General features: G+C 23.6%; 2 protein-coding genes across 2 annotated transcripts; one reads left to right on the top strand and one right to left on the bottom strand.

Moving 5' to 3' along the window:
* Positions 1–24,417: 24,417 nt before the first annotated feature.
* On the top strand, positions 24,418–25,294 carry LOC145833635 (uncharacterized). The gene is made up of 2 exons (XM_082940781.1): positions 24,418–24,907; positions 25,272–25,294. Exons 1-2 carry the CDS (start codon positions 24,418–24,420, stop codon positions 25,292–25,294), a joined length of 513 nt encoding a protein of 170 aa, XP_082796907.1.
* Positions 25,295–27,202: 1,908 nt separating this feature from the next.
* Positions 27,203–58,395, bottom strand: LOC145833634 (uncharacterized). Its single transcript, XM_082940780.1, has 6 exons — positions 58,211–58,395; positions 57,957–58,120; positions 57,554–57,719; positions 57,118–57,192; positions 56,718–56,947; positions 27,203–27,342 (listed from the first exon to the last, which is right to left on the bottom strand). Exons 1-6 carry the CDS (start codon positions 58,393–58,395, stop codon positions 27,203–27,205), a joined length of 960 nt encoding a protein of 319 aa, XP_082796906.1.
* Positions 58,396–72,089: the final 13,694 nt, after the last annotated feature.

The following is a 72,089-nucleotide window of genomic DNA, read 5'->3' as shown; positions in this document are numbered from 1 at the left end:
AAGCAACTCGAGAAGAGACAACTCATGTAGGGTCAAATCGATCACCTTCAACTCTGATTTTTTTTTCTGCACCACCAAAAAAAAATACCACGCGACGCCACTGGTTGGAATGGAGAATTAAGATTCTTAAACAAATTTAGTATAAAATTCTATTGAGTCATTAGCGAAGTAGAAAAACTTATTTTTTGTTAAGCATTTTAACAATTCTTTATCTGAAATAAGAGCATGGCATTTAAAAATAGTAATTGTAAAATATAAGACGAGCTACAAGAATAAAAAACGTTAGTTAGGAGTTATTGCGAGAAACGATAAAAAACAAATCACCAAAGTCAGTTCTCCAACAAAGCACATGATTATCTTCAGTAACTACAGAATAATCAGAAAAAATGTTAAGGCAAGTTAAAAAGTAGCAAAATTTATTGCTTAAAATGAAATACCGTTTATAATTGAAAACTTTTCTAAAGAACTTATGTTGGCGAAAATGAAAAGCTTTTGTTTATTTCTTTAATGACAACTAGAAGTCGTGTTTAGGAAACTTAATTAGGTTACAGTCGCATGAATCAAACTAGGACTTTAATCATCTGTTAACATGAGAGCACTGATAAAAAAAAACTGTTACTCATCTAAGAGTTTTTATTAGAGATGTTTTTACTAACTTTGACATTTTAGTAGAATTTTTTTGTTTAGTTTCAAAGCGTAGCACAACAATCGGTGAAATTTTACAAGTAAAGGTGCAATGCACCAAAACAAAGTTTTTGGAAGTACAATTCTTTCTTTTATTTTTAGTATAAAGTTTAATAAAATATCTTAACAAATATATCAATAGTAAAAAATACTGTTAAGCTACTTAAATATATTTTCTAACAGAAAAATATTTATTTGGTAAGTTTTTCTGTCAAATCAAAATATAATTACTTTACATGTAAAAATTGTTTGAAATTCCAGGTTTTTTCAATAATTCTCAAATTCAAGTTTTTTTTCCAGAATTTTTAAGCATAAATTTTCAAACTCAAAGCTTTTCCTAGATTTAAGTTTTTTGGCAACACTGATAGTTCACACTTAAATGTACACAATAATATAGATAACATTTTGAATTATATTAGCTGCAAGACTTAAAATTTAACATATATTATAGCTCAAAGTAACACTGTTGATTGAGCAAAACATACATCATAAGTTTAATTTGCCACTTTTTCAAGCAAAAAAGCCAGCCTGAATCAGCAAAAACATTCCTGATATTTTTGTATACAAAAAGCAATTCTAGCCAAAAACTTTAAAAATGACTTAGTTGGCCTGAGATTTAAAATCTTCAAATAGTGATAGTCTGAGTGTGTGGTAATGTTTAGTTGTTTATTTGCTTGAATTTGAACTATTTTGATTAACAATGTACAAACTTAATAAATTTACCATCCCTAAATCTAGTTTATATTAAATAGGTAGCTCCAAAAAACAGCAATTGTGTGTTTTGTTAAGCAAGGTATAAAAATTAACTAAGTTTGACAAAAAAAATGTTTGAAAAATGTATACCTAACAAAAACTATATCAATTTATGTCATATATATTGTTTTAAATGTGTGTGTACAATATAGATATTACATGTAGAAACAACAATGTTAGAAAATTACGCATAAACTAAACTTTAACTAACTAAAGTATTTAATAAAAAGTGGTTTAAAACATGAGCATCTTTTTAAGTTGTTGTGCATAGAAAACTTTTAAAAAATCAAAATGTGTCAAAACAAAAATCAAATAAACCTTATTTTTATTACTATGTTATGTTAAATGTTTTTACATTAAATTGTAACATTTACAAATAAAAAATCTATAAAGGAAACTTAGGTATAGAAAATATTGAAAAAGAATATCTAAGCTGTAAAGAAATGACACTTTAGTTAATTACTAAGCACTACTTTTGTACAAAATGGAAAACATTTGCATTTAGTTTATTTAATAAATAGGAATTATATATATAACTTATTAAATCCAAGCACTATTTACACTCTTTTTTCAGATAATTACTTGCTGTTGTAAAAAAGAAGTTATTATAAAACTGAGAAAAATATCCTGTTAGAATGCTAATCTGTCTTTTTCACAGTGTTAAACTAAAGCAGTAATTTCTTTTTAAATATTATACAGAGACTTAAAACCAAACTAATCAAGTTAAATCGAATTACCGAAAAAACTTAACTTGAAATATATTTTTGCTTAGCGGGCCACATTTACATACTCGCGGGCCACAAAATTTTCTTTCGCGGGCCGCATTCCATTCAAAAAAATAACGTGCTCGCGGGCCGCAGATTTACCCTTCGCGGGCCGCAATTGGCCCGCGGGCCGCAGTTTGCCGACCCCTGATTTAAGGCCTTAACAAGCTTGTTTTAACATTTGTATAGTTTATGATGTCGAATTTACTTACAAAAAAAAATGTTTTGAAACTAAATTGCATAAAGACTATTTTGTAGGATTTAAAATCTCTTAAAGGTTAATACTTTTGTTTTTGCATTAATAAGCAAAGTGAGATGTTTAAGCAGTTTATAATTTTGTTTTATAATCATCGTGTTAAGATTTTAAGTTTCGAAAATATATCATTTATTTAGTACAAATAAAATACGCTCAAAATACTTGGTCCTATGAAACAAGCTTCTTCACGTTACATAACACTAACACCTTTGAACGTCTTGTCCAGGACAGAAAAACTATATTTTGATTGCGGATAGAATTTTTCAATATTTCACATTATCTATCATCAAATATAGAATTTTGAATATTTGTTAAAAACAACTTATTTACATAAAGACTTAACTAAAATTAGAGGTTTTATATATATACTATAAATGAGTATTAGAGTGCAACTCTAAATTGTATCAAATTTTCCTTTTTTGTGTTTTCAGCTTAAATAGTTTTAAACTCGGTAAAAACCACAAAACCACCCTGTATAATTTTACAAACTTAAAAAAAACACAATAGAACTATCGGTTTTTTATAAGACCACTGCAATGCAAAATTTGTGGGACCAAAAAATAAAAATTTAATGTTTTTAGCTGAATTTTTTTTATAAGAAGTTATTACAAAAACGTATTGTGCACAACTTAATATAGAATTTTTTATAGAGGGACTTTTTAATTGTATGTAATTATTGGACTTAAAAGTATATTCTAGAAAGTTGAAGAATTTATTCCAAAAAATATATACTAAATGGATAGATGTCTAAATAGCACGAGCAAACAAAATTGCACGAAGATAATTTGCACAAAGGATCACTTTCGCACGAAGACGTTTTTCAACAAGCAGACATATTTGCACACAGACAATTTTACACGGTTTAATTTAATTTTATTTACTTTTTTTTTTTATTATTTTTTTTTTAAATATTTTATTTATTTTACTATAATTGTTACCCATAACCCCTACCCTCAGTCGGTAAATTTTTTTTTATCGTTTTATTTTCTTATTTTTTTATAAATTTGTTTATTTTATGTAAATTTTTTTTGATTCATTTTTACTCTGACTTTTACCCTTAACCCTTACCCTCTATAGGTACCTTTTAATTATTATTATTTTTCTAATTATCTTTTAGTTTTTTTTTCTGTCATTTTTCTGTTTTTATTTTTTGTTCTGTATTATTTTTGTTTTCGTACAAAATGTAACTCGTTCAAAATTGACCCTTGGTGCAAAATCGTCTTCGTGCACTTTTGTTCACTCGTGTAAGTTTGTGCTCTCGTGCAAGTTTGGCTTTGTGCAAATTTGTGCACTTATGCAATTTTTTTCTCGTGCAATTTAGTAATATCGTGCATTTTGTATTCGTGCAATTTAGAACCGTTCCCATACTAAATAGCCTTTAACTGTGGACAAAATGTTTTTGTGATAATCGCAACGTGTAAAAATCCAGCTAAAAACTCATCTTATGCTGGTTTTCAGAAAATCGACTCATAAAACTAATATTTTTTTAACTAAATATATTTTGTGCAGGATGTTTTGTGGTATTTGTCAAATGTAAAAACATTTTAGCTAAAAACTAAAAGGTCACTGTATAATTAAGCATTATAATGAATATAAAACAATACATAAAACTTTTAAAATTAAATAAATATAAACTTTTACCGTTTACTTTATTAAAACTGAGCTATTTAAGATTTTTGTTACCACAAACACTAAATGACAATTTTTATTCTTTCGGTGTATGATTTAACAATTATTGATTTGAGCTGTATTCGAAGTTTGAAAGGCATAGACCTGCCTGAAAAAGTACTAAAATTAAAAATTGATGGTAGTTGATGAGTTTCATACAAGGTTTTATTTTTTCTAATATAAACTATTTTTTATATAAAATAAGTTTTTTTACTTTATTTGTACAAAACTACATCTCTACTTTAAAACAATGTCAACACCAAACACTTTAAACTGTAGTCCTAGAGGGCCTATAGGAGCTACTGTTAATATCTACGGGGGGTTGCGCGTCTAAGTTAGGGGGAAGTGAGTTAGAACTTGTAGGTTCCATGTGGGAGTTTCTAGGTAAAGAAGATGCTCTGCCTGCGTCTCTTTTTTCTGCTAAGCGTTTGGACCTTTTTAAACCTAGTGTCAGTAAGTTACTTACAATATTAGGGAATGGGTTTCCTGAGTTTCCTGAACTCATATCGTTAATTATAACTTTATTGAAACTATTAATAAACTTAATTAATAGAGTTTAAATGTGATATGAATTTATTCAAGTTAAAGAACACAGCTAAATCTGTAATAGTGAATAGACAAAACTGCGTATAAACGATAACAAACAAATAAATTCTGATGACAAAAATATGTGCTATTGTGACAACTAGAAAATTAGAAGTGAAGTGCATTTTAAAATTTGTTTACATTTTTAGTAAAAGATTACGTGGCCAAGTTAATATTGACCCTCTCGCGCCACCTTGCGGAAATTATAATAACAAAAATACAATTTTGGTTACAAAACAAAGTATCTTTAGAGCAACTTGATTTTTTACTTTTCAAAATAAAAAAGCTGTATCTTTAATATTAATAAACTCACAATAATAAAAAAGCTTATACACACTTAATGTTTTAAATAAACTTCTGACGCGGTTCAGCCAAAATGTTTTTTTTTTTGTATTTTTAACAAGGGTATATCATAATAATATTTTATTATTTTTGAGCAGACTATCAGGAATTTCTAATCGTATGCTATCATAAAAAATATTAAGTTAGCTTCTTTAATAAATATATGCGAACAATTTTAAAAACTTAAAAATTTAATTGGTTTAAAAACGTTTATAGTCAATATAAAAGGAGTTTAATGAATTTATCTTTCAAGAATTTGTTTTACAAACTAAGTTTTAAGCAAAGACCTCGTTAGTGCTTAAATAAATCTAAACGATATGAGACAGTCATGGAAAACAGCATTTAATAAATTAAATTAAAAACAAATTTTTCTCTAAATTTTTACTTAAAAAATGAACAAGTTAAATTTTAATATTAAGATTAAGTTTAAAGTAGAGTTTAAATTATATTTAAGTTTTAAAATTAAAATGACAATAATAATAATAACAAAGACTGTGTGTAGCATTCTTTTTTCTTTTAGTTAATTTTCAAAGTAAACATTGCTCTAGCAAAAATGTAGTTAATATAGTGAGCTAAAAGTTGAGGTGCATTTTGACGTAGCTTAATTTAATAGTGACGTCACTATTGAAATTTTAAACAATTCTGTGGTTGTAATAGCTATCAAAGTTTGAAATATCCCGCCCGAATCCTTATATAAAAGCTTATAGTTAAAACAAATTTTTACCTAAAAACAAAACAATTTAAATGATGATGTTAAGATTAAATTTAAGCAAAGTTTAAATTTCAGTTAATTTTCAAAATCAAAGAACAACAATTATTTAAACATGCTTAAACTTTATTTTTATATCTATTCGTATGACAAAAATTAATAATTAATAAAGTTTGTAAATATAACTTTATCTTATTAGTTAAGTTAAATTTTTGTTTGTAAAATACTACTAGTATAGTTTAAAAAAGAATTTTAGTTGAAGATTAAACTTGTAACAGATTTAAATCTCGTTAATTTTCATACTACTTGTTGCATAGTTCGTTTTTAAAATTTTACACATCGTAGTAGTTATGTTATATGAGCATACAAAAATAATCGCACAAAACTTTTTGAATTAATATATATTGTAATACAAAAGTTTTAAGTTTTAATGTTTTAAAGTACTAAATAATTAATAACTATACTTATAAAAAAAAATATAATTTGTTGTAGCTAAACACTAATAATAAAAATATGTTATATTGTTAATATTGATCACATATTTTTGCTTAAAAATTTAGTAAAACAATTTAAGTGAAAATTAAAACCTGTTTTAGTTCTATCAAATTTGTAAGGAAAGTTTTAAAGTTGCTTTTTAGTGATAATTTGATATAAAAATAACTTAATTTAGTTACGTATTCTTGGATTGTATTACAGAATTCTTGGATTGGAAAATATAAAATTTAAACAAAACTTGGTAAAATAAAACAGAGGCAAAATTAAATTTCATATATTTAAACAAAATTAATATTTTAAATAACATCAAAATATTAAATTTTTATTTTATAATAACTACAGTTAACTGTATTGAACATTTCTACAAACCATTAAAAAATAGAATAAAAAACATAATGCTTAACTAATGCTTAAACCTTTCGTATTTTTACATTACTGTTTGGTTACAATATTACATTTGCAAATGTCTAACTCAGTGTATAGCAAAACTGTATTACCTTTAACGATCGTCACTTATTCTCTAAATAAACCCAGTTAATCACTATGAATTAAATCAGTTTAAAATTAACTGACCTACTAACACTTTACAACTTGAAATAGTTTTGGTCAATATCAACTAAGTAATTAGAGCTATTACATCACCATAAAAACTTAACTAGTTTGTTTTACTCAATAAACCAAAATGCTTGAATATAATTAATGCTCCAAACCTATACAGTTTCATAATCATAAAAACTATATTCTCCAATAATATTTTGGTCGTTGGCATAATATAAAAACACTGAATACTACATTACAAATTACCAACATCAAAGTCATACAAACTAGTATACTTCTCATTAGAGTTTACTAGATAACAACTAAACAAGTACAAAAAAAAACATTTTTTTAAGTATTAAATTGTATACTGACGCCACTAGCAAACACAAAATTATTAACTTTTTATATTATTTTGTGTAATTTAACCCGTGACTTTAGTATATTATACATAATTTCTTGGGCAAACTATAACTAGTCAAAAATAAATGTAAATACTTAAGTATTACATTTCTATTTTTCCAACTAGTTGTTATACTAGCTGTTATCCTTCTATTTTGTTAGAAAAATCTATCCAAATCATTTATTTAAGTAAGAATCTAATAAAACATTTGCAAGTATATAAATATTTTCTCAATTTACCTTCTAACACACTTTATTCTAATCAAGTGATCTACAAAAAAAATGTTTTAAAAAACTAAAAAACTTTATATAATTTTTTGACTTAAGCCACAATCGCTGGTTAAAGCTGTTTTTATTTGTTTTGGAAGTAATAAATATTTTTATAACACTATTTACTTAGTTCGTATGGCGTAAACCTGCCTATATAATTACTAACTGTCATAAATCAAGTACTAGTTTTTAGTCATAGAATTTCATTTTCATTAACATTAGAATAGTAAGAGACACCACATATATACTTAACTTATAGTTAAGAGACATCACTTTAATAAACAAATTGAGTCAGATTTTAATCAGTAGTTGGGATAAAGGGACTGCGGACTAGTCATATTTGCGCAGTGAAAGTTAAGTAAAATACATTTCGCAAAAAACAAACTTAGACCTTCTAAACTAAAATTTGAAACTTTGACTAGGTTAGTACTGTTCAGCCCTTGAGCATAATTTGGTTAATGATGGATCTTAATCAGAGGTTTGAAGTGAAGATTAAAAAAATGATGTTACCAAGAATTAATAATATTTAGTTGATGTAAACAAATATTTCAAAAAGTATTTCTTTTAAAAGAGTTTGTATGATAAACTATTTTTTGCGCAAAGTGCTTAGTCAATTCTTTATTATTTTATTTTTGACTTCCACAAAAGTTTATTTTACAAATAAATTCATGCACTACTTTTTAATATATTTTTTTAGTTCACATTTTTCTCAAAAATAAAAAAGCAATAGAGATTTTAAGTACACTATTTTTAATTAAGATTTTTTTTTATAGACGATTGTAGTTATATAAGTGTAATTATTAGTTTTCAAAGTCATGCACACCTTTTATAAGTTTAGTACTTACTAAGTAAAGAGGTATAGTCATGTAAAAATACTTCTATGAGTACTCAAATTCATTATGATAACAAATTTTAGAATTTTTAACCTTTAAATAAGTTTTTTTTTTTGTTTATAAAATAGTAGTAGATGGACTTGTTTAAAAAATATAATAATATGTTCAAAAACAAGTATTTGTGGCTGACGTCATTAAGAAATAAAAATATTGATAACAATTAGACTTAACTTTTGTTTGACTCTATTAAAAAACTATTATTGTTAAATACTTTATGATCAAAATCTTCGTAAAAATTTGTGAATTAAAAATTTTTAATAGAATATTAACAATATTAACTCACACTATACTTAACACTGTAAAGCAACTCAAGCTTTTTTATTCAATCGTAAAGTATTTATTTGTCAAATAAAAAAAAATTACATATCACAATAAAAAACTTTTTAATATATTGAAATTCGGACTTAATTAAATTTAATAAATTTGCAGTGCTACTTTAAATCAAAAGATACAAAGATTTAAGAAAAATTTGTTAATTCTGTAAATTATACACTTTGAAGCAATCCTTTAACCAAACTTTAAAGTAAAAGCTAGATTATATATATTAATAATTTAGTGTTGCATATTAGTTTGTGTGCCTATTTCTGTTTTTTACAAAATGTTACAATTTAAATTTAACAACTGTACTTTTACGTTATTTATATAAAGAGAATCGTATAATATCATGTATTAAGGTTTATTATCATAAAAACTTCAAATTTAACTATTTATTGTCTTATACCATCATAGTTTGCATTTCATTTATATACCATTTTAAAGAATTATACATTGCAAATTTATATTTTTTGACATACTTTTGACTGTGCAAGACAACTAAATATAAAAATTTAATTCAGAATTTTTTTTATGAAAAAGTGTGCTATTTTATTGTTTTAATAAAACAATAAAAATAAGAGGTAGAAAAATTTAAACTAGAGATATATATTTGAATATATTTTATTTTTAACTTTGTTTATCTTGTAAAATAATTAGCTTACTAATTATAAAATTTACAAAGTAAAGTAAAGATAATTCGTAAACTTTATAGAAAAGTACAGAAAAAATTATATTTTTAAAACTTATCATTACACAATTGTTTCAAAGTCTTACACGACAATAATTGATCTAAAAAAGGTTTGTATGTTTAAGGTTTTATCAAACTTTATACCATTAAATGATTATGGGGAGCTTTAGGGCAAAAAAAAAGACCAGCTTTTATCTACTTGAACTTGTCAACTCTTTTTAAAATCAAATATATAGAAAATAAATAACTTTAGTTACAAGAAAACATGTATACTTTTAATTAATTTTAACATCTAATTGATACTGAAAACAATTTGATTTAAAGAAAAAAGTGAGCTAAATTTAGTTTTTAATAAACTAGTACAACAAAGTATGAACCAAAATTTTTCGTTTGTTATACTATCTAGTTGTTTAGCTTTTAATATCTTAATGACGCTAATAACAAACATTAATTTACTAAAAATCCATATGTTTTTGTAATAAGCAAAATTAGAAAAAAAATTGCAGTTATGACATTTTGTAAAGCTATAACTAGCTTTAATTAAACAACAGTATGTACTTAAAATGGAGAAGTTATAATAACTTGACATCTTAAAAAAAGTTGTTTTTTACAATACACAATAAGTAAAAAGATTATGCAATTTTCATAAGGTTTTTTTTTAGTTGAATCAAATTATTTTAGTTTAACAAAACTAAAATATATTTAGAGAATAATCTAGATAAACTAAAGCTAATTTATCTGAACATAAATTGTGCCGTGGCAAAAAAAAAAAAACATCTAATTCTAATAAATTTTAGTATGTACAAAAATAAGCATACAAATGTTGAACATTTAAAAGAAATATTTAAGCTTTTATTTTTTACTTATGTAATAAGATGAAGGCATGATATATAAAACTGTCAAAATTTAATAAAATGTTTTAAACTTCTGCATTAATGCTCGTTCAGAGAATTGCACAATTGTTCTATGTCTTGACAAGCATTTAATATCTATATTATTTATACAATTTAAACATATACACTGTACAAAATTAAATTGATTTTATACAAATTTATTAGTTCAAAATATCTGAAAAAACTAGTTCAATTAATTTTAGTAGCTAGCAACCAAATAAAAATGTAATATAGTTGAAACAATTTTATATTCGCTTGCTCTGTTATAGGTTAAATAACCTTTTAGAAAATAAATTTGAACTTATTTACTAAAACTATTTTTAACTTGTCTTTATCTTAATTTTTTCATGTTTTTATTTTTTTTATAAAAAAGTTAAAAAAAAAACTAATAATAATGTTTTAAAATGTTTTTTTTTCATTATTTTTTATTCGTGTATAACATAATAATTACTATTATACAAACGTTAACTAAAGAATTCATTAGAAAAAAGGTCTAAAACGATTAAAACACAAACAATTTAGTTAAAAATTTTTCACATACACCTCAAATATAATAAACACTTTAAAAAACTCATGTTCGCATTATAAATTTCGATTTAGAGAAACTAATGAGAAAAAATACAAACGTATATTTAAAAATTAATATTTGTTGGTGACGTCATCATGATACTTCAAAATTTAAAAAAAAATTAGACATAACTCTTTTTTGACTCTTTTGCTAAAACTATAATTGTTCAACAATTTACAACTATAACCAGTGAAAACAAATTGTACAAACATTACTTAAATAAAAAATTAAAAACCGAAGTTCAAATACATTTTATACACTGTATTGTTTATTTACCATAAAAAAAGCGATCAAAATAAATGGTCCTAGAACCAGATGAATTTTTTTTTCTCGAGTATTACTGCACTTGGACAGAGTTTAACGTCTTGTCAACGACACTAAATATTATAATTAATATCCTTCATTTTTTTTTTTAATTTTAAGTTACTTTAAATTAAATAAGTTTATAACATAGATTAGATAAAAGTTTAAAAAATTAAGCTTGAACTGAATTTTTAGAATCAAAATTTGATAAATTATAACATGAAATTTATAGCATTGATGTTTTCTTATAAAACATTTAGACTTATTTCGTTACTCACTTAACCTTTATATAACGTTTTTTTACTTGATAAAATGATTAATGTTCAACTCTTACTTATTAAAATAATATTATATAAACAGTAAAATAAAAAAGTTATATACATGGTAAATAAAAAGAAGTCTTCACCATATTTAAATGCACTTTTACTATCCTACTTTAGTTATAAATGACTGAATGATATTTTTGACAAGTTATTATTTAGTTTAAGTCTTTTTTAATTTATTCTTTATCGCCTAGATTATAAAAATTTAGTTGTTGTAAGAAAGTTTGATGTCATCAATATTGTTAAAGTTTTCTGAGTCTAATTAGACTGTTTTTATGTGTAAGATATTAATGTTTGTGGCAGTTTGTGTATAGTGCTGCGTAAATTCAAACATCTTGAAGATTATATTCTTAAACTTTCAAATAAAGACAACAAGTTATTATATTTTCTGAGTTTTCATAAATTTAAAAGCTAGCTATATATACCAAGGCTGTTTTTAAAAATAAAACAGTACGTCACAGAAAAAATATTTTTCGAGTTTTAATTAACTATTAGTACATGTAAAAACAAAAGTATCTTACTGAACAATAGAAAAAATTGTTAATTTATGTTGAATAAAATAAATACAAAGATGTATAAAACTGTCAAATATACTAAAAAATAAGTATAGAATGTTGTGCAAATATTAATTAGTTTGATATCAAGTTAGTATCTGTTTAATCACAATATGAATTATCTATACATATTTTTTAATTTAGTTTCTTATTTTAGAATACTGTTACTTCCAATATTTTAAATAAAATGGTTTATATATTTAAGTCAATAGCAACTAGTTTCAATCAACTATTAATTGTTTGAATAATCTTTTACCGCCTATTTGTTTCTTGCACTGATAAACAAATAATAGAATTATCAAAAAGGGTAGAGAAAATACTAATTTGAAGGTGTGTGTGAAGTATATTCTTTTAACACGAGAGGTCTTGAAAAAACGTTTTGAGACATTACTAATAATATACTTGTTTACTAAACGATAACACGTAATACTTAAAGCTGGAATAATATAAATTCTGTTTGAATAAAACCTGAGTATCCCAATTTTGGGTAAAAGATCGTTTTCGTTTTAGAAATAAATATATTATTAGTTTTTTAAAGCTTAAAAGTAAACTATTAACTAAAATAAAAATTATGCAATAATAAATAAATAAATGAAAAATCCCACAATCACTGGTTAAAAATTAAAAAAAAATATATATAAACTGTATTATCAAGAATAGTGAGTAAATGTGATTTAAATTGTGAGGCTAGAACTAGCCTGTTTTATTTTATTAATAAGATGCTTGATGTTTTTCGTACTTTTGTTTGTGTTACTGATGAAAAAAAAAATAAGAACGAAAATTAGCTTTAAAACTTGCTATAAATTTTCATTATTCTGTAGTTTGAAATTGAAAATAGTTAATTAAAAGCAAAAAAATTATAGACTCAAGGTTTTATTGTAAGTTTTGATAATTTATTAAGTTTATTTATTTTATGTTAGGTGTATTTTTATAAAATCTTTAGTAAGTTTAGATAATTATACACATTTAGATTAATAGAGACCGGTATAATCGTAAAAATAAAAAAAAAAACACTAAAAGAATGAATTTATTTTTGTAACTCTTACCAACTTATTATAAAGTAGATTGTACTATATAAAGTTTTAGTATGATAATGGTATCAAGAAAACAACTTTCAAAAGCCTGTTTAATACTTTTATGTTTTCCTATCATGTATAAGAAGTTTAGTAAATATCTTTAGACATTAGTTTCAGCACTGTTGGTTTAAAACTATAAATTTCGAAAAACAAACTAATTAAATTTAAACACATTAAAAAATTGTATATTTAAGTTTAGCTAACTAAATTACTTAAAATACAAAAGCTAGTTAATGAATTTTGTATAATTTCTTCTATAAATGTAAACTACTTATTGAAAGGTGAATCTGGAATATGCAACGCTTAAAATTTCTTTAAAACATTAATTGAAACTTTATAAGTTTTTTTAGCTCTAACTTAGTAAAAAAACTTAATTTTCTATAACACTGAATCTGTTTCATAAATACTATCAATAATTAATAAAAGATTTAGTTTCAAGACTGATATTCATTATATAGATGCTGTCCCTATATCAAAAATAAATATATTAACGTTGAGAAAATTTTGTTTTAAATAAACAAATTTTACATTGTATTGCTTTGTTTGCAACTTTATTACTCTTATAAAATGAATTAAAAAAATATAGAGAGTTTATGGACTAAAAGGAACTTGTTTTCAATATCAGAAACTTCACTGAAAACTGAGAATTACACCAACATTTTAATAGTTTTTCATTAACATTAAATGATTTTATAATTTAGAATTTTTCTAGTTTCGTATACATAAGATGTTCTATATCAATCTTTTTTTTTAAATGCACCATAATGTTGATATAAAAACCTAAAACAATACTATATAACTAGTTAGTGTCAAAATTATCTATTTTTATCGTAGTATTTATACCTAAAAGTTCTACAGCATTATCGTTCTTTGTCAATTTTTAATAAAAATCCGGATAACTTTTTAGTTGATTGACGCTACAAATCACAAACTGCAGCTTACAGCAGTAATATTTATCGTGATTAACAATATAGAATTAAAAGTTTGTAAGGCGTAGACCTGTTTGTGTGAAATATATATTGTTAGTAATAAGTTTTGTAACTATGTTTAAAAGGTAGGTGTCAGAAAAGCACAGCGTCAATTTACCACGGGTAGTCTCTTTCAGATTGAGTGACACTATAGTATAGAGTGTAACTTTTGCAAATAACATCACTTAAACTTAACAGATACCTTAGAGTTAAACAAAAATAATATTGAATATTATATAAAAATGTTTAATTTTGAACTTTATACAGTCAACCTGTTTTCTATGCACTTCAAGCACTCAAAGTTTTAATTCAACTAGAAAAATACTTACCAAAGTTTATCAAAGTTATTTTCATTTTAAATTTCTATTAGTATTCATAAAATTTCTATAAAAACCTCGACAGCCTATCAAAGCAAATACAGTTTTTAAAAAATGTAGAAAACATCCTTTGTAGGCTCTATTTTTGTAGAAAAACTATACTTAATTAGAAAAATAAGCATTTTATGGAGTAAGAAATTGGTAAGTAAAGTGGTAAAAGAAATATCATTCAATGTTTTTAAACTTTATATCATTTCTGTTAGTATGACAACATTCAATAAACATTAAAGTTTGCAAGTAATACTTTGTATTTGTTTGTAAAATACTACTAGTACAATTTAAATACTAAATTTTAGTTGAAATTTAAACTCTTAAAAGATTTAAATCACGTTAACTTTGTAAAGTTAACGTTAACTTTGTATTAAGTAATTGTTTAAATCGTATATATATAGTTATCAGTTGTGTTGACGGTACTAATCACAAGCTTAAACTTCAAAACTTATTTATACGTTTTTAGTAATAAGTAAAATAAACTGTTGTAGTTTGTATCAAATAAGGCGTAAACCTAGTTGCGAAAAACCTATTTACACATTAAATAACATACCAATAGTTTAAATTTTTAAGTAAATAAAAAAAGAAACAATTTTATGTTTAATTTCAAACTGTTATGTTTTAATACTGATACGCTATACTAATAAAAAGCATACTTTTTTATAACTGAGTAAGTCATTAAAAACTTTACTTCAATTTGTTTTCTTTAACAATAGTTTCTAGCTTACAAATATTATGAGGAATAATTTATGTTACTAAATACTAATGACACTGAGTGTGTAAGGCATAAACCTGCCTGTGTAAAATTATTAATTTATATGTGAATTTCAACTATCTTTATAACGCACCACAGAAACAATAACCTACAAAATTTTCTAATTTTATTTTGTGATTTTAACAATTAAGCAACTGTTTCTAATCATAACAGTTTGTAAAGCTAGAACTAGCTCACACGTAACAATATAATTCCTATAATACTAATATTTGATATACTTTAGTAAGAAGGATACTAATACTTCCCTATTAATTTGTAAAGGTAATTTAGTAAGGAAGAACTAATTACTACCCTACTAAATTAATTGTGCAATTTATCCGTAGAAAAGTTATCTGTTCGAAAAAAAAAGGTTGGTTGAAATGTAAAAAATAAAACTCTTATTAAAAAAAATAAAAAAAGCTTGTATTATTTAAAAAAAAATTAAAAAAGTTTTAAAGCTTGTTTATATTATTTTTAACTTTCTATTTATCATAACTTCTACTTCAAGCTGTTTGAGTTGAAAAATATTTAAAGAATCTAAAAGTAAAGAAGATAATTTTAGACAAACAAAGCATTTATTTTAATTTGAAAAAAGATATGTCAACAATATGTAAACAAAATACATTTAAAACACCAAAGTTAAACAAAACAATTATATACCGACAAAAATCACTATGACTAATATTACTTTTATAAACTAGTCATATTTAAAAATTAATTTTTCTTTAAGTAAAAATGTAGTCAAACTTAATAAAAACATCTTGTTTTATTGACGTCTATCACAAACACTAGTTAAAAATTTTTATTTTTATTGTTGTATGATTTGATTAATAAGAAAGCGCAAGTGTACTCGTTTAGTATGGCATAGTTATGCCTATTTGTTTACTTATTACCATAGTTGAAACAATTGTGTCATGAAGGTTAGTAAATAGCTGAATGTATTAAAATGCAACAATTAATAAAAACATTTTATAAAAGTTGTTATTTAGATACATGTCAGTATACTGATCAAATTAAAAAAACTATAGTTTTGCAAATGGGCTGTAAAAATCCTTTAGTTTCTTTATAATTAAAATAATTGATTAATTTTAGTAAGTTTAAGCATATTTAGGTAATTTAGCATTACACGTTAGAACTTAAGTATAACTAGAAAGTATATAATTTTTATTCTTTTCTTAACAAAATCTTAAAAACTTATTCGGTATTTAACATGACATAAATTATTTGAATTAAAAAAAGGTACCTGGTTTATGGCGTATTTTTACAAGTTTTATTTAAACTTAACCTTTGGTTTTCTTACATCTTAAAATAAAATTTACGTACTTTAACTGTTTATAAAGTATAATCCACGCTAGATACAATAATATAATTATAAAAATAGAACGAAGAAAAGTAAAGCACCGAGATTAATACAATATTATTCTTATAAACAGAATATTTATTTGAAAAATAAATTTTAAGTTATTTTCAAATTTTAAATAGTCGGATTAAAAGAATAAGTTAAAAACGTATTACTAATAGTCTATTAACTATTTCGGCTAGAACAGGGGTCGGCAGGCAGTTGGTGGTAACGGGCCAAATTTCAAATTTACAAAGTCTTCGCGGGCCGCAGTTTTAGTTTTAGTGACATTTGAATAATCTTTTGGTTTTACTTTTAGTCACACTAGAGAAAAGTTTTACTTTTATTCACCTTATAATTTTAAATAACTTTTAGCTATACATAGAATGACTATTTAAATTAAATTAAATAAAATTAGAATAAAACTTACATTGACTAATATACTTAAGTGTTAATAAACTATGTACTTTCATAAGCACTTACTAAATTAACTTTGATACTTTTGTAATTTTACACACAACTTAACTCTCTATAAAAACCAATTTTGAAAGACAATTTATTAGTTACTTTTATATATTTGTTATATTATCAACCCCTTTTTTCATATTTCTAAGAATATTAACTACAAAAAAAAGTTTTTGCGTGTTAAATAGATTACATTCATTAAAAAATTTAGTAATTAGTTAATTTAATAAAATTAATACCTGTTTGTATTATTGAAAGCTAGAGCAAATTCTTTAAGATAATTAATTCTCGAATACTCAAATAAAATATCTTATTAGTAACTAGTCTTTTACATGGTCACTTAAAAAGCAAAAATGTCTGAGTTGTATCAAACTAGCCTAAGTTCATTAAAAGTCTAAAAAACTAGTAAATTGTTGTAAATCAAGCTCAAGTACCTAGTAAAAATATCATCATCATTAAAAAGTACACAAAGTGTAAAAAAACAAGAAAAAACTACAATTAGTAAACTACACTACAGTCATAAAAACTATTCTGGGAATTCTAATATTTATTTCAAGTGTTTGAAACAAAAGTTTCACACACATCTGAGTTTTTCAGCTTTTAAAATAGCCTGTTTGTGTAGCAACCCAGTTAAAACAAAGTTCACAACATAAAGAAATAACAAAACTTATTAACAGTAAACAAATTACATGCCAAAAAAATATAAGTCAGCTCGAATGGACAATAACCTCTCTTAAACATTTTTAACAAAAGTATAAAACTTAATTGAGTCATTAGCGAAGGGAAAAACTTATTTTTTATTAAGCATTACAGCAATTCTTAATCTGCAATAAGAATATTGCGTTAAAAAATATTGGTTGTAAAATAAAAGACGAGCAACAAAAATAAAAATAAAAAACGTTAGTTAGGAGTTATTGCGAGAAACGATAAAAAAACAAATCACCAACGTCAGTTCCAACAAAGCACATGATTATCTTCAGTAACTACAGAATTATCGGAAAAAAGTTGTTAAGGCAAGTTATAAAGTAGCAAAATTTATTTTTAATGATGAGATACCATTTGTAATTGAAAACTTTTTTAAAGATTTTTTGTTGGCAGTAATGAAAAACTTTTGCTTATTTCTTCAATGACAACAAGTGGTCCTATTTAGGAAATGCATTAAGGTTATAAAGTCGCATAAACCAAATTATGACTTTAAACAATATGTTAAGATGAGAGCACTGGTAGAAAAACTATTGCTCATCAGAGAATTTTTATTAGAGATGTTTTTTTAACTTTGACACTATAGTATAGTTTCTTGGTTTAGTTCAAAACCGAAGCACAACAATCGGTGAAATTTTACAAGTAAAGGTGCAATGCACCAAAAGTTTTTAGAAGTACAATTCCTTCTTTTATTTTTAGTATAAAGTTTCATTAAAGTTTAAAAAGTGTCTTATAAAGTATATCAATATTAAAAAACATTGTTAAGCTAATTTAGTATATTTTTTAATAAAAAAATGTTTATTTGCAAAATTTGTGGTGTCAAATCGAAATTTTACTACTTTACATGTAAAAATTGTTTGAAACTCCAGGCTTTTTCAAAAATTCTCAAATTCAAGTTTTTTTCCAAATTTTTAAGCATAAATTTTCAAGTTCAAATCTTGAACTTGATATTATATAACATATATTATAACTGAAACTAACACTTTGGGTTGAGCAAAACTTACATCATAAGTTTAATTTGCCACTCTTTTAAGCAAAAAAGCCAGCCTGAATTAACAAAAACATTCCTGATATTTTTGTATACAAAAAACAATTCTAGCCATTAACTTATAAAATGACTTAGTTGGCCTGAGATTTGAAGTCTTCAAATAGTGAAAGTCTGAGTGTGTGTCAATGTTTATAAACTATCCCTAAGTCAGTTTATATTAAATAGGTAGCTCCAAAAAACAGCAAATGTGTGCATTGATAAGCAAAGCATAAAAGTTAACTTAGTTTGAAAAAATCAATGTTTGAAAAATGAAAATATATACCTAACAAAAACTATATTAATTTACGTCATATATATTGTTTTAATTGTTTCTGTACAAATTTAAATATTACACGTAGAAAAAACAAACTTGGAAAATTATGCATAAGCTAAACTTAAACTAACTAAAGTTTTTTATAAAAAGTGGTCTAAAATATGAGCATTTTTTTAAGTTGGTGTGCATATAAATTAATTCAAGTGCAAAGAAAACTTCTAAAAAATTAAAATGTGTCAAAACAAAACTTAAATAAACCTTTTTTTTTATTACTGTGTTATTTTAAATGTTTTTACACTAAAACATAACATTTACAAATAAAAAATATATAAAAGAAACTTAGGTATAAGATATGTTGGAAAAAATTTCTAAGAAATGACACTTTAGTTAATTACTGTGCATTAGTTTTGTACAAAATGGAAACCATTTGCAGTTAGTTTATTTGATAAATAGGTATAATATAACTAACTCATTAAATTCAAGCACTCTTTTTTCAGATAATTACTTGCTGTTGTAAAATAGAAGTTATTATGAAACTCAGAAAAATACCCTGTTAGAATGCTAATCTGTCTTTTTAACATTTTTAAATTAAAGTAGCAACTTCTTCTAACTATTTTCATATGTTATACAGAGACTTAAAACCAAACTAAACAAATTACATCGAATTACCGAAAAAAAATTTACTTGAAATATATTTTTGCTCAGCGGGCCACTTTTACATGCTCGCGGGCCACAAAATTTTCTTTCGCGAGCCGCATTCCATTCAAAAAAATAACGTGCTCGCGGGCCGAAGATTTACTCTTCGCGTGCCGCAATTGGCCCGCGGGCCGCAGTTTGCCGACCCCTGGGCTAGAAAGTTGTTATAATGGTATGTTTATTTTACTTAGACTTACTTTTTATATTATAATTTTATAACTAGTTTACATGTAATACAGGTATATAATGTAAGGTACATCGTTAACATAAAATTTCTTTTTTTTTTGTTTTTTTAGTAATATGGACAAATGTGAAAGTAAATCGATTAAAATTAAAAATTCTCAATTATTTATTATAACATAATTAATATTATTTTGCAAGATACTAATAATTTTTAATTAAATAACTTTTAAATAACAAGAAACTTAAAGATAGTGTGTATTGAAACTAAAAATAAATACCTGAACACGTTATATTATGACAAACTTCACAAATTTAAATCTATATTATGAGGTTATTTACCAAAGTGAATTTTCTTTTGATGCACTTTGAGCGACTTTTAAAATATTTAAAAAGTAATAAAACATCCAACCATAAGACTGTGTATTTAGAAATATAACTTCTCATAAAGGCTATAAACGATTTTTAACAGTACTACATTTAAATCCACTGATGATAAATTCTGTTTTAAAACAAGCTTGAAAAATATCAAATGTATTACTATAACTAGTCCCGGAAAGACGTTAAAGAAATCCATGGTGTGCGAATAGAAAACTTAATAACCGAAATAAATTTACTTGTACCATGTCCTAGGCTTAAAAGTTTTGAGCGATTTTTTTGTCGTGAAATAAAGTATTCTATACTAGTACCACATTGTTGAAAATAAAACTTTAAAAAAAATTTGAAATTTAAGTTATTAGAAAATAATATCTAAACAACTTTACCCACAAGTTATAGTTTTTGAATTTAATATGTACACTTAAGAAATCTATTTAATTCTCGTTGTATAATTTTAAAGACTTTGTATGGCATGTAAATGCATAAACATTTCAATAAAAACTTGTACATGTTTTGATTAACTTCAAATAAATCGTGAAGAAAATTGAAGCAAAAGAAATTAGGATTTATTATATCGATTAAAATTATCAAACAAGTTTTCTATTGTAAATTAAGTAAACATTGAATAGAAAAGACTAATAGACATTTAATTAAAGTTGATGTCATGTTAAAATTTTAAGTTAAATGACAAATCAAAAATAGCCACAACTACTCTGTTTTAGAATGGCAACAAATAAGTTTGAAATTTGTAGTTATATTTTTATATTAAACTTATAAAATTTAAACAACTATTTTTTTTGACTCAACCCACAAATATCAGTAGATTAACATAAATTATATTTAATAGTCATATGTTAGTATATATAAGTTACTGTGTTAATGCTATTACTATAGAAAAATGTGTTGATGCTTATTCAAAATTTATGAGATATACCAAAGCCTATTTCATAATATTACAAGTTGAGATTATTGTTTTAAAAAACATCGTATTTATGTCTTGGATTTACAATTAAACTAGAGATTTTTTTATTGAATATCAGGGAAAAAATTATCAACGTTGAAGTAACATGTCATAATTGAATTCTAACAACTTCCTAGTATAAAGTAAGTATTCTTATTTAGTTATTAATACAACAGGTTTATTATAGCTACAATTTATGCATTCGAAATTTACTTAGAAATTGAAAAAAGATATTTTAAAGCTACACAAATTGCATTCGAACAAAAAATTTAGTATCAGTTATTGTTCGAATGCTGTGCTATTAACAACACGTTATATGGTGTCAACGTAGTTTATAACTCGCTAATTGAAAGGTTATTCATGCAACAGGTCTTAGGAGAAGATATTTTGATTTTTTTTTTGTTGTTGTTCAATAGGTTAAACTACTACTTTAAACAAAAAAAAATTCTTAATTTTATCAAAAATATTAATTTTGTAAAGTATATGGTTTTGGATTCCCTATTTTATATTAAGTTAAATTGTTCTATTTTTCAACTTTTATTGTAACTAACAGTTGCCTTGTAGTTGGTTGTACCCTAGTTATAATATTCACAGTATAATAAAAAATATCCCACAAATACTTAAACACTAGTACTTACCCTTATATTGAATAAATCATTTAAAGTAAAAATTTTCGGTAAAATATGTTTTAGATTATAGCAGGTAACCATATAAAATATATAAAAATGTTGTTTGTAAATATTTGGTTATTAAGAAAAAATACAAACAAAAGTAAACATTAATGTAAAATACTTTTAAAGCAATTACTCAATCGATCAAAAATTAGTTAACCGATATAAGAACATTAATTTCGTTTTTCAATGAGATTAACTAATGAATTTTCTGAACATAGAAATTTAAGAAATCATTTTAACTGTTAATTATGCTGATCGGAAGTATTAACTTTATAGTTTTTGTAATAGGAAATGATTCTAAACTCCTGACAAACTACAAAAAAATTGTAAGAAATTAAGTTCAATAAAAATAGTTTATTACAAAAGATTCAAGACAGTTTATTTGAATAACGTTGATAATTCATTAAAAAAAGTAAGTTCTTATAAATTTTTCATTAAAAGTTTAAAAAAATTCTAGTACAAAATTTTTCTTTTTTTGAAGTCAAACATATTTAACTTTTCTAAAAAAGTTTACTCAATTATAGTTTTCTTAGTTTTTAGTGAAAAACCAACCAAATTAATTATATTATGTTATAGGTTTTAAAATATAAGTTTAAAACCATGGTTTATCTAAACCACTATAACTTTTAAGAAAATGTTTACCAATAAAGTTTTTACCCAATTGAAGTGTTAGAAATTGATACATTTTTTTTCAATTTAAAGGTGTATTAAGTTTTTAATTAGTTAACAAACATCGCAAATTAGGAGGAAAAATTAAACTATGGTAAAAAATATTTTATTATGGAAGGAACAATACTTTATTTTACACCTGACCTACTTCTTTAAGTTTAAATTTAATATTTCTCTAAGCAATCTAATGCTTTACAAACTATATTTTATAAGTTTTGTATAAAATTCCGAATCATATATGAACGAAAATAAAAAGTGTTTTTAAGTGCTTGTGGTAATGCAAAAACCAAAATAACTTAAATATATAAAGATAAACTGTAAATGTTTGTATATTTAAGTATAATATTTTTTTTTTAAAGAAAATTTTTTAATACTAATTGTTTAATGATATTAAGTTTATTGTTCTTAACAACTTTGCTAAGTTGATAAGAATTTTACAAAGTAAGTTGTTAGTATTAATACTACATTATGCTAAATACAATAATCATTTTCATGTGTACGGACTTTAAATACAACCAAAGATTAAATACTAAAAAGTCTTGGTTTCTAGTTAAATACTTAGAAACTATCTATGTCTACCTTAAAATATGATTAAAATATTAACTTATAGAAAAAGATTAACATTTACTAAAAAAATTATAAAAATAATGAAGCTGTAAGAAGTATTGACTTTATTTAGAACAAATAAAACATGTTTTTATTATAGCATTAGATGGTTTTCATAAATCTGTTTAAAGAAAACACTCTGCTGTAAATAAATAACAATGCTATTAACTCTAAGAAACTTCAATCCTAAACATTTACAATCACAAATTAAAAAAAAAAATACTTTATACAGCAATAAAGTAAATGTTAACCTTTTAGAGTTATATTTATTGACAGATATGTTTGCTATAAAATTGTTTAGAAATATTATTCAAAAAATATTAATTTTAGTTATTAGCTCAACATACTTTCATGGAAAAATTTATTTTTAACTAAAAAATTAATTACAAACATATAATATGTTAATTTAAACTTGTTGTGAACAACAATTGCCTTAGAATAGTATGTCATACAGTAAAAAAGTATCAATACTTATAATTGTGTCAATGATATTATCAATGTCAATGATATTTGATGATATTTTTCAATGATATTGTCAATGATATTTTAGATAATTATCTAAAGAAGAAAGTTTTGCCCTGAGTTTAGGCCTTAATTTCTCCCTACCGACAAGACAACCTGACAAAGAATCAGTTTTCTTGGGTTTTGAAAAGTTCTACAAACAGCTTAGTAAATTGAAACCTATATCAAATTCAGAAGAGATAGCAACGAAGGTTAACCTTACTGCATTAGCACATAATTATTGCAAGCTTAAGCCAGATAAAAGTGATTTATTAAATATATCTGAGATAAGAAATGTTATTAAAAACTTGAAAAAGGATGATTCTTTGATAATTTCTAAACCTGACAAAGGTAATGGTTGTGTAGTTTTGGATAAAACAGATTATATATGTAAAATGCTTGAGATTATTGAGGACACAACCAAATTTACGCTTCTTGGTCCAGCAAATAAGTTTGATAATGTCAACAAAGTTGAGAATGAAATTGTTAAAATTCTTAAAAATCTACTTTTTACCAAAGAAATTAATGAAGACATCTATAATTCGATCAAACCTGTTGGTTCCATTACTCCAAGATTGTATGGCTTACCAAAGATACATAAGAAAGATGTTCCTTTAAGACCAATCCTATCCATGGTGAACTCTGCTCAACATAAGTTAGCAAAATTTCTAAATGACCAACTTTATCCGGTATTGGAACATTTCTCTTCATATATGCTAAAAGACTCATTTTCTTTTGCTGATCAAATAAAAAAAGATTAATTCAAATAACACTTTTATGGCATCCTTTGATATCAAGAGCTTATTCACAAATGTACCGCTAGACGAAGTATTGGATATTTGTGTTGACATTTTGTATAGACTTGAGACACCCAGAATAAGCAAAAACAATTTTCGTGAACTTTTAAAGTTATCCACTAGTGGTGTACAATTTACATTTAATTCACAAATGTATTCCCAACATGATGGAATAGCCATGGGCTCCCCGTTAGGGCCAACTTTGGCAAACATATTTATGGGCTTTATAGAAAGAAAGGTGGTCTCTAAATACAAAGTAACTTATTATAGATACGTCGACGATTGTTTTGTACTTGGAAAAGACGAGAAAGACATAGATGAACGTTTTGATGTGTTGAACAAAACACATTCTTCAATAAAATTTACTTCAGAAAAGGAAAACAATGATGAACTAGCTTTTCTTGATGTTTTAGTAAAACGAAACAAGAATCAATTTTTGACAACCGTTTTTAGAAAGAAAACTTTCACTGGTAACTACTTAAGCTTCCATTCATTCTGTAGCATGAAGAGAAAAACAAATTTAACAAGAACGCTTTGCCATCGAGCACATAAGATCTGTTCAAGAGAATTAATTGATGATGAAATAAAACAGATAAAATTGATATTAAATAAAAATGGTTATCCACAAGAACTTGTTAATAAAACTATAAATTTACATCTTAATAGTTTGAACAAAATAAAGCCAGTAGGGCCTGAGAAATGCTTGATTCCTTTAGTATTGCCTTATGTCAATAAGAACTCAGGATTGTTAGAAAGAGAGATTTGTAAATTAGTAAGTAGGACGTATCATTCGGCTAAGCCAATTGTTATTTTTATATCGAAACCAATGTTCAGACCTGGAGGAAAAGATCCGATAGCAGAATTTAAACAAAGTATGGTAGTTTACCAGTTTAACTGCTTCTGTGAAGCCAGTTATGTCGGGATGACCTCAAGACAATTTGGCAAAAGAATAAAAGAACATATTCCAAAAAGTATTGACGAATTTTGTAAGAGTAATGAGAAAATTAAATCTATTAGAGTAATAAATGCTTCAAAAAGATCTGCTATTTCTGAACACTTAGTAAATAACCTTGATTGTGCTAGTAATTATAATTTAAAAAGATTTAAAATTGTTAAAAAATGTTTTCACATTTCGGATTTAATTAAACTTGAGGCTATTTGTATTTTATTAAGAAAACCTAAGTTATGTAAACATAAAGATTTTGATTATACTGTTTCGTTGTTTTCTTAAATTGTTTTATAAGTTGTTGCTCTGTTTTATTATTATATTTTTTTAGTTGCATTGTAATTATAAGTCTTATGTATTGTTAATTACTCTTTGCTTTATTATTATTAATTACGTTGATTGCATTTCCACTATATAAGTTAAATTCAAACTTTATTTTTATTGCTTAGTAAACAACTGATGAAAGAAGCATGAAATATATCTTGTTCTAAAAATTGAGTCTCATTTGTATAGTTTGAAAGAAATTTATACCAAAGTTTATAAATAGCTTAAATGCTTTACTTTGACATATACATATATTTTATATTTGCAATACTAGAATATATTTAAAACAATAGTATTAACAACTAGATTTTCTATCAACATTTAGATTGTTTGTCGCTTTTGCTAAGAATAAAAGTATAAACAACCATAAAAAATAAAATTAACATAAACAACAAATCATACCACTTTTTGCAAAGTGGTATATAAAACCTTTATATTAAAATAAGCTTGTTTACGAAACACATAAGTCAAGATTTTGGCTCTGTAGACTTTATAGGATAATTCGACAACTACAAAAAAAAAAAAGAACCCTTTTTTATAGTATTTGCAAGCTTAAAAGTCAATTGAAGTTCAAAAAAGGTAATTATAAAAATATTAAAACGTGACCGACAAAAACTAGTTAGAATATGTATATAAATTGTTATTCTCGTTTGAACTTTGAAAATTTACTAAAAAATTTTAAGGCTACTAATAGCTGAATTAACTCTATCATTAATTTTCGATGTCCACATAAAGTCTATTTAAACTGTTGATGCAACAGAACACGAAACAGAAACTAAGTTTAAGAATTTACATAAATTATAAACTATATAATAAATTGTTAAGTTTAGGTAAAAAGTGTAAAGACTATGAGTTTTTGAACTATGTTTGTTTAAGATAAAAAAATTAATAAAATTTTATTAATGTAGGTTGTATTTATAAACTTACTAATGCTTATAAAATGTTTTGTTTGTATATAATTCAGGCAATAAAGTTGCATTAATTATAAGAAAATAAATTCTCGTATTAAAGATTTAGTTTATACGAGATATTTTCAATATAGTTTTTATAAATAAAAAGTTAAGTGTGCAAAGAAGATTAAATTATGAATCCGCTTTAGTAATAGTAACAAACATTTAAAGTTGAATTGGAGCATTGCAACTTGGTAGTTATGTTTTGCATTATTAAAGGTTCTTAGGTCTGTGGACAGTCTATTTAGTCTTTTCTCAATCATTTTGGGTAGGTTTTTCTTGATTATCTTCGGGTGGTTGGAGTTACTACTGATATATCTGATTGAGGAGTTTTCTTTTCTATATGGCATATGGCAATTGTTTGTGAGGTCTAGTGTGATGTCCAAGAAGTTGAATTTAGTCATACCAATTTCCATTGTTATCTTAAAACCAATTCCTTTAAAGGTTTTTATTGTTTGTTTTTTTATATTCTCGAGGTCCTGGTTGTTTTTGTGCTTGATAATCGCCAAGCCATCATCCCTATATAGGCCTATCTGGTTTGACTTCTATGTTTTCCCTAATCTATCAAGATTGTGCAGACCAACAAGTTCGCATAACTCAGCTCCGAAGTACGACCCCATAGGGACGTCAAACGATGATTCTTTTTGATTTTTCTTGGTCCATACTTTTCCATCGTAGGTGAGAACTGAATTTCAAGTGTGTGTTATAATCTTCACATCTTCTTCACTTATCTTAGTGAACTTTCTTGCAAACTCTATAGCATTCATAAGGTGTGTTAGTTTGATACTCGGGTAAAATTTTTGGATATCGAAATTGACTAAGCATTTTAATCTTCACCTGCCCGCTCTTCTACACCTGCCCGCACTTTAGAAAATTTTATTTTAAAACTTAGCGTATTAATTCTTTTATCACTTAATTCTATTTTTGCTATTTTTGTTATTACTTGTACCCTCATTTGTTAAGCGCCATTTTGTTTTGTGTTGTTATAAGCTAAATCCAAATCTATATAGAACAAATCATCTATTGTAAGTATAAATCATATTTAAAAAGTAAAAAGTCTTATTCATTATTATAAAACTTTTAATTTTGTTAATTAATTATCTAGTAGTAGCGCTATACACTTTTTAATTTTTATTTGAATTCAATTATAATATTTTGCATTATTGTATTTTCTTAAGTTGTCCTTCGTCTTATGTTTAGTTTATTTTATCTACAGGCCTGAAGATCCCTTAGGGGAGAAACATTGTTGCCTTTGTAAATAAATAAATTTAAAAATTAAAATAGACTCTAAATATCTTAAAGACCTCAGAAATAATACTTTTTATACATTTTCATTATGTACTCTTGAGATTCTACCAAGATACTCTCACACTGAAAGTAAAAAAATGTAATGCACATATAAGCTTTTCATGATTGCCTCAAATTTTAACTTGCCTTAGTAGTAAGACTAACCAACCCTTATTTTTCAAATAAAAGATCAGAACAAAGTTGAATTTTCATGAAAGTTAAGTACTCACTACAATTTTTTCAAAAAACTTTAAATTCAACAGTTTTTATAAGACGTTTTTTACAAAAATCAAGAAAAAAATATCAGACTAAACTAACAACTTTGTCGAGTGTTTCGTTTTTATTTAATAAATCTTTTATAAATCGACTTTATTAAGAAGAATTTTTATGTAATATTTATACGATTTAATAAAATTTTTTAGTCAGATTAAAGGTTGATTAGAATTATTTTTATAAACGAAAGATTTAAACTTTTGTTTTTTGACAAATATGAATAAAATGAAACAGTTAGTTATAATTCATAGACTTCTTTTTACTTTTTAGAGACTAAATTGTTATTTAATTAATTGTAAGAAATACTAAAATAAAACAACTATACTAGTAGGTACTTGTAATGCGTATCATGTCTATATAAAATACTAGTTTATTAACAGGCTTAATAAAAAAATTTAAAAACTATATTTTATCAAAATTAATTTTTCTTGTACTAGTATACAGTTGAAAAACAAAAACAAAACCAATTTGACGTTTTTTATTAAATTTAATTGATTAAAATTATGTTGTACATTTGAAAAGCTAATAATTATAAGCTTTAAAAAAATTAAAATTATAATCAATTTAAATATGTTTTATTTGTTGTTTTTTGCAGATATGTATGATTCAATCAAAGAATAATACTTGATACAAATTAGTAATCACTGAATAAAAAAGTAACTAGGAAATAGTAATCGCTGCAAAAAAATTGACAATACAACATCGATTTTCATACAGGTATTAAAATTAGTAAATTAAGAAATTTATGCTAACGTTAACCATAAATACTACATTATAAACTAAATACTTATTTATAGATAATAAAAATTAACTATTTTTTTTCTTTTTCAAAGTTTGTAAGGCAACTACAAGCCTTTTTGCAATTTTCAAAGAAAGTTCTTCAGATTTTTTTTTTTGTTTCTGCTAAAGTTAACAGCGTTATTTTCTTTTTGACTTCACTAGAATATCCGACTAAATTAACTTGAAAAACAAAAAAAAAGGTACTTTAAAGAAAAACTAACAAAATATTTCGATTTTTTTTTAAATATACATTATAAAGTAATCCGTTAACTAAACTTACAATATTTAATTCACTTAATTTATAAAAAAAAATTCTATGGCTTTGAAACCCTTACAATAATAACAGTTTGTAAAATTATAAACTTATAAGAAAACAATGCTTAAGGCATATAATTTGTGTTTCTTTTTTAATATTTATTTTAGTAGTATTTTTTACGAAGCCCGACTATACTTAACTAAAAGTATTAATAGTTTACAATTAGAATCTGTTTCATATTTACCCTAATGTGAAAAATTTATATTAGCGGTAAAAAATTGAACTTCTTTATTACTGTTTTTTCAACAACCTAACGTTTGCTATTTTCTAGCTCAGTGTAAAGCAAAGCACAGCATCTTGAATTCGTAACTCATTCTGTATTGTCAAGTCAGTCTAAATAAACTAACTAAAATTATATTTAATTAATATTAATTATTATTGTATTATATTAAGTCTTATGTGTTCTACTGACGTCACCAACAAACGATTGATTATAAATTATGTACTTATTATTGTGCTAATTTTGTTCAGTACACCCTATTTTCTTCCTTAATTTGTAAGACAAACCATGTCTTTAATAACATAACTAATGCCATCAACTTTTAAGTTTGTTCCAAAAACTAGAAAGTTTATTATTTTAAAAATTTTATATCTGTTATAGTTCTTTGTCTTGCGAATTTCGGACTAACATTTTACCTGAAAATGCTAAGGTCAATAAATTTAAATTCTATTATTTTTTTTATTGATTGTACTTTATAAAAGTTCACTTAAACTAATTTTAAACAGAATTGTTAACTATTGAAACACTTCCTATTTTTATCATCTCCTGTTTTTTTCTATTTTATTAATAATTTTATTTAACTTGTTAATTTGATAATATTTGTATAAAATAATCAGGTAGGTGTCAATAATGAAAAAAGGAGAACTTTTTTCAAAAGACTAAATTGCACGATTTTTTTTTGTCTTTTTATATTTTAATAGTTTTAAATCTATTACGATTATAACTGTTTGCACAAAAATTTAATCAACTGTTTATATATACGATAGATTTTTTCAGTCGCATTATAATTTTACTCCCTAACATGTAAAAATTGTTTAAAGTTCTAGATCATTTAGTGATTTTTGTTCAAAACTCTAGATTTTTTCCAAAATTTAAAAAATTTAAATATTTTTATCTAAAGTTTTTAACTCCAGGTGTCCAGGTTATTTTAGATGTTTAGGATACCTTATTTAACTATATAAGCTGCATAATTTTAAACTAATAAACAAAAATATAAAACAAACTTTCCTTATACTAAATGGTATTATTATTTTAGTATTTTACATAATACTTATAATATTCTAGATACTTTTCTCCTTTGTTTTTTTTTTAATAGTTTTAGCTACATTTAACCTTGATATGCTAACCTAACGTAATTATATATACAATAGTTGTTTTCTAAAAGAAAAACAAATAAAAATTAATATATATTTCAAGCCATACTAGGTGATGATTAAAGCACTTAGCTTTTTAAAGCATTTGTTCTGTTTTTTGTTTAAACGAATTTTCTAAAGAAGTTGTATATGTTATTTTTTTTCATAAATTACACAAAAACTATATAAACACTATTTATGGCTAATTTCATAGTAGTAAATCATTAAAATTAATCTTTTATTAAACAATAACCTTGTACAAAAAAATGAACGCATTTTTTTTTAAAGTCTGTTTCTCCGAAAATTAAATAAAAGAGACCTTAGACCATCATGAGCACCACACTGTCTTCCCTAAAGTAAAGTCTTTAAATCTTAGCTTTTTAAATCATGAATGTTTAAACGCAAGTTTTTTATGGATCTTCTACAAGAGTAAATACATAAATAATGCAAAATGATAAACAACAATGAAAAAGTGGTAATATAACTTTAAAACTGTGAAAGATCATTTTAGCTTTAAATGTTGCCTATAAATGTAAATAGATGACATTTAATATAATAGAACAATAGATAAATGTATGACATTTAGTACTATATAAATTGAAACGAAAATTTGTAAGGCAACAAAAAGCCTTTTAAAACATTATAGTTTAGTGTTACTGTTTTAAATCTCAACATACTATTATTGTAATGTAATGCTTTTACTTTAAAAACCAAATTGAATATATTAAGCTGCTGTCTGATTAATAATAGTGACGCTGTTTTGTATAAAATACTTTTCTACTTAATAATTAAGACAACAAATAATTAACATAATATTTGTCGTTTATTTACATTAGGCTTACAAAAAATCATTAACTTTAAATAAAGGTTAATTATTTATAAAAAATGAGATAAATGAAATATTTTCATAAATAAAAAATTTGTTCCTGAACTGTTTTGTTTTAACTCCTATGATACAGAGTGCAAAACTGAAGTTTTCGATATAAAAACTTTAAAAACATAAAAATGTTTAAAAGCATAAAATGCAGATACTTTTAGAAAAACTTTACATCAACTTTACTTTAATGAAACACTTTGTTTATTTATATTTATAAACAGTTTTTTGAGGTGTAGGAATTCATAAAATAATAAGTAAAAAAAAAATATTTAATAGTTTATTGTTTAAAGTAGATTATAATATTTTCAAACTTTTAACGCTTTTACTGCTATTTTAACTATACATATTAGAACTAGACATAACTAAAGTATCAAGATAAAAAAATGTCAATGCTTAAACCTTTCATATTTTTATACTACTGCTTGGTTACAACATTAGATTCGCAAATGTCTAACTCAGTGTATAGCAAGATTGTACTTCCTTTAGAGATCGTCACTTATCCTCTATATATTACCCAGTCAATAACTGTGAACTAAATTGGATTAAAGTTAGATAACCTACTAACACTTTACAACTTGAAATAGTTTTAATTAATATCAACTAAAAAAATTGAGCTATTTCATCACCATAAAAACGTAAGTTGTTTATTTTACTCTATAAGCCAAAACATTTGAATGTATTTTATGCTCCGAACCTTTAGTGTTCTATAAAGTTTTATAACTACGAAAATTATATTCTTCAATAATATTTTAGTCGTTGGAATTTAAAAAAACCCTGATTACTACTTTACAAATTACCAACATCAAAGTCATACAAATTAGTATACCTTTCAAAATAATTTACAGCTAAATAGGATAACAACAAAACAAGTATAAAAAAGAAAACAATACAGTTTTTTCAAGTATTAAGTTGTATACTGACGCCATTTACAAACAATACATCATTTTTTAGTTTTATTTTGTGTAATTTAAATACAGTAATTTAGTATACTATACATAATTTCGAGGGCAAACTAAGCCTAATTAAATATAAATGAAAATAGTCGAGTAAAACATACCTATTTTCTAACTAAATGTTATACTAGCTGTTATCCTTCTATTTTGATAAAAACATTTGTTTAGTTTTTTTATTTAAGTTTAGAAACTGATGAAACATTTTTTAGTATATATATGTTCTCAACTTACTTTTAAATAAACTTTATTCTAATCGACAGACATTAAAAATAACAAGTTATAAAAGACTAAATAACTTTATATATTTTGTCGATTTAAGCCACAATCGCTGGTTAAAACTGTTTTTATTTACTTGGAAGTAATAAATTCTTTCTATAACATCATTTACTTAGTTCGTATGGCGTAAACCTGCCTATATCATTACTAACTGTCATAAATCAAGTACTAGATTTTAGTCATAGAATTTCATTTTCATTAACAATAAAATTAACAGACACTTATAACAACACTTTAATAAAAAAATTGAGTTAGATTTTAAATAGTTGTTGGGATAAAGGGACTGCGGGACTGATCATGTTTGCGAAGTGAACCAACGAGTGTTTTTAAAAGTTAAATGAAATACATTTCGCAAAAAAACGAAATTAGACCATCTGAACTAAAACTTGAAACTTTGACTAGGTTAGGACTGTTCAGCCCTTGAGCATAATTTAGTTAATGATGGATCTTAATCAGAGGTTTGAAGTAAAGATTTTAAAAAATGATGTTACCAAGAATTAAAAATATTTAGTTGCTGTAAAGTAATATTTCAAACAGTCTTTTTTTTAAAGAGTTAATATGATAAACTAAGTTTTGCGCAAAATGCTTAGTCATTTCTTTACTTTTTTATTTTTAACTTCCACAAAAGTTTGTTTTACAAATACAGTTTCATACACTACTTTTTAATATATTTTTTTAGTTAATTTTTTAAAAAAAAAAAAAGCCAATAGAGATTTTAATTACACCATTTTTATTTAAGATTTTTTTTTGATTTAGACGATTGTAGTTATATAAGTGTAATTATTAATTTTCGAAGTCATGAACACCTTTTGTAAATTTAGTACTTATTCAGTACGGAGGTATAATCATTTAAACCTTTAAGTAAGTTTTTTTTTTGTTTATAATATAGTAGTACATATGTTAAAACGTAGATTAAAGTCTAATTGTTTAAAAAACATTTACTGAAAAGAACTAAACATTAACAAACTTTCTTAGATTTTTTGTAATACAAAGTGAGTTATACAGTTAACAATTTAGCTTGTAAAAAAATAAAAAAGGCTTATATTTGCCTTTAAAACTTGAAAATCGAGATATCAACTACAATTAAAGATTTTTTTTTAATATTTAAATATATTCAAAAGCTAGTATTTATGGCTGACGTCATTGAGATATTAAAAACATTAATAAAGTTAGAATTAACTTTTGTTTGACTCTATTAAAAAACTGAAATTGTTAAATACTATATTGTCAAAACTTTTGTAAAAATATGTTATTTAAAAATACTTAAATAAAAAAAAATATAATAATACATACTAGTATCAAGCAAATATTTTAAAAAAATTCGCTCAAAATAAATGGTTTTAGTGGTCCTGGTGTTCGAAAATTCCTTTTAATAGTCAAACAATACCGTACTTGGACAAAGTTTAACGTCTTGACTAGGATATTGAAAATTATTATTACGGTTTGAAAAAAACTATACGAGTATTATTTCTCTTGAAGTAATTTATAAGTACATACTTTAATTTGAAAACTATATGTAAAAGGAAATGAAATGCAAGAATGTTAAATTTAGCTTGAAAAAGTTTTTTAAATAAAATCTGAGCAACAAAACTTACAACATTATTTTTACCTAGTTAAAATATTTAGAAATATTTTGTTATTTACTTGAACTTTATAAAAAAAAAATTCTTGTTAAACTAAAATTAACAAACAAAAATAAAATTAATGATTTGTAAAATATATTTTGTTATTACTGTGTACAATAAATAAAATTTTACTGTTACTACTATTAAACACTATACTTATTAATAATATCCTACGTTGTTATAATTTAATTATAATAGACGACTGATTAAAGTATATCGAATTGATATAACTAATCACAATTTTTGACTTACAAACTTAGTTATATAATTTCATCAATATTTAAAAACTTTAAAAAAGCTACTTTAAAATTATTAGGTATTAACCTGCTTATGTGAAAATAAAATTTTAGTTACATTTTAATAGTTGTATTTGACTCAGTTACGTTCAATCTTGTATAAAAATTAAATACTTTATTTTGAAGTTTTTAAATAAAATTTGTTAATTAAAAGTGTTAAAAATTCAAAATTTAGTAAGCTGTAAGCTTAATAAAGTTAAATATTTGAACAAATCCGAAACAATAAATATATCTTATTTAATTACTTTTGTTAAAAAAATTACTCCATTCCACATAAAATCTTAAAGCGCTAATGTAACTATAAAATCAATAAAATCGTAATTATTTTTTTTATATATAAAAGAAAAATAGTTTCAAATCTTTTTTTAATACTTTCGAATCATAAGTTTGAGATTACAAAATTTTATATATTAGACATTTTAGATTTAACTATTTATTAACTTGTAGGGGGAAAATATCAGTTTATTTAAAACAAAAAAATAACTTTTGTTTAAAAAATCATTTTTTATTTAGACACAAAAACAATAGATTAGAACTTAAAGTTATAAACAACTCAAATATTTACAATGGTTGTACTTTGCAGACGTGTATGACTATTTTTAAAATTTAATGAATTGTATAAAAACCAGTGAGTAACAAATAATAATAATAATAAGCATTAGTAATATTTATAATAAGTTTACAAAAGATTAAAACTATAAGCAGTAGTACTTGTAAACATTTTTTAAAATTTTGTGGGATAATTAAGCTCTTTTATTCTATAATAAACTTTTTTTTTTAAATTAAAAAAAAAAAATTTACATCTCTTAATAAAAAAAAAATTCAATTTATTAAATTTCCGATTAGATTAAAATTAATAAATTTGCATTGCTACTTTACATCAAAAGATTCTAGATTTTTTTTTAAAACTGTAAATTATACACTTTGAAGCAATCATTTTACTTAACTTTGAAGTAAAAACTAGATTAATTATATTAACAGATTTAGGTATTGTGTAACAATTTGTATACCTATTTCTGTTTTTTATAAAATGCTACAATCTAAACATAACTAATGTACTATTACGTTATCTATATAACGATAATCGTATAATATCAAGTAATAAGTTTTATTTTTTTTACTTCAAATTTAACTATTAGTCAAGTTTTATGAGCATAGTTTGAAATTAATTTCTATACCTTTTTAAAAAGATACGCATTGCAAACTTATACTTTTTTACACACTAGTGACGCCGTTTCGACTTTTCATCAGTCATTATCCAGAAAAAAATAATCAAAATAACTAAAAATTAGTGTTTAACAACTAAATATATAAATTTAATTTTGAAACATATTTTTATTAAAAAAAAAAGAAGTTTTATCTAAATGTTTTAAAAATGAAAATAAAAATGAAAAATAGAAAACTTTAAATTATTTTTATATTTGAATACGTTTAACTTTTAATTCTTTTAATCTACTGGAACTTGTCAACTCTTTATAAAAAAACTTTTTTACAAAACATATAATTCTTAAGTACAAGAAGACGTGTATTTTTTTAAATTAATTTTAAAATCTAAATGATACTGAAAAAAAATAATTTCAATGACTTGATTTAGCGAAAAAAATAAGCTAAATGTAATTTTTAATAAACTAGTTTAACAAAGTGTTAACGATAAATTTTATTTTTCATACTATTAACTTAATTAACTCCAACTATATTTATGACGCCAATAACAAACATTAGTTTACAAATAATTAATTTACCTTTGTAGTAAAAACAAGTAAATAAAAATTGCAGTTATGACATTTTTTAAAGCTAGAGTTAGCTTATTTAAAACAACAGTATCCTTTTAAAACAAAAAAGTTATAATAGCTTGACTAATAAAAAAAAATTCTTTATACAATAAAAATAAATATACATGTAATGCGATTTTCATATGGTTATACTTAGTTTAAGCAAGTCACTTCACTTTAATAGAACTAAAATGTATTTAGTATATAATCTAGATAAATTAAAGTTAATTTATTTCAACATAAACTGTGTGTCGTGACATTAAACAACATCGAATACTAATACATCTTATATACAAAAATAAGCATATAATTATTAAACATTAATAAGAACTACTAGAGATTTTTTTTACATACGTTAAATAAGATTAAGGCATGATATGTGCAATGTAAAATTTAATAAAACGTTTTCAACATCTGTACTGTTGCTTGTTCAGTAAGTTGCACAGTTTATTTAAGTCTTAAGATGCAGTTAGTATCTATATGTTCATAATAACAATTAAGCATATATACTGTAAAAAAATAAATAATTAATTTTTAAATTTATTAATAGAAATTATCTGGATAAATTGAATTAATATATTTAAGTAAGTACTAACTAAATTAAAAACAAGTATAACTGAAAAAATTTAATAATCGTTTGCTCTGTTATTGTTTACATAACTTTTTAAATAGTAAATTTAAACTTAAATTACTTAACCTGTATTCAATTTGTCTTTATTTTAATGTCTTATGTTTTTACTTTTGTATAAAATATTTTCAAAAAATTTAATTGTTAAATTTTTTTCACATAGTTTTTTAAATAAGATAATATTTCAAATTGTAAATAAATGATTGAATAGCGTGCAAAATCAGTCCGTTTAATTTAGTGATTATTTTTATAATCTTTAAGGCAATGAAATAAACTAAATAACTTTTAGATTTTATTAATCGAGTCTATAAAATAATTACTAAATTACACATACTAAAAAATCGTTGAGTTTAAACTGAATTTAATTATTTGAAATTGAGTTTGTAAGGCTTAAAATACTTAGTAATTAATCTTTATTTAAAATAAAATTTAGTTAAATAAAAAGATTAAAAGTCAAGCAGATTAAAAAAACATTTTATTAAAAATAAAAAATCAAACAATTTGTATTTTATCAAGAAATTAAATTTTATGTTACCTTCGTGAAACTAACCAAACTATTATATATCTTATAAAAGATGTAAATAACCATAAAACTATTATAAAAATATTAAGATCTTTTAAATATTCAATCTATTTATACAATTAAAAAAAGCAGACTTTTGAATTACAAAAAAAAACCACAAGTGTAAGCATAAAAAGTTGTAATAAACTTAGTTTACGTTTTGTTAATAGGTAAAAGTGAAAATCATTTAGTTTGTAAGGCGCTAAATGCCTCTGAATATCAGTTTGTTTAAAACAATATTTTTCTGTTTGACTGCTGTAAAGTAAAACGTTTTAATATCATATAAAAAATGTATTATTTAATTTATTATTTTTACTTAATAAACTAAAGACAAAAAAAAAACTAAAATAAATTATTAAAAGCTGTTGGCGAATACTTATTCGGGAACCCGTCAAAGTTGCACGTAGACAAAATTGCACGAGGGGACTAAATTGAACAAAGAGATTATTGTACTAAAGGTCAATTTCGCATGAGTACATTTTTGCACGAGAGTAAAATCAAAATAAAATAAAAGTACAGAAAAAAAATTCTATTAGATTATAAGAATATATTGACCGTGGTTAAGGGGTAACATTGGTAGTAAAAAAAAAAACAAATGTTTAAAATAAATAAAAAATTACGAAAAATATAAAAAAAGTCAACCTATGCAAAATTTCTTCGTGTAAAAGTGATATTTCCTGCAAAAAGATCTTACTGCAAATTCATCTTTGTGCAATTGTATCTTGTGCAACATTAGCAATCGTGCAATTTTGTACGCTTGTGCAAATTTGACAGCTACTCACTTTTTACTGTTGACTTGTCTAAAAAAATCAATTATTTAGTTTTTCATTTTAACAACTTTGAGATTTTGACTTTTAAAGTCTGCTTGTTTAAAAATAAGTTGAAGTTTTTAACCTATTTTTCAAATAAACTTATTGTTTTTAGGTTTAGAGCATTTGACAATTGTGTTTTATACAGTTGAGTTAAAATATAACAGTAAATTTTATTTTAAATAAATTCTTAATATCTTATAGACCTCAGGATTACTAAAACGTTAAAGATTCATTATGAATTTTTGAGATATTTATTCTATCAAGATATTCTTAGCGGCTTACTAAAAGTTTGTAAGCTTTTTATAATTGCCTTAAATTTTAACTTGCCACAGTAGAATTAAACAAGCCTAATTATTAAATAAAAAATCAGAATAAAGTTTAATTTTCATGAAACTGCAATTTTAAAGTAGATGAAACTTCATTTCAAGATAACGAACAAAATCATAAACTTAAATTTAACAGTTAAACTAAACAATTTTTATAACAATTCAAACAAAAGTATAAAATTAAACTAAAACTTTGTCGAGTGTTTCCTTTTAATTTTTATTTTAAGAAATCTTTAATAAAACTACTTTATTAAGAAGAATTTTTTAAAATCGTTTAAATCATTTAACGAAATTTTTTTAATCCAATTAATCTTTTTTTTAAATTGTTTTATACATGAACTTTATAAGTATTTATTTATTAACAATAATTAATAAGATAAAACAGCTGTTTTTAATTTAAAGACTTATTTTCACTTTTTAGAGACTAAAATGTTTTTTGATTAATTTTGAGTAAATAATAAAATAAATCGGCAATGCTAATAGGAACTTTTAAGGCGTATCCTATCTATGTAAAACTCTAATTTATTTAAAAACATATATATATTATTAAAATAATATTCTTTTACATAATTAAGATTTTCTTAAAGTAGTAAAAATTTAAACAAAAAAGTTTTACATTTTTGTTCAACTTGGTTAATTAGAATTATTTTATACATTTAAAAATCTAACAGTTTATAAGCTAAAAGAAATTTAAAATTGCAGTCAACTAAAAAATGTTTTTTTTTGTTGTTTTTTGCAGTCATGTGTGATGTAATTAAAGAATTACAAATGATACAAAGCTAGTAATCACTGAATAAAAAAAATAACAAGGAGTTAATAATCTTTGCATCAAATAGACAATACATCATTAATCTTAATCAGGTATTTAAACTATGAAATTCAAAATACTATAATGACATCAACCACAAACACTACTTTATAAACTAAACACTTATTTAGAAGTATTAGATATTAATTATGTTTATTCTTATTCAAAATTTGTAAGGCAACTACAAGCCTTTTTACTATTATTTAGAAAAAATCTTTCGATTTATTCTTATCTATATTAAAGTTAATAATGTTATTATCTTTTTTTGATTCCTTTAGAATATCCGACTTGATTAACATGAAAAAGATTAAAAATACTTAAAAGAAAAATAAACACTTGTTTTTTTTTTTTAATATACTCTTTACAGTAATCTGTTAACAAAACAAAATTTTATTCACTTATGTTTATACAAAGTTTTGTGTAGTTTTGAAGTTCTTAAATTAATTACGATACGTAAAAATTACAAACCTATCACAAAACAATGCTAAGTGCATATTCTTGTGATTTGTAATTATTTATTTTAGTAGTATTTTTACTAAACCGAAATATATAAAATGTATACAATAATAGGTTAGGAATCTGTTTCATATGTACTTTACTGTGAAAACTTAAATTAACGATAAAAAATAGAATTTCTAAATTTTTGTTTTACTACAACCTAACTTTTTTTAATTTCTAGCTCAGTTTAAAGCAAAGTCTTTGTACAGTCTCTTGAATTTTTGACTCATCCTATACAACCAAATCAGTTATTATAAACTAACTACAATTTTAAGTAATAAAAAGTTTTGTTCTTTAAAATCTTATTAATTAAAAAAAATTGTTATTATAAAAACAATTTAAAGCTTGTAAGTACAAAAAAAATCATACAAAGTCGTATATATTTGAAAGTAAATGGATATAAACTTAACCTTTACTAATTATAAACATGTTTATTATTGTAGTATATAAAGTTTTATGTGTTTTACTGACGTAACCAACAAACTATAGTTTATAAATTATGTACATTTTATTGTTTTAATTAAGAACAGTATTCTTTTCTTTCTTTATCAATTTGTAAGGCGAACCATGCCATTAATATTAGAATTATATAATAATTATGTATAAAATGCCACAAACTTTTAAGTATTGTTCCTAAAACCATGTAATTTTACATTTTTTTTTTATCTTTTAAAGTTCTTTGTCCTGCGAATTTTAAACTTACTTTTAATCTAAAAGTTCTAGTGTCAACAAGTTTCAATTCTAAAAAAATAATGTACAATTATACGATTGAATTTTTAAGATACAATTTTGGCTTAAATAAATCAAATGAACCAATTTTTATCAAAAAAGCTAACGATAGAGGTTCAAATAATTTTTTAACGGTATAAACTAAAGAGACACTTAATGCAGTAATCCAGTTATGATTTACGCTAATTTCGTCAACGGATACATTGCAAAATACAAAATTTTTGTCTAAAATATAAACTTATTGTATACAGTAACAGTGGTAAATATTATAAACAAATATTAATAACATACAAAGTTAATTTAAGGTTTGTTATTTATTTTCGTCATTTGATAAAGAGCAATAAATAAAAGATAAATTCAACTTATATAGTAAAAGTTATAATCGTAACAAACAAATCTAATTATAAACAAAGTTAAATGCACAAATGTTGATTACTTCTACTTCTCGGTTGTTCCATTTTAGCAATCGCTCTAGTAATGATATCAAAAATTATGTAAGTGTAAGTAATGTTAATAATCTTAAAATTTATATTACAAGCAGTTATTCTGCCTTACAAAAATGCCTTATAAATGTTATCAATACTTAACTATTTTGTTCTTCAATATAAAGCTTTTGCATTTTAACATTTGTGTTATTCTTATGAGTTAGTAAAATAACAAATACATTTAGTTATTAAATAAACATATGTTATTTTTTTATACGAAAATTGTAATAAATGATTGAACAAATCTGTTTGTTATTTAACAAACAGTTATGGATATAAAAATTAAATTAAATGCTAGAAATAATGTTATTAAACCACGCAAACACCGTGGTTTAAACTTTAATATTTTATTATAAATTTTATTAAACTTATTTGATTGTAATTCTTTTAGTTAGTATTACTACCGTTAAAAAATACAAGCTTGGTTGTTCCATTACATATAAAGCTTGTTACTTACTAAGTCTTTAAACTATTTACCAACTAAGATCAAAAAACAACATAAATTATTACTTTATATAACTTTAGTAGAAATTTGCATTTAGATAATGTTATTAAAAATCTAAATTGCAAAAAAATCTAATTTTTTTTATTTATTAAAATACACTACTTAAAATATTTTTTTGTTATAAATTAATAGTAAGCGGTTACTGGTAATGTGTTATGTTTTATTGAAATAGAACACCAAAATATAAAGTAGTTGAAAAGAGTTAACAAAAAAAAACGGAAAAAAGTAAAATTTTTCTATAAAACTTGTACAACTATGACACTTTGTCGACATGACTAACAAGTACTAATATTTTTATTTGATACAACTTTGAAATTGATTTTATTTTAAAGTTCTTTTATAATTGTGTTTAGGAATATATAAGATTTGTTTTTTATTTGCTGATGTTATAAATACTAGGCTAAAATAGTCTTAGTTTCGTGGTTAACTAACCCTAGAATTGTTAAAAGAAATATTTCATTGTTAAACTAAATTTTTAATAATTATAATTTTAAGACAATAAAAATAATTAGTTAAATGCTATACTTAAGATCTACTATTGAAAACAACATTATATTATTGCTACAATGTTTTTATTCAATTAGAATAAATCGAGGCTCTTACTTATATTTTTTATTTAAAAACAGTGAGCCATTATAACCACTAAAAAAATTTTAGCAGATAAATAATTTGTTATCAGATATTAAGTGTATACAAAAACGTTTGTTTAAATAAAGTTTTTTTGGTTGTAAATAATAGAATAATTAGAGGTTTTTATTGGCTGCAATCTAAATCTCATATTTTTAAATATAATAGATTAAACAACCAGAAATATCAAACAAATTTTAAAGAATTTTAGTATCAATGTTTCGTAACTAAACGTTTATAATATATTAAATAGTCGTTTTATTTAACATATAGAATAACTTATGTTGTATAGCATAGCTGAAAGTTCAATGAACGTCAATCTATAGACTTTTTAATCCATAAATTATTTTAGGTTTGTTAATAAGCTAAGTTATTTTTACAAAGCTAAACACAGTTTTTAAATTTCTTGAGCAATTACAAAATAATTAAAAGCTTCTAAACAAAACTTCGCAATGTTAAAAAACTTGTTAATGTCTTTTTTAGAGAATTTTATACAAGTTAATCTTACTTAATTTTGTATTTTACCTTTTTTATATACATAGTTTACCTATGATACTGCAAATAATAACAACTTTGTTTAAAAGAAAATAAAAAACATAAATTAAATAATATAAGTAACAACTTACAGTACTTAATATATATATATTTATTTTGTTAAACTTGTTTTTACTTTAAAACTGTAAAATTAAAAAAAAATACAAGGTGTTTGTTTAAAAATATGTAATTTATTCAAACAACTTGACCTAAACTCAATTTATAGAACTTGACTTAAAATTGATAAAAATGCTAGTTAGAATGAGTGAAAAGATATATTTTAACATCTAAATGTATAAAGTTACAAAACTCTTTATGTCTAACTAAAAATAAATTAAGTTAAGTAAGTAAACTTATCAGTTGTTAAACTGAAAACTACTTTAATAATGTAAATCAGTAAATTAAATGTATTAGCTTTAAACAAATGGTTGTTTCATTCCTATAAACGAGTTTTCTTAAAGTTATTAGTTGAGTTTTATGTAAACTTTGTTTTATTGTTTTAAAAATATCCATTTGCTTACCTTTAAAAGCAAAAAGCTCTCTGATTAAGCATTATAATAATTTAAGTAATACTTGACTTAATAGTATTTTTCATTAATTGGTATAGTTTTTGTTAAAGTCAAACACAAATACTAGTCAACAACTTCTACATAAGTTTTCGTTATATTTAAGTTTTCTACCGTTATAATCTGTACGGCTTAAACTTGCCTGAATAAACACAATAAAGATTTTTAAACTTAAAATATGAAAAAAAAAAATAATAAACACTTTGTTGTGCTTTAAAACTTAACATATTTACTGTTTTACCGTTGACTTAACTAATATAATTAACTACATATTTATGACATATAAAAAAACACTAGAATAATTGCTGATTTAACTGGAAAATTTAAAAAATATTTTAATAAACTAATTTTATTACATATGCAAACTTTTCAAACTAAAAAAATCGAATACGTTTAGAACATATTTTCTCTGTATAATTAAATCTTGACTTTCGTAAAAACTAACATTTTGATAAAATATTCAAAACAAACCTTAAAGTTACAACACTAAATAAAATAAGATACCTAACGTTTTATAACTTAATGTTTTATATTATAAATACAAACTAATTACTTTTAAAAAAATATAGTCCACAAATTACCTTGACTTTTTAAAACTTATTTTCAATCAAAATATTTTGTTTTTGACATTTTTATAACTTCATTTTATTTTAATCTGCGTCATGTAAGATAGTATAAGATAACTTTTAGTATTTACTATACTTACTTATTAGTACTACAAGACAGAAGAAAAATTATGTTTTAAAAATAAAATGAAGATATTCTTTATACTGTTTACGTTAGATGTGTATGTAGAAGTGTCGAAATTAAAGCGATATGTACTTCATTATAAAAGTTAATTTAGGTATGATTTACCTTACAAACAACTAAAACCCAGAATTATGTATTAATAACAATTTAAGCAAAAATTTATTTAAAACTAGTTAGGTGCTGTTTGTTGGTGCATATTAAAGATCATAAAACTATAAAAAATTGTAATATTTTGTAAGTATGTTGAGATTTTTTTTTAAGAACGTTTTAGCTTTTGTTTGTTAATTGTAAAATACCAAGTTCTAACAGATATATAAAATGTATTTTTCTAACAATTACTTAAGGTTTGAAAAATCAAAACAGGTTTTGCACATAAGAATAAGTATTACAAAACTATAACTTTGTACCTATGAACTAATAGCCTTATGAAGTTTAGAGAAAGTACTGTTACTGTATTACCTTATTGTATAACTAAAGTAATTTTTAAAACTTAATGTAACATTTCATTATTCATTAAAGCATTTTTTTTAAAGAGAGGAGTTATTAAGTCATCTTAGCCCGTTTTTCAATTTTATTATGTTTCATAAAAATCTGTCTTAGTCAGGAGAATCAAAGTTTTAAAAGTTTTTGTTGTATACTTTTATTATTAATGTTGAAAACTGAATTTGAGTTTATAAAAATATTAATAGTTTCATAAACTAAATATATTTCAAACAAATAAATTGTTTTCAAAGTTAATAAAACTAAGTTGTCGTCAAAAATTTATTTTTAAAGAACAAAAACAGTTTTTAACATTTAGGACCAGTATCTAAAACAATGTATTAGTATTTAAAAATTGTGCTTATGTTAGTTTTGAAAATTATTAAATTTAGTTTTTTTTTACCACTATTTGAGTCAGAATTAAAAAAACGTTTGTTAATTTTACATTTAAATACTTAAGCGTTTACAAACTTACAAAATATAAAACAATTATATGCATTCATGTAAGAATTGACAGAAAAATATATTGAACACTTATGAACTGACTGTAGGTGAAGGTTTTTAGGTAGCTATGCTTAAAGAGATTTGATCGTTATATTTTGGACCAGCATCTATAAATATGTATTCGTATTTAAAGATTGTGCTTGTTTTAATTGAAAAATATTAGTAAATTAAGTTTTTTTTACATCTGTTAAAGCCAGAGTTTGAAAAACATATGACAAGTTTACATTTAATACTTATAAAAAATGCTTAATAAAAAATATATCCTCCTCTATTTTTATTGAAAACACAATTTAATTAATAAATTAGTTGTACGAATTATAACAAAATTCATTAAAAAAAAAAAAAAATTAATGCTTGATATTTTATTATTCTTTTTGTTTTTTAAAACTTAATTTAAGTAAAACCAACTATATTTGTATTGTACCTCTAATTACATTTTTTTACATCTTTAGATAATAGTAACCTTCAGTAAAATATATTAAATATAGAGAAGTTTTAAAATCTATAGTTTTAAATAAAAACTGTAAAGTTTTTTTTCATTTCCAGCTCATTGGGTGTGCAACTCGAAGACCGATAAGCCATTTTGTGTATCCAGGTCCTTGAACCAAAAATGTTGAGCAATTTTTAGTTTTTGTTTAATATTTCACTATAAAAGTTTATTTTATGTTTTTTATACGGTGAACATTCGACCAACGCCTCTGGTTAGTACCATAGTAGGATTTTATAGTTTTATTATTTACTGTTGTTCTATAACCCCTAATTGTTTTAGTGCATAAGTAAAAATCAAGCTTATTTGTTTCAATTGCATATTATGATGGTTAGTGTTAGTCTTGTTAAAGTTTTTACTTAACTGTGGTTAGAAAAAAATAAAAATCAGAAGACTGTAATTTGATTTATTATTGTTTAAAGTTATTAAGTTTATTTAATTTTTTTGTCCCTGGTATGAATCTTTTATACACAACTTTATTTTATCCTTTCGTTAGTTAATTTCTAACATTGACTTTTACTGTTTAAGATTTTAAATCTTCATTTTTTGCCTTTAATAGAAGTATGTTATAATATTTTATTTCCAGTTTCTTGTAATGTTGTAGATTTGGTACTAGCTAAAAAACTTTTTACCAAAACGCAAAATTTATGTTTCGTGCGAAATGTCGTTGTGCAAAAATTTCATCGTTAAAATGTGACGTTGGGCAAAAGTATTGTTGTGCAAAATATTATCATCGTAAAAAAAGGTCGCCGTGCAAAATTGTCACCTCGTGCAAAAATGACGCCGAGCAAAAATGACTGTGCGTGGAAAAGTGAAGACCGTGCAAAAGTGTCTCCTCGTGCAAAAGTGACGCCGTGCAAAAGTGTCCCCTCTTGCAAAAGTGACCATGCGTGCAAAAGTGACGCCGTGCAAAAGGTTCCCTCGTTCTAAAGTGACGCTCGTGCAAAAATATCCCTTCGTGCAAAAGTGACGTTCGTTCAAAAGTGACACCCACCCGTTTTAAATAGTTAGCATTTTCGTCGTAGTTTGTTAGGCATTAAAAAATGTATTTAGTTGAAACTCACAACTAAAAGCTTATGAAGTTTTATTGATAAATAGTTTATACTATTGACATCTCTGTATAGTTTGTCAGCAAGTTTGTAAGGCATCCAATGCCTCAGAGACAATTTTTATAAATTATTTACTATATGTTTGGTTTAGGTCATTAGTTAGTTATTAATACAGTTTCTTTTTGTTAGAAGTTAGTTTAAAAATAAGAAGAAAAATTTGTTGTTAAAATTTAATATTTTACTGCTATGAACATCTTAAAATCATCAAATTTTAAATAGTAAACATAAGTAATTGATTCAAAGTCAAAAATTACAACCATTTTAATTTCTAAAAAGAATACTTTGAAATATTTTTATGTACCTACATTTTATACTCAGAACATTTAACATTTCTACTTGAAAAAAAAAAATAAAAAAAAGCCACGGCAAAACGTATAAAATATTTACTGAATTTGGTTGTTGATTTTTTAGTTTAAAAAATTTGGAAAATTAATAAAACAAAAATTATGTAACTAAAAAAAAATATTTTGAAATATATTTAAATTTAATTAATAAATTTTGTTGAGGAAGTTTCTACGTCAAGTTTTAAATTGTAAAACAAATTGTTAAATTTACAATTGTATTCAACATTTAGGGGCTAAAAAATGGAAAGTGAAAATTTATACATTTTTTAATTGTGAGTTAAGTTTTAGTAGAAAAAGCCAATAAGAAACTAAAATGTTTTATTAAACTTAGTTCTAGGCTCTAACAAACTGCTGTTTTTATGTATACAAGTTAAATATAAGTAAGTTAGAAAAAACATTTAAAAGTAAGACTAAAGAAATGTTTTTTACATTTTCTATATCTATCAACTTGTTTTAAATATTTTTTATTTTATTTTTTTTTATTTATTTCTAATTTATTTTTCACTATCACTGTTACCCCTAACCCTTACCCTTGATCGGTGAGCAGTTCTCGAAAATGAATGGGTGGATTTTGATCATGGGTGGATTTTGAACGTGTCCCAAAAAAAAAATGAAGTTGATTTTTGATTGTGTTACAAATATTCATATCTCAAAATAAAAATTTTACTAAAAAATTAAATACACTTAGAAAGCTTATTAGTTTTAAAGTAAAGACTCTATAGAGTGTCTATTTATTATGAATGATATTGGTTTAAAATTAGTATAGATTTAATTTAATTAAAATTGTAAGTAATGAATGTTGGTATATCAAAGTTATTTACGCTAGTCATAACTAAGTACTTACTTATTTAATTTAATTACTACTACTATGCTACTTTAGACTACTTATACAAGTTAGAATCTACACTTAAAAAAAATAAATTAATCTTAAAAGAACCACAGAAGTGTTATATAAGCATTGTATCTAAAAAATACAAACTACTGTTATAAATAAGATTAAAAATTAACTCGTATTTTTTAATCAACTAAATGTAAGTGGAATATTTTAACAACTTTAACTGTGAAAATTACAGAATATTTAAGTCTAACTCGAACAGACTTATAAAATTTAAAGTATTGTTTATCTAAAATTACTTGAACTTAAATAATAGTTATTCATCAACAAGTAAGTATGTATATTTTTAAGTAGATATAGGTTAAGTTCAAGCTTGGTAACAATACTAAAATTATACACTAACCACAATTTTTGTAAATAATAGACATCATTAAAACATTTTTGATAAAACGCTCAAAGACTCAATTAAAAATACATAATAATCTTTTTGCAAAATCTACATATTTATTATTCAAAACAATAACAAACAAAAAAATGCAACGGGTTCAATAACAGTTATATATATATATATTTATCTTTTATATATATCTATATATAAAATAAGTTTAATGTTTAAACTTAAACACTTTCAACTGAGCCCGATTGAAGGGCTTTTAAATAATTGAAATATTTTGTTCAGCGCTAAACAAAATTAATAAATAAAATTTTTCCGAAAATGAGTGAGTTATGTTTAAATTTTTAGTTATAACTATTACTAAAACTAAACTATTAAAAAACTTAATTAAACGTAAGACTATGAGTCTTCTTAATCTAATATGTATTTTAAAATATTGAAAACATTGTAATGAAAATATATTGACATTTTTAACAGTAGAACTAAAGTACAACATCTAAAAGAGTATATTGCCCTTAAAATTAAAAATACTAAACTTTTTATGTTACATATATTGAAATCTTCATTCACTATTCTGGTGTTACTTAACCATAAAACTTAGATTAATGAACCTGATGTTTACAATATGAGTATATATAAAAAAGACTCTGTTTACCTTACAATTTTGTTCCAACATTTTTTAATGTAAAGCATAACATTACAACAATATGTATTAAGTTGAAAATTAGTATTTGTGAGTTAGCTCACTAAAATATCTATTGTTGAATAAAATAATATGAAAGTTTATTAACCCTATTCAACTGCTTTATATTTAGGTTTTCTACGTTACTAAAACATAGTTAGTAAGATTTTATTTTATAGCTAACAGTTATTTAAAGTATTGTATTTTAAGAAAAAGTAAATTTAGAATTTTGTACATTTTTTAAATTTTAATTACACTTTTTAATGTGAAAGTTAAAGCAAATTTATATAAAATAATAAAAAATTAGGTTTTTCTGAACTTAAAGGTTTTAAATAATTATCAATTGACACTAACAACCTTGACATATAAGTGGAACGAAGAAAATTGTATTTTTCTAATGGCCCAAAAGCTTATTAGTGGCAATACGATTGAAACAATGCAAAAAAAAAGCTAAAAAGAGTTTAGTATTTTCAGCTATATCCAATAACATATTTTTGTAACCCGAAGTAAATTTTGCAAAGTTTAAAAAGTTTCTATACAACTAATGCATTTGTACAAACTAATGTCTCAGATTTTCAAAAAAAGTTTAATTTAAATTTTTTTGAAACTTATGATATGAAATTATAGGATTATTAAGTTTTATTTAAAATTTTATGTGATAAGATCAAAATAAAAATTTAAATGTATTTTATATATATAAAAAAATAAAGACATTAGCTGTATCTTTAATTGGGTCAACTATTATTTTTAATTGGAAAAGTTTAAGCCTATCACACAACAAGTGTAACTAGAAATGATTGATTCAAAATAATTCTAAATAGTAATGGTTACTACGTTGTTTATTATATTATTGATTATTAATTCATTTATATATATATACACTTTTTGTTAAATATAAAAGATCTCAGAACAATTTAAAAAAAAAATGACTAAAAATGTCAATAAAAAAATGCAAGTAAATCATTTCATTTGAATAAAAAACACTTTAATTTTTTTTTAATTTATACTTTTTTACTTTGGTTGGCTTCCAATGTTGTTATTTGTAACTTTACTTTAAAAAAACATAGTAAATTCAAAGTCTATGCACTAATTTTTCTCAAAACGGGGAACTTTTTGAAAGTAGAAACTTTATAAGCTTTTTGATTAAACTTTGCTAAACTAATATAACTAAAAAAATTCTATTGACGTAACCCACAATTCACAGTAAACATTTTAATACACATTTACATTGTTAAAAATTGCTTCGTAGATTGCAAATAAAAACGTTTAGGATATAGTTAATGAGTTAAAGGCAGATTACTCAATTAATGAGTATCATACAGCTTTATTATTTTTGTAAACTTTAATGAACTTGATGAGTTCGAACACCAAAAATATAACTAAAATATATTATGATTTAATGTTTAGAAATGTACTTTTCAAAATTCCTCAACTTAAAATAGATTTGTATATTAAACCAAGAATTTAAATAACTTGTAAAATTCAGAAGAACAATTTTAAGCAGAATTGCAAGGATTAATCTTAACTTTTTCCTCAGAAAAATTTTGTAAAAAAATCTAAAATTTCTAAATGTTCAAAATTTATTGTTTACGTACAAACTGTTTTTAAATTGTTACTTTTTGAGCATTCAAAAGCATTTTTTGACTATCCTAAATTAAACACTGTACGTTTAACTTTTTTTTTAAACTTATGATTGATTTAATTTCACAGTTTAATATAAACAAAAAATGTTTCACTCTTATACAAAGGTATAAGAGATTATAAATTGATATACCTAAGTATAAGAGTGAAATATTGTTTTGTTTATGATAAACTGTGAAATAAAATAAATAAATATTATTTTTTAGGCTACTAAAATTGAAAAATTTTACTTGTTTTATTTTAATCAAACTGAAAAAAAAACCTTTATATAACAAAAAAAATGATAAAAAACTTTATGTTTTAACTTAACTATTTAAATAATCAGCCAACTGTTATAATTTTTAGTTGATTGTAAAACTTTGGATACATATGCTTTTATTATAATATCAAATAAAGTTCTATGATTAACACCTAAAAACAATTTAAAAAATTGAATCCATTACTTTTTTCAGAAAAATCTTTTTTTTTCATATTTGTCAGCATGCTTACAAACAATCATCAAATATTTCTTTTATTTATGTTTTATATTTTTTAAAAGTATTTAAAAAAAAATTCCTGAGTTGAACTTTAACTGATGTTGAGCTTATGTAATAGAAAATATTCAACACTAATTGTGAAAGTTATGTTTTTATTTTACTTTTAGTAGCTAATATTAATATTAACAAGTTTAAATGTTACTGTGAAATAAAAAAAAAAACTAAACTACTTAATTAAATTATTTATAAACTTATTTAGATAAATTTCATAATTAATAGCTTGTAAAGTTTTATTGATAGTAAATATTTCACTTATTTAAGTATATTTGGCGTTTTAGAAATTTTCAAAGACAGTTGATACCTCTTTAAACAACTCTATTACTCATTTTTTAAGTACTTGCTTGTATTATTACTTAGTTATTAAATGTTGTATCTTAAAGTCCTTAAATAATAAAAAACATGAAGAAACATTTGTTGTTAAACTTTACTATTTATTGATTTAGTGAATTTAATCATCTAAAAACATAAAGTTTTAGTAGCAGGTATAGCAATTGTATAACATCTAAAAGTTACAAACAAATTACTTTTAAAAATAATGTTTTTGAGTATTTACATGTTCCTTTCCTACTATGTATATTTAGTATAATTAGATCGGTACATGTCAGAAATAAAATCAAAAAGTACTACAAAACATTTAATAAGTTCCATGTACTTTGTGGTTTTTAAGTTAGCTAAAAGTTAAAATAATTTTTTTCAAAAATAACATAAGTATAAAAAAGTGTTTAAAACAAAAAAAAAATCAAAATATTTTTTCTAATTGATAAAGATACAAATTCTAGCTTCTGAATTTAATTACTATGTTTTTAAGAATCAAGATACTTCTTTATGTCATAGTTGTTAAAATTGTGAACATACTCATTCCTAAACTATAAAATCAAAAATTGATTTAAATTGAGAAAAGTTTTCTGAAGTATAACTATTCAAACTGATTTTTTAGATACTAATTAGCAACTAAAATTAAAATTGACATTAGTTTACAATGTTATTGATAACATTAATATTTTTAATACTTAGTTCATGTAAAGGTCTACTTAAAGCTTTATTCAATTTGTCTAAATAATACTTTTATGTATTTACTTAAAACAAAATTTGACGTTTCAAACTTTAAATAATATGTTCAACTACGAGTAAAATTTGCTCATTTTATTTAGAAATATATCCTGGTAGAATTTAAAAATTTTAGCCAACAAAACCAGACAAGCTTAAGCATACTAAAAAATCAAAAAAAAAAAAAGTCAATTCTTTTTAATTTAATGATTTTTCGAAGTTAATAAATTCTAAATAACCTTGTGATGTTACAAACAGGTACTAGGTTCAAAATTAATAGGCGATTAAAATAGTTCTTAAATATTATGAAAAGATTTGAGCATTTAATCTATAAGGCTGGAACAAGCCTATTTGTCACTTATATTTTTTAAGAAACTAAGTTAATATCATTCTTCATTGATTTCGTTTTGTAACTTGAATGTTTCTTTAATTTTGTAGGGGTTAGTAAAATATAAAAATACTTAATAAAATCAAATATTAGTTACATTAAAAATATAGGGAGTTTTATACTTTTTTAACAAATTAATTTGTTAAAAATTAACATGTACAAATAATGACAAATTCTACACATTTTAATTTATAAAGAGTAAAAAGTAAAAGTCAATTTCAAACAAAATTATCGCGTAAATTTATTTAAGAATTTGTAAATACAAAAATGATTTATAAGGCAAACCTAGCCTAATTGATAAATATAAAATATTGAAAAAATATACTTAAATTTCAATAAGACGAGTATTATTATATTCATATAATGATAAAGCTAAAGTTCTCGGCAAAAAAAAAATCAGATTTAAACTCGTTGAAAGTATAAATATTTTTTAAACTTTCTTTTAATAAGTGTAAAATAAAAATTTTGTTTTTTTAATCATATCAGAAAAATTAATAATTTATGCATTATATTAACAATAGCTAGAATTTTTCAATCTTATTTTGATCTTAGTTATGATTATATGCATCAAACTTTCTATTGAGTTTATAAGGCGTACATCTGCCTATACTACAATTAACTGTTAAAATTAAGATACTTAGAACTAAGTCAAGCATTTAACTAGCAATGGCTTAATTAGCATTTTTATTTTAAAAAGTCTACATTTAGCTTTTAATAAGAAAAACTAACTATTACTAACATAACATAAGTTTATGTATGGAACATAGTTGTTTGTTAAAAATCTAAAAAATTTAAATCTTTTAAAAACTTAAATTTTACTAAATAAAGTAGAATTAAGTCATAAAACATTGTATTATACTTAAAACTAAAACTAAAATATATTATTCTAGAAGTAAGAAAACAAAAAATAAATTAAAGGTTAATCAAGCTCATTAATATTAAATAATTAGTAAATTTTCAATTTAATAATATTTTAATAAATATCTTAAGAAACCTATTATACTATGTATAATTTAAGTGATCAAGTTTATTTACAGTTTGAAAAAACTATGAACTTTATTAAAGTGACATTTCGAAAAAAAAGTTTAAGTATATATAATTACGTACGTAATTACTAACTTTGAGTAAAATATTAGTATAAATAACAGTTTAAGTATTATTAAATAATTAATATTATTATTGAAATATTAAAATTCCACTTCGACTGATATAATTCTAACGTAAGTTAAAATTTAAAAAACATATTTGAAATAAACCAGTACATTAGTTTTAACGTAATTTTGGTTATTAATTTTTTTATGATTTAAAGACAACTATAAATTTTAAAGTTGTAGTAGTCATAAAGTGATAAATGAGTAGTGATGTATAAACTACAGAAAAAAATATGCTATATTTTTCAGTTTGATAGTACTTGATTTTGAATTTTACAAATTTAGTAATTGATTCAATTGAAAAACTCTTTCGAGAGCCGCCAAGTTTTTATAGATTTTTTAAATTTAGAATTATGAATTGCTAAAACTTTTGTTTTTATGTATTAAATAATTAAAATATTCTTTATCAGCCCAACTTCAATAAGGTATATAAGCAACTTAGTTTAATATTTTAGACACATTCAAAAATTTCATTAAAACTAGAAAATTTTTATTTTAATAAAATATCTTTTGGTTTTAAATCATGAAAATAAAACTATCAAAAAACTTAACAGTTTCTATAATATTTTTTTAAGCTGTTTTCGTATCTTTGACTTCGTATACATTAGTTATATAAAAGTATTATCAGAATTGTAAAAATATTAAAATATATGACAATTAAGTGTCAAAATATTTTTTTTTAAACGTGAGTTCTACTTAAAAAATATAAACTTTAGTACTTATGGTTTATGTTAAACAACATTATCATATAATATAATAACATTTAAATTAATTGACATCACAAAAAACAAACACTTACAAGCTTTGATATAAACTTTTTAATGATCATTTATATGGCCTAGGTCTAATCAAGCTTAGTTTGTAAGGCGTGAACAGGCCTAAATTTAGATACTTTATTACTAATATATAAGTTAAATGTATTATGATTCACTTGAGCTTTTTTGTTTATGCAATAACATGGTAGTTGTTTGGATAGATTTTAAATTGAATTTAATTAATTGAAATAGCTTTTCAAACAAAGAGTTAGTTATAAAAAAACAAAATGCTTTATTTACTATAAAACTTTACAATCATCAATTTTTGATAACAGTCAACACATTGACTCTAATGTTTTTAAGGCAGTAAATGCCTTTAAATGTAAGTTTTATTGAAAAAAGAAACTGAACAGTGGTGTGAATCGTGTTTTTGTTTTAAGTCCTATTTTTAAGAATACTTTGCTTTATAAGTACGTGCTTTTTAAATTTTATTGTTTGTAACACTTTATTCAACAGAACAACATAAAATATTAATAGAAAAATTTAAAACTAACAAATATCAGAAATTAAACTATATTTCATTAAACTAATTGGTTATACAATGAAATATTTTAAAAAATATAATAGTTTACTTTTAGCAATTATACTCTTAAGTAAATGTTTTGCTTTCAATTAAACAGTTAAAACAACAATAAGTACCTCAAATATGTGTTTACTTATTCGTTGCTTTCAATCGTAAACAATCTCTTATACAAATAATCTAGGTGTAAAAAATAACTTAATTTATTGAAAGTTTGGAATATTAAAAGAAGCTAATACACTTAAAGAATAAAATAAATGCAATTATAACTAAATAAGTTGCGAAACCCACAAGTGATCGACATTAAACAAGTTTATATGTTAATAGTTAATATTTGACTCCACTTTGCGTCGTGGATTGAAATTTAGAAGGCTATGAAAAGCCTATTATAAGTTATCATTAAACATGTATTTTAGTCGAAGCTTTTGTCCTGTATAACAAGCAATTATTTTAGAATCTTGGGCGTACACAATTCTCTACTACTAATACTGTCGTAATAGTTAACTAGGTTTAGAATTAAGTTAGCAATATATTCGTTAGCTACAACTAGTTTTGTATACATCAGAATACTAATGTTATACTTATGTGTATATTTTAGCATACTACTTATATAAACTAGAACGTTTTTAAATTTTAAAAATACTTAACGTGTATATAGTTTATTGAAGGACAACAATACGCTCAAAAATTTGGTCCTAGGTCCTGGTTTGAACCTTTGTGTTATTGTTAGCTTAAAAGAAAGTTTGTAATAGTACAAGACATTGTACATAAACATACAATTATTAGCTTAAATAAAACGATTTGAGTAGCAAGTGCTTAATTGATATTCAAATTTATAGTCTTCAGAACTTTTTTGATCTTCCATCCGCTATCTTTGATGTATTATAAAAAACATTGGTAATTGTGATTTTTAGCAATGGTTTAAGTAACTTGATTTTGATTTTATAATAAAATTATGCGGCACATCTACTGTTGTAGGCATATTAAAAGTTTTCTTTTAATTTTTAACAAATGTTATAAGAACTAATTGAGTTTTTATTAAACTTCTTTTTAGTTAGCTTTACAAGTTTTTGTATTTGAACACTCTGCGTATAGTTTACAAGTACTCCATTATGCATTATTCATGAAAAAACTGTTTAATTTTTTTTGAAGTACCTTGAATTAAACAAATTAAACTTTAGATAGATAAGGAGCTTAACAGCGAAAGGATTGAATTGTAGTATTACGTCTAGATATCTACAACTGCGTATCAAGTAATCCGAAAAATTTTCTTGTAAATTGAAATAAAATCCATAAATCGTTCATTTAGATTTTACACAAAGTCCAAAGTTTTATATTTAACTAAAGTAAATATACTTTGTTTACTTGATATTTTTATGAAAAGACAGTTCACAGTATTATTAGACGAACAACAAAAGTTCCTATATATATCCTTAAAACGGAAGGAAACAATAATTGGAAAATTATTTCTTTGTAACTTTGCACAAACTCCAAAGCTTGTTATCGTTCTTGCGAAAATACGGAACATTCCGACAACAGTAAAGTAAAAGCTCTATCGCCATTTCAGCGTCTCTCCCTGCGTGATGACCTTTCCTAACTCGCAACCCTTTCTTTTTCATGATAGTCGTCAGGCCAGCGCTTTCAACTTCTTTGAAGTGGGGGTGACGCGTCACTACAAGCTTCAGATCGACAACGTTGTAGAAATGCGTTTTGACAAACCTGATGAAGATCGCATGCATTAAATTTAACTATAATCAATGATTACTTAGGCATTGTAAATGTTATATATAAGTGTGATATACTTTAGAACTTAACTTTGTAACTTAAATTAAAAAATAGTCTGTGATTGTTAATTAAACAAACAGTTATAATTTCAAAATTTTACTAACCTATTGAAATTAGTGACGCTTCTTGGAAGATTAGACTTGCGGTAATCTCTGATAATGTAGGCGAGATCTTTGCATCTGTAATGTATTATAAAGAGTTTTATATTAATCTGGTTACTTAATTTTATTTATATTTTAAATATAGTTAAGGCAAAAGGACCACAAACGTAAAGATTTAACAATAAATAATAGTAACACTCCTGAAAATGTCCTTAATAAAAACCACTGTCGCCATTAAAAAGAAAAGCTTAATTAGTGAATATACTAGTCAAGTTTACGCAAACTATCAAAATAAACTATAAAATTTTTATATTTATTAATTTAAAAGACCTTTTTAAATAGTTTTAAACGAACCTATTCAAGTTTCAATTTTAACTAAAGCCAATTTAGCTATACTGAAATTTATTTTAATATTCATAATATAAACGTAACAATTTACCCATGGAAAGTTACCGATCTAATGGTTATGTCTCTGAACAAATCTGTGAGGCCATTGACCACCGTTTGCTGATCGCATCCGTAATCTCTAAGCATGTCAAAATTAGTTCCGTTTTTCCTCAAAAGTTCGATCGATTCCGGATTTTTCTCTTCTTTTCCACATTGAACTTCATGTTGAAGTTAAAGGTGTGGTGATGCGGTTTAATACCGTAATGTTTACTTAAAGATAAGCCTGTGGTTGATTTAAAGAAAATCGTTGAAATTTATTCAAAAAAATATATTTATACTAATACTATTTATAATTAAAGGCAATTTAAACAAAAGAATTACGTAAATACGAATCTTAAAAAAAGAAAAAAGTAGTTCTATTATTTTTAAATTTAAATAAAATTTCTTGAACTCACCCAATGAATTTATCCTTGTAGTATCTACATTCTTTTTGATTACCTCATAAGCTTTGTCAAATTTAGTTACATCTTTCCAGAACAGATTGCCACCGTACGGGTCTCCAGGAAACTCAGTTTCCAACGCGGTCACTTTGGAGGTTTTTGCAACTTCATTTATGTACCTTAGCCACCGGTTTAGGTTATGATGCTAGACTTCTACGCAAGTCGCATTGTTGGAATGTATCATCATATTAAGGGGATTAGGTGGCAACACAGCTCTGTTCGGATAGCTGGATGTGATTGGTGTGATTGAGTAATTGGTCATCATCATATTAGGGGAATCATGTGGTAACATTACTCTGTTCGGTAAGCTGGGCATGATTGGTGAATATGGATAAGTCGGTGCCGCAATCAAGTGAGGGCTATTCGGAGAATTTAGGAAAGGTTGATTATACATATTTACTTAAAAATTTATTAAATTACTCTGTAAAAATTGGCTCCTTATTTTATGCTCTTTAATGGTTGAGATATTCAAGATCATCAGTGTCAATAGGTGTCAACTAATTTCTTAAGTAAAGATCACACATGAACTAAAGTAATATAACAGTAAAAAAAATCTATTGACAATACTTTTAAGATACAATAATCTCTAAATAGTCTTAGTTTTTCCTTTTTACTAAAGCTTTTAAGTGAGAAAATGATTGCTTGTATTTAAAATTTAGTAAATAGGTTAAAATGTTTTTTTTTTCTATTTCATACGTGTTAGTTTTATAACTATTTCATAACTTCAGCTTGTTATATTATAAACAATTACTCTTAATAAGAATATACACAAATAATTTAATGATAGTAATTTTGACCAAGGTCAACTTTACAAAATTATTATCTATTCAAGTTAGTCTAAACTTCATAAGATTAGTGTTTTAAAAAACTAAAATGTTTTTAAAGTATTAACTCAGTATCTAACGCGATCACTTTGGAGGTTTTCGCAATTTCATTTATGTACCTTAGCCACCGGTTTAGGTTATGATGCTAGACTTCTACGCAAGTCGCATTGTTGGAATGTATCATCATATTAAGGGGATTAGGTGGCAACACAGCTCTGTTCGGATAGCTGGATGTGATTGGTGTGATTGAGTAATTGGTCATCATCATATTAGGGGAATCATGTGGTAACATTACTCTGTTCGGTAAGCTGGGCATGACTGGAAAATATGGATAAGTCGGTGCCGCAATCAAGTGAGGGCTCTTCGGGGAATTTTGAAAGTGTTGATTGAACATTCTTACTTTAAAATTTATTAAATTACTCTGTAATAATTAGCTTTTTGTTTAATGCACTTTAATTGTTAAGATATTCAAGATCATCAGTATTTATAGGTGTTAAAAAATTGTGTTAAGTAGGGATCACACATGAACTAAAGTAATATAACAATAAAAAAAAATATTGACATCACTTTTAAGATACAATAATCTGTAAAAAGTCTTAGTTTTTCCTCTAAGATTTTAAGTGAGAAAATAAATAATCATATTAAAAAATTTAGTAAATAGATTAACATGTACTTTTTTTCTATTTCATACGTGTTAGTTTTATAATTACTTTAGATCTTCAGCTTGTTATATTATAAACAATAACACTTTATATGAAAATAAACAAATAGTTAAACGACAGTACTTTTGACTAAGGCCAACTTTACGAAATTATTATCTATTTAAGTTAGTATTAAACTTCATAAGAGTGGAGGTTTAAAAACTAAGTTGTTTTTTTAAGGTTTGTTAAATCTAAGTTATTTGTTCTAACTTACTTTTCTGCAACTGATGTTCGCCTTTACCTAAATAAAATTAAACTGTTTTTAAATCCTACCCAAATTGATTAATAAAACTTTTAACAACAATTGAAACTAAATTACTAGTATAAGATTTAAAACTTAAATAGTTAGAGTTAATTTTTAATGTTAACTATTGTTTAGGTTGTCACATAAATTAAATAATCTATCGGTAGACAAGCTAATCCTAATCTAAACACTAATAAAATTACAAATTTTAAGTTTTACAAACTTTAAGTAAAATGCAATAATAAATGGTTTGATCACCTTAAACCTAAAATAACTAAAAAAATTAGTTTGCTAAGCCTTGAGTAGGAAACTGCTAATAGATAATTAATTAGTTCTTTACTTGAAACGTTGATCTCAAAGAAAAAGAAGTCTAATTAGTAATCAATGTGATATATTCATCTTTAGGTTGATTAACAGTAATTAATTATTAATTAGTAGTAAACTTAATACAAAAACTCATAAAGGTAAAACTGCTATAATAAATTAATCAGCAATGTACGTAGTATAACTTTGTCTAAGTGAACAGCTGCTAACCACAGGAATGCCAAAGGTTTTTTGAAAGTTTCCTCCGGATTTTTTTATATTTTTCTAGTTTTGTGAAGGTACAATCTTTTTCTAGTGTACAACTAAACAGAACAATACATAATGTCTTAAATTTTATAAATAAATATATTGAAATACTGGAATGCTGTTTTAAAATTTTAAAGGAAAAAAAAATTAGCTGTTAAAAATATTTTGTACATGTCTGAATTAATAAATCAAGTTTAAACTAATTTTTTAAAGTGTGAAGGTAAGCGAAATTCTAAAATGTTATAATTTTTTCAAATGGTTTTGCCTAAATTGAAAAGTTCAAGGTATTTCCAGGTATTTTGCAAGCCTGTAATCATGTAAGGTATAGATGTAACTAAACATAATTTATTGCTTTTATTCTTTACTACTCTTTATTTTGTAGTTACTAGATGATATTTCATTGTAATTTAAACAAATCAGACAAACAATTTCAGTATTGTATCTGATATAAAAATAACCACAGAAAAGTATTATAACAACACTGTATAAAAAATATAAGCATATTTTATAATAACTTGGAATAAGTAACATTATTAAGATAAAATGAATTTTATTTTTAAACTTTAAATAATTTGAACTTTAAAAATTTTAATAAATTCAAAAAATTTTTAGTATGTTAACTAAACGCTGTTTTTTTCTTAAATTAATAACATACAAAAATAAATAACATTCAGTTCTAAAAAAGTCTAAAAACAATTTTTAACCACATTTTAATACAAGCTCTATCTAAAAATAATGATAACACCGCGTAGGACATTTGCTTTTTGGTTGAATGACTTTGTGAAATTCAATATCTAAACATTCGAGAATCATAAAATGGAGTAGCATATGAAAGATTCATTTCATTACAACCCATAAGAGTTCATATTGGTACATTGACTTCCATGAGAATAAATGCGATATAACAACTAGACTATCAAATTAATAAAACACTATGTTTGGAAAGTTATTTTAAAGTGATTAGTAATTAACTAGTTATTTTTAATGGTAATTTGATAATGATGTACCAACTTTGAAGTGGGAAACTGCTATAAACTTACGACATATAATATGAGTATAACAATCTAGAAGTATACGTTTCACATGTTAATCTGAGTTCTAAATGTTTAACCTGAAAGATTATTTTAACTAGCTTTGCAAGTTTTTGATATATTACAGCATTTTTTAGATAAATTCAATGATATGCCAAAAAACAGGTGATGGCTATTATTGCTGTTATGAATTTTTTGGTGGGTGTCACTTTTGCACGAGCGTCAATTTTTCACGAGGGGACACTTTTATATGAGTATTCTTTTTTGCACGAATAGACACTTTTGCACGCAGGGTCATTTTTGCACGGCGTATAAGTTCTTAGATGCTTTTAATGGTAGTTTTCAAACTTATAACAGATATTCTGGAGTTGCTAAATAAAAGCAAAAAAAATGTCCAAGATGTTTTAAATGGAATTTTAAAAACTTACACTAGATATTCTGGAGTAATCGATAAAAAGCCTAAGTAATTTTTTATGTTTATAATGATAGGTTTTTGAGTAATCTTTTTGAAGGGTAAATACCTTTAATTTTCTTTCAGGGGGCCATTTGAAAAAAGGTTTGGGAAACTATAATGTACAGTGATGCCCACACAAAATTACTTTTATTTCTTATGCATTATAGTAATGTAATAGAAAATTTATACTATGCAACTTCAATAGAAATACTTTTTGTCTCATTTGTTTATTTATTTAAGTTAAAATAAAGAGTTTAAAAACTTAATGAATTAAGTTTATTTATACGTGCTAGAAAACTATTTTATAATTTGTTTTACAAATAGTAACTAAAATAACATAACTTATTTTTATTTTACTTACCTCATTAAGTTTAAAGTTAGAAGTAGATCAGAATCCTTCAGTCTACAACACTGCGTATGCAGTATTTTTCATTTAAATTCAAATTTACATAATTATATTTTGTTTTAACTGAAAATAATAATAATAGTTTCATGCTAATAAGTTTTTGAAAACTTTCAATTACTTGAAGCTATCATATATTCATTGCAAAAGTATCAAGGTTGCCAAATTTTTTTGGCTAATTATCTCCATGTTTTCTTAATTTCCTTCAGGTTTTTTAAAATACAAATTTTTAAGTCTGTCTCATTTTAAAGTTATTCTTAAAAAAGAAACTTTGTTAAATGGTATAAAAACATTAAAAAGATAATATAAAGCTACTTTTAATGTGTTTTGATAGAAAAAAATTGTGATTATGACAAATGGTTTTATCTAAATTTTAGATATTTTTATGTTAAATCCAAATCTTACTAGTTAGCATGTTAAAATTGTTAAAAATTTTAGGTTTTTCCGGCTCTTTTAGTAATTTTTGTTCAAAACTCAAGGTTTATTGTACAAACGACTTTAATTGGTTTTATTGAAATAATACGGTGATGAAATTTAAACTTTTAACCATTTAAGAAATTATAAAAACTTCTTGAAAATATAACTACTATCTAAACTTAATTTTGTTTGGTTAAACATAACCACAAACTTTATATAAGTAAAATCTCACAATATTAACACTATGAAAAAAAACCTTATATACACCGTTAATGTCACCCACAAATACTTAGACAAACTGTTAGTACATATTTTTGTCTAAAATATGGTAATATGCCTCTAAAACTTAATTTAATTTGTAAGGCAAACACATGTCTATACTGCTATTAACTGTCAGAACTACGATACAAGTTAAATTAATAAAGCTTTGAAATAGCAATAGCGTTACTAACATTTTGATTTTAAAAATGCTACAGTTAGTCTAAAAACACCAAAAAACTAACTATTACAAAGTTTCTGCATAGATTATAGATTGTTAAAAAATAACTAAAAAATATTATAAAAGTGGTGTTTAACAAAAACTAGAATGAATTTTTTAATGATTTTTGAAATAATTATAACTTTGTAAATAATTGTGCTAGACAAAATGTAATAAATACAACAAAAACACATTGTCAGATCTTTTCAACTTACCAATTTTTGTATCTACAAGTTGCACATTAATATAAAGAATGATTTTAATTGTTTAGCAGACTTACTAGGAGAAGCGTTCGAAGGCCCCTTTAGTTTAAAAGATTATTGTTTTTTTTGTTACTAATTTTTTTTTAAATTAACAAAAATACTGTCTCAACTGATAAAAATAACAGTTACGAACATAAAAATATATAGACATATAAAAAATTATATATATTCCAAAAATAAAAAAATACATTTTTCTTAACGGGTACAACATATTTGATGTAGTATATATACATATACACATATTTTTGGTTTTAAAAAAAGTTCTGATAGATAGTGCTCGACAAATCAAATTGGAGCTAAATATTTATCTAAGTATATAAAAACTATAATTTAATCAGCTGTTTCACACATTGAAATGTAAAATTTCATGTGATCGTCAGTAAGTTACAGTTTATTATAATAGTGAACAGAAATTTCGATTTTAAAATTTCTATAATAATTGTGACGTAGTAATGGTACAGTTTATTGTCGATGAGCTGAATTTGAAATACGCTGTGAATGTTATTTATGCTTTATAGGAAAGTTTAAAAAGGTTATTTTGGAAAAATGTTTTAAGCTATTAGAAAAATATTTTTAGCCTGTTGGGAAAAATGTTATAAAATACTCGTGTTTGCCGCTTCAATTTTATTTTGTTTTAATACTCAGTTGGTTGTCATTTTGTTAAAAAAGTATTTTTGATAAAGGATGCATATGTTTTGTCTTTCGCTTTTCTTGTTTAGTGTTACGTTCTTGTCTGATTTTTCGATTTCTATTTTTTCTAAGTTACAAAGTTTGCAGCCGAATTAAGTACATATTGAATTCTAATTTTGTCCTGTTTAATTTAGTTTATATAATTTCCCTATTTTAGTTTATATAGTTATATATATATGTATATGTACGTTTATTTGCTACAAAAAAGTGATATCTCATTTTTTATTAAGCTATATAATTTCTACATATATATAGTGTGAAAAATATCTATCTTCAAAATTAATAGTAATTATTTTTATAATGTTATAATACATAACCCATAATTGCATATCAAGTAAAGTTTATCATACTTTATTAAAAAAAAAAAAAAAAGCACTGATAAAATTTTAAACTGCTTGACTTCACAAATCATAAACTCTAGCTTACAACGTTAGTTATAGGTTTTTATGATCAACAAACAATATTGAATTTTTTGGGATTCATTTATGTAATGCGTAAACCTGCTTTTGTAATACATATTTCATTAAAGAGTTTGTTAAGTTAAATTAACGTTTACACTAAAAGAAATCACTTGCAGGTAGTAACGAGTTAAAAGCACTCTTTGTAAGCTCTAGTTTTAGATTAGAAATGTACCTATTAATAAAAAAAAATAAAATTAAACTAGATTCTAGTAAATTAAGTGGTATTTGAGCTACTAAATACTTTTTTAAATGTTATTAAAGTTTATATTATATTAATCCGTATAACAAAATTGAACGGAAAAAAAGTTTGTCAGTTACTAAATTTTCACTAAAAATTAAAAATTATTTTGAAATAACAAGTAATACATATAACATTTTAGTTGAAAATTAAACTTGTAAACCTGTTTAACTTTTAGTTAACTTGTTGCATAGCTCGTTTTGCATAACTTGTAAACATAAAACTAAAAATGTTGTACAAGTATCAAAATTATACGTAGAAAACATCTTTGGTGCTAAAGTAACTCAAATTTTTGAAAACCGATTTAAAAAGTATATTCACATGTGAAAATTATATAAATTCTAAAAATAAAAATTAGCGTTTTTTTTTAACTGGTACAACATTTTTGATGTACTATATATAACAGTTATTTAAAAGTGGTAATTGTTTTTTGTTATAAAGTTATATAACTAAGGAGTTAAAAAATATATCTTAAAATTTATTGTTTTAAATGATAATCATAATGCTTTAGCATTTATACCTTAAAATTGCATAACAGTATCATACTTTGTTTAAATTAAAATTTATTGACAGCGTTTCAACTACTTGATGTCACAAACCATTAACTCTAGCTTACAACGTCAGTTATATATTTTTGTGATTAAACAAACAATCAGCTAAATTACAACAATCAAGTTTTAAGGCGTAAACCCGCTGTGTTACAAATATTTTCTTAGTAGTAGACTTTATCACTCTATTTAATGTGTAGGTGTCACAAAAGTACAGCGTCACTTTACCACGGGCCATCACTTTTACACAAATTGAATTTAGAATGGTATGTTACTTTTGCATACAAACTTAAGCTTAACTAGTAGCTTTGAATAAAAACTAACAGTAACAGAAAATTTAATATAAATGTATTAATGTAGTAACACAAACTTATTTTTGTGTATAGTTTTTACAAAACCTTAATAATTTTAAAACAAAAACATCAGTTGTTAAACGCATCGTTTTTTGTTATCGAGGTTTAAATATTTTATTGCTAGATGTTGAATACAAACTAAGCTCAATTTAACATAAATAGTTTGAAGAATTTTAAGATTCTTGACAATTGTTACTTTTACTTTTGCATTTATAAGCAAAGTAAGTTGTCAAGCACTAAAAAACAACAGTTTTGTCATAGTAGCTTTGTCTTAGATAATTCAATGATATGTTAGGCAACTTTCTAAAATTTTTAAAAATGCATCTTTCAAATATGAATTTAATGTTTATAAAGTTTGTCAAAATATTTTTTAAAGATACAAAAAAAATCTAAGACAGTTATTTTATTTTTTTAAACTACAGAAAAACTTTTACATAATTTTAAAAGAAAGCTCTAAGCCAGGGTTTCCCAAAGTGGGCGATATCGCCCCCCTGGGGCGATAATTAGTAAGGGGGCGAAAGGGTGGGCGATAATTAGTAAGGGGGCGAAAAGGGGGCGATTTTAAAGTTTTCGGCTGTCATAAAATTTTGGTTTTTTATCTTGCTATTTTACTAATTTTGGATTTAAGTTTTACCCTGAGGTAAAACTTAAACAAAGATTTTTTTTTTTGTTTATGTAAAATATAGAGAAAAAAATCAAGTACTTATGACTCCTACTTTCAAGTAATTTACATATTTTCATTCATATATTTCTTTTTGACAACTACATAGCTAATAGACGATCGGAATCCCTCTCACCATTTTATAACCTGACATATATGTTATTTGGGATCATAAATGGTTTTATAAAAATCTTTGTTATCTATTATCAACTATCACCTCACGAGTTTTCCAATTTGGTTTTTGAAAAGTCACTAAGTTAGACTAAGAAATTAAATTATACAGGGTTGCCAATTTAACTAGAAACCTGAAAAAACCTGGAATTTGACAATTTAGGGAAAATAAAACCTGAAAAATCTGGAACTTTTAACAATTTCATAATATTTTTTAGTAAAATTTTGATTTGACACAAAAAAGCTATCATATAAGTAAAAATATGGATCCCTTCTAGGCAGATCTGTTTGAGGAAAACGACTTACAGGAAACCTTCTCAGACTTACAAACTTGCCTTGAACTTAAAGTAGTATTTTCAAAAATCCAAAGAACGATATGAGAGCTTTTGGACTCAACAAAACTAAGGCAAAAGAATCCAATCATTTGAGAGGAATTTAGATTATTGTTTATAGTTTTTCCTTCTAGCTATGTTGTTGAGAAAGCTTTTAGTTCAGTTATAAACATCTTGAGCAAAAGATCTAATCTTGATATTTGTAAAGGAGGCTTTATTTTACTGATTAAGAATCAGATTAGAAAAATTTGCAAGCAGACATGAACCTCATCCTTCACATTATATTAGACTTCAGTACCAGACATTATTTTATGAAAGTTTTTTTATTTTATTTGATCTCTTAAAATACTTCTTATTTAACCTGGTTTGTTTTGTATTTAAGTAGTCTTTTTACAATAAATTTTTATTAAGTTTTTTATTCTACATGAGGTTTGCATAATGCCTAATAAATATTAATTACGGTAGACTTTCTCTTGAGTTCGCACTTTTTACCCAAAAAAATGCAATTTTAATTTTTCTAAAATTTAACTTAAATAAAGTCTATTTATGTTAAAAAACTAACTAAGTATTAGTAAAACAAAAAATACATAACTTTTATTAGCTTATATAGATTTATTTTTTTAATGAATGTTTGTTTTATGTTTTAGTTGATTTCATGTTTATTCATAAAGTTATTGCATATAACATATTTTAATATATCACTTTGTAAAAAAAGTGGTAATAATTTTTGAGTTTGCACTTTTTTATTTTGCACAAAGTGCAAACTCAGCGGAAGTTTACTATATTTATTAAATGGTTTATATTTAAATCTGTTAGTAGTTTCATTTTGACCTAGTTAATTTTGTAGTTTATATTTGTTTAATATTACAATACACTAAATGTTTTTATAGCATAGTGATTAAAGTAACTGTTTGAAAGAATTTTATTTGAAATATTTTTGTCATTACTTGTTTAATCTGTATTATTAAAAAAAAAAATCTTGATAACCATCAACGTTTTTATTTCAAATATTTTTTTGGTTTTCAAAGAGTATAGATTTTAGGTCTCTATTTGAATTGACTTAAAATTTTTCATTTAAAAGATTCTTAAACTCAATTTTATTTTCTAACTTGATATATTATTGTTAAAAAGTTATATATAAAGGAATTTTAAACTATTAATACAACTACTTTTTGCTATATCTTAATTTTAATATATTAGCAATTAGCATCTGTCATTTATTTTAAAACTTCAACACCAGCTTTTAGTTTTTCTTTATTTTCTTATGGTAAATTATTATGGCTAATAACTAGTAAAAGTATAAATTTCAACAATATTAAATAAGCCATCAAAAAAACTGCTACAGTTATAAACAAAATTTTAACCTAACTAAAAGAATTTTTAATCGATTACTTTCTGTTTAAAGAATTAGCTAATACTTATGATTTTTTTTGAATTTAAATTCCAAGTCATATACTATTTAATGGTATTCTACTAGAATTGTTATGGTTTAAAAAATTTTAAAATTAAGTTTTTAACTTTACAACTAACTTGCTTATATTATATCTTAGCATTGAAATTAATAATCTTACTGCATTAACTGAAGCTGTTGATGTAACAGCTTTTCATGTGAGATAATCAACCAGTCGGTCAATCTTTTCAAACTAGATCAAAAATTATTTTTTCATATTTATTTTTTATGTATAAAATAAACTGTTCATTCTTTTAAAGTTTTCAAATCACTGGTATAGTAATTTTAGAATATGCCTATTTATAAAATAGTCTAAGTATTTTGTGCGGCTTAAATAACTTACTTAGTATTAACTTCTAAATGTCCGAAATTTGTTATATGAGAAATTATTATAGTTTCAGGTTTCAGTTTATTTCAGTTAATATTTCAGATGGGTAACGTACGGTTAAGTTCCAGTCACATTTCGACCCGCTAAAAAACTTGAAAACTATTTGTGCAAAATAAACGAAATTTATTTTTTTGATACTTAATATTTTGAAATACACATTTAATTTGGTTTTCAGTTGACAATAGTATTTCTTAGATCACTACAATACTAAACCATTTTATTATAATTTTGCTCGAGTTTTTTAATTTTCTTATATGTTATTTTTTTTAATTATGCAGCCCGTAATTACATTTTTTAACGAGTTGAAATTAGAAAATATTTTTGAGTAAACATGAATTGCTGACTACAAAATTTGTCCACGACTACCCTAAAAGTTTCATTAGTTTCAAAACAATTCATGTCTAAACAAAATTCATTACAGATTACACAAAACTTTTTAAAAATTAAGTATTTTAATACACTTTACTTGGCTTATAAGAAAACAAATGTAACTTATTTTCTCAAGCCCTGTAAACTACTTTGAACACAGCCCAAAAGTTCGTGCATAAGAAGTACCAGACTAAAAAACAATCTGAACAAAAATTTTTCGTCTCAAAAGGTTGTACTCAAGAGAAAAACTACTTTGTAAAATTAGGGGCGATTATTTTTTAAATTTCTGAAAAGGGGGCTGTTAGGATGAAATTTAAAACTCAAATTTTCAAAAGGTTGTTATATTTTCACCTATTTTAACCTAATGATATAAGTATCAATAAATTAAATAAATAATGTGACAAAAAAATTTAAATACTTTATTGAATTATTTAATCTAATTTCTACTCATTTTTGAAATTTTTAGCTCGTAAAGTTTTATTGGTCTGGAACTTTGATTTGTTATAACTATATAACGTCTGCTTAAAACTGTAAGAAAATTAAGCCATTGAAAGCAATTTTAAAAAGATAAACTAACAAATTTGTGTTATGAAATTATTTTTTATGCAGTCTCTTTTAGATACGAAATATTCAGAGTCTAATAAAAACTACTTGTTGATTAATTTGTTTTGAATAAAAGCATTTCAAAGTACAACATTTTAATAAACCATTAAAAAATTAATAACCTATAACAGTTATGAGTTACAAGTATGTTATTACTTAATAATTAATTTCTAAAATCCTGACAGTTTGTTTTAAAATAAAAAAAATATTTTATAAGTTTTTAGTTATACATTTTTATGGATTTTGTTATTACTAAAATATTCTATTTTAAGCTATTTAAGATAAGAAACATGCAATTTTTTTTGACCTTCATATGTCAAAAATTCAAATAAGACGAAGTTTAAAATAAACAAAATACTATTTCCAATAAACAACCTTTTTTTTTTTAGATGCTAAACCTAAATCGAGATTATTTATTTAAACAATTATATAATATATTTATAAAATCATATTAGGGTGTATACCACAAATAGTGTCTTTTAAATTATTACTCAGCTTTATATACTTTTTAAGTAAATTTAGAGCTAAGTTAAATAAAAATTTTTGACTCCAATAGGAACAAAACAAAAAAATAATGTATCGACTCGCAATTTAACTTAAACATTGTTTAGTATTTAAATATGGATACAAATTTTGAAAAACACTGATTTAACTTGTTCAGTATTAAAAACTTACAAAAGTGTAATGCTTTTTAAAAGTTTTACAAAGATATAAAAAAAAAAATTTAAATTTTTCCTTTTGCACAGCCTTGTTTTTTATTCGATTTCTTTTCACTTTGTCGTTATTAAATTATTTGTGAAGTTACACTCCGAAAATTAGTAGAAAAAAAACTGCAATTAACGAAAGCAATATTATACTAAAATAACATTTCAAATCATACAATGGTAAGTAGAAACCTTTTCACAAACTTTTATAATTAATTATAATAAATTGGTACCCATGAAAAACAGTTTGTAAGGCATAAACATGCCTATGTAAAATAATGCTTTGTTAATACTAGTTATTATTAGAGTATATTAGTTAAGTTAAACATGATTTTTATCAGTAAATTAATTTTGGAGCAATAAATGATTTTAAAATTATTAAGGACCAAATAACGAAAAATAAAAAAACAATAGTACACTTTATAAAAAACTAGTCAAAATAGTATTGATTTTATGTAAATATATTCACTTTATAACGTCACCCACAAACACATTTTTTTATCAGATTTATACATGTATACAGTTTCTAAGAACTGAGGAATAACCCGTTGTTATAAATTTGTAAGGCAGTTACAGGCCTATTATTTTATATAATAGATTATCGGTCAATCATTTTTTTACTACTAACGCTACAGTGTATACTAAAACTTTACTTAAGTGTCTAATATAATTAATTATAAAAATATAAAATGTTACTATTAAAACAGACTTTAAAAAAATTTTACTAAAACTATAGACTTTGAAGTAATTTGTTAAATAAATTTTCGAATACTAGTTTACTTACACTTGGTCAAAATTAACTATTATTTGTTATAAGATTTATACATAACTGCAAAGTTGTAGATGTAGAAATGTTTTTGAGCTTCTTCCAGTCAGACAGATTCAATAGGAATAGCAAATGTAATTATGACAGAGCTACAAGATGTTAGAAAGGTGAATCAGAAGAAAACAGACTTATGGTGCTACTACAGTCATGCGGGAATGATTAGAAGGTTGTAAGAACAAAGTTTAATTTTAATATTAGAGATTAAGTAAAGCACGTATATGAAAATTTTTATTTCATTGTACTGCTTACCAGCTTTATTTGGGAACGGGTTAAGTATGCAGAAATGCATAAATATATTTTTGCACGAAGGGTGGTTAAATATACACCTTTCATATAAAAAAAAAAGAAAATAATAAAATAAATAAAATAAAAGATAAAAAAATTATTTATGAGAATTTTGGTTCTAGTGCCAAATTATTTTTACTTATTAAAAAGTCGTCGTATAAAACATTTGTTTTTGAGGACCTTGTTGAATGGCCAATAACTTTAGTTATACTTTTAGAGTAACATTTAAAGTTTACTGGTAATTTACTGCTAAAATTTTAAAATTTGATGTACATAACACCTTATATAGATTGATACATAAGACTTAAATTTTTTCTACAAAAAAAATTGAAAAAATACATCATTTTGCTAGAAAACTGTACAATTTTTCAAAATATACCCATGTTACGCCTACTTCCCTTGGTCGGTATTTTTGCTGCAACCAAGATACCCAAAATACCCATAAATTTGGAAATTTTATATATATTTTTGGAAACCCAAACAAATACCGACCCATAAAAACTTATGTACACTACTGAAGTCACTCGCCATTATTAGATTACTTTTTTATTTTATTATCGCGTAAACTAATTCTAGTAATTAATTATGTTATTTTTAAATACGTAGGGCAAATTATGCCTAATA

Source organism: Thalia democratica, chromosome 4, assembly GCF_965202585.1.
Source record: "Thalia democratica chromosome 4, ktThaDemo2.hap1.1, whole genome shotgun sequence".
In the NCBI taxonomy this organism is placed as follows: Eukaryota; Metazoa; Chordata; class Thaliacea; order Salpida; family Salpidae; genus Thalia; species Thalia democratica.
Note: the sequence above shows the minus strand (reverse complement) of the source record. Positions and strands in the feature narration are given on the sequence as shown.

Bases quoted from the DNA above. Each gene is read 5' to 3' on its own strand.
- LOC145833635 (XM_082940781.1), top strand. From the start codon at position 24,418: ATGGCATCCTTTGATATCAAGAGCTTATTCACAAATGTACCGCTAGAC. The intron at 24,908-25,271 runs GTAACTACTTAA...ACCAATGTTCAG, and splicing joins TAGAAAGAAAACTTTCACTG to ACCTGGAGGAAAAGATCCGA.
- LOC145833634 (XM_082940780.1), bottom strand. From the start codon at position 58,395: ATGTATAATCAACCTTTCCTAAATTCTCCGAATAGCCCTCACTTGATT. The intron at 57,720-57,956 runs GTGAGTTCAAGA...TTCAACATGAAG, and splicing joins TACAAGGATAAATTCATTGG to TTCAATGTGGAAAAGAAGAG. The intron at 57,193-57,553 runs GTAAATTGTTAC...AATACATTACAG, and splicing joins AGATCGGTAACTTTCCATGG to ATGCAAAGATCTCGCCTACA.